Below are 72,089 nucleotides of genomic sequence, written 5' to 3' on the forward strand. Positions count from 1 at the left end.
AGACATAAATCTCTGTTGTTTCTAAGCTGCTCGATCTGTGGCGCTCTGTTCTAGCAGCCCAAATGGACGACAACACTGATCAACCTTGACAAACACCCTCTGAGCCTGACCTTTCTGTTGCCCATTTCACTGCCTATTAGCTGGTTTTCTCCCTGTCCAAGCTCCTCGTTTACAGTATTATTCCATGAAGAGGGGACACAGAACCAATTCCATACAATCCTGCAGGAACTCCAAAATGTCCCTCCGTGTCGGGCCCTTGAACCAAATCATACCCTTCAGCTCCTGCCTGCAGGCTTCCCAAATCCATTCTAAGGAAATCTCAACTCTGAACATTGATGGGGAACTGTTGCTCAGTCGGCATCAAACTAGATATTTAATGATGAACTATATGCCCTTGATAAAAATACTCAATTGCATCGCCTGGCGTTCGTATCTTGTTTTAGAACACCTCTCAAAGGGATGGCAAACCAGAACCAATTTTAAAAACTATCTTCTTCTCTAAACGAAAACATATCTAAGCAGTGAAATTCAATGTTTACACTGAATTCTTTTTCAAAGGAACCATGAGCTTCCTGAGGACAGGAACCATATATTTTTTTATCCTGAACACCCATCACAATGTTTGGTACACTGTGTGCTTCCAATATATGTTGGGCAGGCTGACCGACTGAAAAAAAAGGTGCTGAGATATATATATATATATATGTGTGTATATATATATATATATATATAAAAAAGACCAAGGCTAAAAACAGCATAGGTGAGCAAGTGTCATCACATCTATTTGCATATCATTTCCCAAAACTAGTGGAAGTGTTTTTAATGCTTGCCTTGAACAAGGCTCTGAGAATATGAAAGTAGTGACTTACTAAGCCAGATCCCTTAGTGTCAAAACATAAGAAACTCAATTGTTCCTGCAAAACCTAAACACAGTTTGAAGTGACAGCTCAGAAACTTAAGGCTTAACCATGTCAGCTGAACAGTTAACTTCTTTATTTGAACCAGACAATATATTTGAATCACATCTGCTAATCATTCTACCCTATTTCACAGTAGAGGCTTCTGAGTTATACACCAGGAGCATAAATAATTCTTGTGCATTTAAGCTTTTCTGAATATAAGAAATTCCAAGCTCTCTCATACAGGGAGGGATGACTTAGAAAGTCCTTGTGATCCAGAGGTTATCACTGCTGACTCTCTGATGCTTTTTCTTCCGTATTTTTTTTTTCACTTAAGATCACAGACGATTTTGCTTAAGAAAGGGATCCTATACACTGTTTTGTAACTTTGCTTTTTTTCATCTTCTTTGTCTTTCTCTAATGCCTGTAGTTTTTAAAATCAGATAAAACTCTTAAATGATGAGCGGGCAAGTTGCTAATAACAACCAACTACTGCTTATTTTTTCGTAAGTAATGAACAAGTTCACAGTGTGACCACTTCAACACCCCAGTCCAGCTGAGGCAATGTAAGCAGAAATGGCTCTCTGTGCAGAAATACATTGAAACCCAAAACTCAAGTATTTTAGCAGAGCTCAAGAGGCTGTCAACAAAACGTTGACTATTTTCAACACAGGCTGACCTTGGGTGACTCGGATTGACCCAAACCCTTTGCTTACAAGATCAAAAAGAGTCTCTATTACCATATCAGTTCACCAGTTGGGATGTTGACTTTCTGACATCAGGAGTGAGAGCAGGGGAGGGAAGAAGGAAAACACTGCACATTCAGACACGGTGGTGTCTGAATCACCAGCAGATTCCCAGACATACTACGGCATACAAGCCCATCAATTACATAAACTCCCAGCACGTTCAAATAAAACAATAAACAAAGAAAAGGTCACCATATAACAGCAAAACAAGTCAGGGAAAACAGCTGCCAGTGTCAGGCAATGCTTGATCCAATCTAAGGCAGAAAATATCAGGAGAGATTAAGACAGCTTATTGGCTTTAAATCTGCAGGTGGTGCTTCCCCTCTGAATTTGCAGTGCCCAGAAAGGCAGCAATCAAAACCAGTAACCCAGTGGCCCTTTCAACCTCAGCTCTCCCTCCCATAATGGGTTGTCAGAGTATTTGTGGGCTCAGAAGCCTGGAGTTCGGGTTATGGTCTGTGAAACATTAGAATGGGCTCTTGGCTAAATCTGTGATTCACAGATTCTCTGTGAGCCTTTCCTTGGGGAGAAAGCGATTTGATCCGAAGCTCAGGTCCAGAGTGAAACTCGATCTCAGGTGACATAAAGAGTGACTCAGGTTATGCTGGTCTGTCTGAAACCCAGATAAATGATCATGATATTTCCAGTTTTCAGTTTCAGAGACTGGTCTGACTTCATTGTTCAGAGTGCTTTGATTAAAACGAGAGCAAGGCAGTTAAAAGTTGAAGTTATCATATCTTTAAATATTGAGATAAATAATTTATACCATTAAAATGTTATTTAAGTTGAGGTTATCAAAATTCCTGCCACTACCATATTTTGAGTGTTTTCACGCATACCCCTGAAACTTAAAGATTCTCCTAATGACCTGTCTATACCTTAATGATGAAAACTGACAGGATCGTTTTACTCCCCGACTTAAAATCCTTCAGTGACACCAAGGTCCAAATTCCTTATTATGTCTAAATAGGTCCTTCCTGATCTGGGCACAGCCTTGGGGTCCCCTCCTCAAGAACCTGCAGTGTACAAGATACGTTCAGACGGATACTGCTACTTACAAATCCCCAATTTATGCCACACTTTTCCTCATCACTCTGTCTTTGCACATGTTGCTCACCTGGCCAGGTAAACCTTTCCAAAGTCCCCAGCCTTCCCTGTGTCCCAACTCCACCATCTTCCAGGCAAACCTTTACTCACCACTGCTTCAATCAAACAGAGCCACAAAGTGCAGCTGGCTTTGGAGCTGGCCAACTTGGATTTGCATCCTGGTTCTACCATCTAGTATTTACCTAACTTCTCTGTGCCTTTGTTTCCTCATCACCAAGATATGAAAAGGAATAACACCTAGAGATGTTGAAAGGTTTAAATGAGGTAGGACTTCAACCAAGTAGCTTTTGAGAACACACTAAGCGTTTGAAAACAATCAGCTGTTGTCACTAGCATCTTCATTATCATGTCCTCTTAAGACCCCAGTTAAAGCTCTTTTTATTAAAAGAAAAGAAAACAAAACAAAACTCTTTGCCAAATATACAACCTCTTCTCCCAAACAAGGGGATAACTCATTCTTTTGTTCTCCCCCTGAAACCTGGGCATACTTCTAACACAGCTCTCATACTGAATCACAAGTATTGCTTTTACATAGCCTTTCTCCCCACGAAAGCTTCCCAAGAACAGGAACCACGTCTCATTAATCTTGTATTCTCAGTGCCCTAGCAGAGCTTGACACATGGGAGATACAAAAATAAATATTAGCTGAATGAATCAATAATTGAGTAAGTTCCTAAAAAGCCAAGTGAAAACCAAATACTGATCAATCAAGTCATGTTTAACTACTGTAAGGAAATTTGACATTCAGAGAAATCATAAGACAAATTCAAGGACTGGGTGACAGTCATGGGAAGCACATAGTTTTAGGAGTCAGGACTGCCGGAATTAGAATCCCAGCTGCTCTCTTACCAGCCTTATGACGTGGGCCAAGTTATTCAACTTCTGGGAGCCTCCGCTTCATTTTTAGGTAAGAAGACAGCGTCTACCTCCTAAGTTAAACAGCAAATAACAAGATACAAGCAAAGACCCTGGGCCTACAAGCAAGTGTTCATTAGTTTATTATTTCCCCTGGCCTTTAATGAAGAACTATTTTTGTGAACTTCTTTATTACTCCATTAATCTTTGTGTTAAACCTGGATCTGCTAGAATGCTTCATACAACTGTACCATTATAGGGGTCAAGTTTTTGTTGTCTTGTTCTATATCCACATCCTTAAACACCTAGACATACACACCCCATCTTCTGTCTACCAGGGGACCAAGTGTCTGTATTTGTGTACCCTGGACAAGAGTTCTTTGCTTTAATTCAACTGCTATATTTTCCTTCTGCTCAAACCACTAATCTCAATCTCAGAATTTGGAGGATAAGTTAGTGATCATTATACGAGGTTCCAGGAATGCATGCTTAGACATAACCCTGTGAATCCTAATTAATATATTCTTTACCACTGCATTATAAATAAACTGATCAGCAAAGAGAGACAACAGAACTAAAGGAAACAAGAGAACTCTCATCTCTTCTGCTTATTTGACTGGGTCTGACTGTGATGACATAAATCTTTTAGTCACTCAGTTTTTAAAAACTGGATTAAATGGGGGGAGGAGTAAAGCTCAGTGGTAGAGTGCATGCCTAGCATGTATGAGGTCCTGAGTTCAATCCCCAGTACCTCCATTAATAGTTTATGGAGGTACCAATAAATAAACTAATAAGTATATTATATTACACTAATAATAAGTTAATAATTATATTATATGACATTAATAATAAATCTAATTACCTCTTCCCCCCCAATTTTTTTTAAATGTATTAAATATTTTTTCCTACAATAAGATAAATTACTCATGCATTCCGACTGAGTGTACAGGTTTGGCAGGGAAGTTTTTTGTTTTATTTTAAAAAAAGAGGGCGAGAATGACAGAGTTTCTGATTTCACAAGTTCAGGGCATTCCCAGCTTAGCCCTAACCATTCTTATTCTTCATTTGTGGTGCAAGAATAAAGGGAGTATGTAGCATATGATATCGATGTTACTATTCATAAACAGAGAAACTGCATTAAAACTACCCAAAATCTCGAGAGCCACTGAACAGACTTGAATCATATATAGATATCAAACTGCTCATTTAGCCTCTAAAGCCTAATTTTAATAAAACTTCAGGGGTGGAGAAATGGGAACCCCCATATAGTGAGTGTGGACACAGTGTCACCTACCTTGTGACATGAGGCCACATCATCCATTGTGTGTGTTACAGAAGCAGGTGTCATTAAAATTAGAAAACACGTAATCCCCTTTCAGCTTCTCCAAAACCCAAAAAAGTCACAACTGCTAAAGAGTAGATGGTTTACCTTTACTAGTTTCCAGTTCTTGAGGACATCAACAGATACACAGGCTAACATCTGTATTTGGCTTATCAGAGGAATGGGGAAAGAGGAGTAAGGAACTTGGCAAAAGTCTCTAACACTAGACTCGTGCAGCTATTAACAAATGCCCCCCAAGCAGAATTTAGGTCCAAAGAAATGCAACTTTATTTGAAGCATAAGCTATGAAATAAAGGAGTTGCCGCATCAATGCCACACAGTAAAAATTAATCAAACTGAAAAGAACAGTTGATCTGTCTTCAAGAGAAAAGGAGGGTGTTGTGTAATATCTTTAATATATGGATGGCTGGGTAGAATAAATGACTGTCGCACAGGTTTATCTGTAAACACTGCAGTTAAGTCTGGGGTTTTTAACCACAATAAATGGCTGGTTTCAATCAGCTGCTGCTAGCAGGAAATCCATGGCCCATAGGAGCAATTACCCATCTCCTGACTGAAGCACAGGGCAATTACAAGCTACTGAAGTACACTCACGATCCTGGAGCACTTGACTGTATGGTGCTAATGGATCTGGGACAAGAAACAGTGGTTTGCAGCTACATTTCTCAGTTTCCACCCCTCCCCAAGCCCTTTCATATTTCTCGTCTCCCCAAGACGGCAGCACAGATAAAGAAATTGTGGTGTGTAGAAGCAGTATCATCTCCACCCAAAACACAGACATCAGGGTTTTCTCTCCCCCTCAACCCCCTACAGCCCCTTAGAATTATTAACACTCGTCCGGACTTTTCAAAATGCATCATGCCTTCATCTGTGGTTCTGCAGACTTCTTACCGAAATTAGCCAAATTAGGACTTCTCATCTCAAGGAAACGAAGAGAAACTTGTCAGGGAAACAAGTGGGGAAATAATCACTCTTTAATGTCACCGTACAAAATATGTCAACTAGGCATCCTTAGAGAAGTAACCTAAGATTAGAGAAAGGAAAATAAAAGATAGTAAGTGGTCTATTAGGTTAACCCTCCATTCTCATTACATTTCTTTCTCAGGGAAGACCTATAGGTAAGAAATGTTTTGTGCTGAAAAGTTCATTGTATGGGTTTTATGGAAATGTGATGACCCTCTTATTCCAGTGTTCATAAAATGCTTCTTTGGAGAAAACACAAGTAAAATTTAGGATCTTTAAGACACTAACTGCTAAGGCTTTCAACTATGATATGACTTCACTTGAGTTATTGGAAACAAAACAATAGAAAGATGCTCTGACGGATGTAAAATGGTCAGATATCTTTGATGACACTAGATATTCAACACTGTGACAGTAAACCTCATTTTTATGAGAAAATATTTCAGGTCTTTTGTTCCTTGGTTCACAGATGCTCCCTTTATCCCACGTTATACCTTCACAAGGTATCGTGCTGTGTTACGACATTCACTCTGGTGTCCTTAGCCTCCCGGCTCCCTACCCCTTCCCGCTACCTTCCAAAAAACTAGCCACGAAATTAAGGGAAAATATCCAGCTTAAAGGGCAAGGATTTCTAGTAGCAGAAAAAAAGAGTGGGAAATGAATTATTTCAGACCAAAAGCAATTATATTTTGAAGGCAGAAGCAGACATCTTCTGGCACAACTGTCAAGATGTTACAAAAAGATTAAAGGAGTTTTTTTTTTTGTCATTTAAAATCTGTTTCTGGTTTTCAAAAAAAAAAGGTCTGCTGTTCAGTTTGTGATTTTTAATAAGATTTCTCAATAGACTCACTGCTTTGAAAAAAAAATAAGTGTGAGGGAAAAAGAAGCAAAAAAAATTGAAGGCCACGCAGCAAATACAGCCATGACTTTGATACAGTATCATTCATTTTCACCATGCTGGTGGATTTAGACAAGATTTTTGTAGGAGGTTATACCCTATACAATAACCTGTCAACAAAATATACTTTTTGCAGAGACAGTTCTGGATTTAGGCTTCTGTTGGGGTTAAAGTAGAAACACCAGATTAATTCCTTTCAAAACTCTGGGAACTTTTGCTCAAGGAGGCAAAGGATGGTATTTTTCACTGCTAACAGTGTGCAAACCTCTCCCTAAGCTTCAAAGGTCCAGATACTCTTTCGTCCCCATTCTCTGGGGTATTGGCTGCCTCAATTCTCTGTTAAGCACTGCTTATCAAGCTCCTGCCTGAGAGACACAAGAGGGTGTCCTGAAGACCTAACTGAGGTTATTCAGTGAAAGGGGTCATGATTTCTAGTGTGTCCTCTATCCTGTTCCCCACCTGTAGGACATGGAACTCGTTCTCAGCTGAATCCTCTCCACGGCAGCTGAGCGACCACCAAAAGATGGTTTTTTCCATCCTTCACGTGCCCCCCATCTTCACTGCGTTCTCCCTCTCTCTCCATTGTTGGAGTTCACCATACTCTTTTCAAAGGCTTCTCTCCTGGTTTTCATGTCTTCATCCTTCCTGTCTGTAAGCATGGTGAGTCACAGCCTTGGCCTTGACATACTCACTAGGTGAGGGACAGCGCAGGTGGAAGATAAGTTCATGACTTCATTTTCTCTCATCCTGTTCCCAGTTTGCAAGGATTCCTTTCTTGTATAACGCATGTACGGAATGGGGCTGGGAGCTGTGGGAGGCCACACCAACTAAGTGTGGGAGATGACTCATCCACTCAAGGAATTTGCAGTATTTTGAACAATACAAGACTTTTACTTCAAAAACAATTAGAGGGCAGTGTGTGATGGTGATCACCTGCCAAATGGTATGATGCATGTAACAAGATCTACTAGCTTTCTGGAAGGGGCAGAGGGAAAGAAATGCTTCTACTTAATCCAGCCCTGGCGTTCACTTCTCACCCTGTGAACTCATTCAGATGTCAACCTACAAATGTGACTTTGAAAAGGAACAAGTTCCCAACTCTCCTCCTCTGAATTACAACCCTGGTGACCTTTCTCCTTCTTTTATTTCCCCTTGAAGTTTTCTACCAAAGCTACCATCAAATTTGACACAGGAATCCATTTAGAGTGTATCTCAGCTTCCTCTAAGATATTTACAAGCCTAAATATGCCTTAACCTTCCCCACTTTCCACCTTGAAAAAAAATGTGAAAATCAAACCTTCAGCATCCAAGTAAGGTCAGCAAACTGAAAATTTTTAACATGAAATTTTGTCAGTATACTTTTCTCATTCTAATGCTCCCAGACAGAAAAGATAAAATCTAAAAGAGACTATTTTGAAGTGAGGAAATACAGTGACACTTCCAGGAATTTAGGATCAGAAAAATATTTATTTCGCATTTAACTCAACATATGCCTTTGGCCAGTCACCTTTACAAGATATTAAGAGGGGAGTAGGGGAGGGCATGGCTCAGTGGTAGAGCATGTGCTTAGCATGCACAAGGTCCTGGGTTCAATCCCCAGTACCTCTACAAATAAATAAATACCTAATTATTTCTCCCCCCAAAAATAAAATAATTTTTTTTTAAAAAGTGGGGAGGGGAAAAGATGCAAGTTAGGTCTGCATTTGCTAATTGCTACAGAGTTTGTTGGGAAAGAGATTGAATGTACTGAGTAATTTCCTCGAAAAATTAGCTTATTTTATATTTCCCAATATCAGGTTGGAAAATACAATAAAACAGAAAAGAACAGGAACAGGAAGACTAAGATGTGAAAAAGGAGGTACTTGAAAAAGAAACACACAATTACTGAGCACCAACCATGTGCCAGACACTTGGCGAGTGTCCCTTATACATTATCTTATGTGATCCTCACAGTGGCAGCTGTACACAGGGTTGTAGGACCTTCGTTTTACAGATGATGTGCATGAGGATTAGGGACGTAAAGTAACTTGGGTCAAGACCACACAGCTGAGACAACATACTATAGAACTAGGATTTGACTCTAGATCTAACTCAGACTCTTGTGTTCATTGCACTATATTGCTTCTCAAAACAACCGATCATTCCTCAGGGGGTGTCCTTCCAGAATAGTCACACCAAACACATTCTGGGTGTCAACTAGACAGCCTTCTATGGGGGAACTTCTAGGCTCAGCTAACCAGGGGATGCAGTGAACAGATGGGAATGTATCTGACTCCCCACCCCCACCCTCATTGCCTCTAAGATCTCCCTGCACATCCACAGGCAAACACCCAGCCACCTAGAATATCCAGGAAAATGCGGGATCTCCAAGGTGGATGGAGATCAGGGAGGAAAGTGTGGGATGCTCAATCAACCTCCAGTTCGGCACAAACCGACTCATGACCCAGTAACCACGTGGTGGGAAGAATTCCCAACAGAAGCCTGCCCACAGCCACCAAATGGTCATAGTTCCCCAGGGCAAATGGACCTGCCCAGTGTATCTAATTGGGAAAAAAGGCTGGCAATGCGGTGACCTGCCGTATTGAAATGGGACCGGCTTGGGGCTGGGGGAGCTGCAGGAAAGAGAAGAGAATGCGGAGGATGAAAGCGAGACAGACAAGTCAGAATTTCTCCCTTTTGAATTTCAACCTGTTGGATAAAAACAATAGCAAATGAGGCACTGAATATGCATGAGGCCTGGAAGGTATTTTAAGTTTTTCAGGAGACAGCTCGCTGAACGGAATTGCTAATTATGTCTCACATTGCTCTGTCCAATTCAGTTAGCTTGATTATGGCTGAGTTGTCAACTCCCCTGCACTTGAGGTTCCACGGTTGCAGCCCATTCTGAGGCTTAATACGGAATTAGAATTATCTTCTTCCCAAAAAGAAAAAGTGTTTTCCCTCACTGAGGAGCTAGCTTTACCCATCGTGACAACATAACCTTTCTCAGCAAAAATAAAATTAAAACCACCAAGGGTTCAGATTCCGGGGTTTGGGGAGTTGGTGGAACATGGGAATGGAATCACAGCTGTGACAATTGCAAATTAAGATTGAACAATGAGCCAAATTAAAAGGGTGAGAAAGAGCAGAACACCATATGGAGTATCTCGCTGCTACCCCCACAGGACGTCTTTGGTTTCTTAGGAGAAGGAGGATTTGCCAGCTGAGATGTGGACTAAATAGAGCCCTGGAATCTCACTTTTTTTTTTTTTTTTGGCCTAACCTGCTCTGGCTGCCTAAGTCAAGGCAGTTGAATTTCCCATTTCCTTTGCTTAATTTCTTCACCTCTAAAATGAGCTAAACCTCATTTTATGAAGATTTTATGATGTGATAGTGGTGCTAGTTCGAGAGAGGGGTGACGGGTGAAGTAGGGGTCCTCACTGGACAGTTAGATGAAGATATAGAAAATCAGGACCTTGGAAGAATTCACTCTAAAGATAGAAAGAATGGGGTATGATAAGCTTAATCCAATAAAATGTCATTAGATTAATTTGGTGTGGTGCCCTTGGTTAAACCCAATCATTCTCAGCCAAGTCCAAGATGGACTCATGTCTGAAACGGATGATGGACAATAGAAGGTGTAGAAAGATGAACAAAATGAGGACACAGCAGTCCTGCTTGGGGACCAAAGAGGGAAGGAGCAAGGTTCCCACCTTGCCCCCAGAGAGCCACACTGCTCTGGGGACATGGGGGTCAATGCATGGATGAAGGCATACAGTAAGAGACAGCTACAATGGCGTGTCCGCCATGCTGGAATACACAGAGGGGCAGGCAAACACTGCAGCAGCCGGTGGAGCAGGACAGTTCAGTGGAACAGTCTTTTCTGAGAACATTTGCTACACATTCTCAGAAAGTACAGGAAATGGTCCAGGGAAGGGGATGAAATATTTCTTAAGCATGTTGAGGTTTACGGCATGTCACTAGGACGATACCAATGCAATGTAAGACGCCTGAGGCTTTTCTGCTGAGGAGCCATGCAAATGAGAACCAAACCACCCAGCCAATTTCTAGGCATGTCAGAGAGGCCATGGGAACCTGCCAGCTGACAACAAGCATATGAGCAAGTCCAGCCAACACCAGGGAGCTGAGATGAGCCAGCCGAGCTGAGCCCTGCCCGACTGCAAAAGTATGAGTAAATAAATGGGTGTTGTTTTAAGCTACTATGTTTTGGGGGTACACATCACAGCATATCAAATAACTGATACAATCTGTGCATAATTCATTTCTTTCTGTCATTTCCTCATTTTCAAGACAGAAACAAAAAATGGTTTTTTCCCGTGTCATTTGCTCATGAAAACAATATTAATTTTTCCCAAGTAAGGTCTGCTGCCGACCTTAATCAGAGGCATTAGAGGTAAGAACCATTCTACTTGCTAAAATTAAAGTGTAAGCTACAGTGCAGCATTCCACCTGAGCAGAAAAATCCTCCAATAGCAACAGCTCCGCTGCCCACATCTGTCTACCCTAAATAATATCAGAACAGGGTGGTGTACATGCACTTCAGCCTCCGTAACACACCCACCCCCAAATGGGCTGTGAGTTCAGGATGTCTCTGCAGTACTTCAGGCTTGGTTACATGCCCTCGAGTTGCTTTCAAAACTGTTCCCTTGGTTCTCCAAACATCCCCATTAGGAAAAAAAAAAAAAGAAGATAAAAATCACATCTATAAATAAAGCAGAGGAGAAGGCAAGTCAGTTATAAAAAGGCATGGCAAACAAAAACATACAATATTATTGGTCAGCGCAATTTTCCAGTGTGGCAGAAATCTCCATGACTCCACCTGCTTCAAGAACATCTCCAGGAGACACCTGAGGAACATGCAGGATTGCTTTCTATTAAACCTAACTGAGTGGAGAAGTTAGCAGGGCAAAAAAGTGCTATTTTTCAAAAAAATATTTGAAATATTCCTTTCTTCTGTTGCTCATCTCCTGCCCTCCTTCCTCCTAAACTCAAGTGTCTTTTGGTGGGACAAAGACTGTTTCTTAAGCAGAATTTTCTTTCTGATTAAATCTTCTCTGTTCTCATGCAGTTCCATTGCTTCAGCTCTGATAAGCCTCAGGTCAGTTCTATCTGAGTTTACAATCCAATTTGAACATTCAGTAATCATGGAAATATAGATATTTCTTATTTTCAGTGACATCAGATTAAGTTGTCATCCTCAAGCAGCCAAGGTGGAGGAATTAAAATCATATCATGAAATGCAGAAGCCATTTATTCACTTGAACTCTCTCTCATACATGTTCCAGAGACAAGTACGTCCAAATGTTGTTTATAATCAAGGAAAATGACCCTCTAAAATACAACCTGGTGCATGTGATTTTTTTATGTGCTCCTGATGTCTGTCTTTAAGGGAAAAAAAATTGGGTTTATTTCAACAGGTTTTTCTGCTTGCTGTGATGGTCTATGCCAGCTGGAAGCCTCAACTGTAAGTTGATGGTGCTTAAATAAGAAGAGTGTTCTCATGGTTCCGCGTCAAAGGGTTCAGTCTTTTTTTTTTTTTCCAGTCTCAACAATGCCGCACATACCAAGAAGCTACACTAAATTTCATTTTTCTTGTTATATATTAATATTAGGCTTTATCTCTGCATGACCAGAGTCAGACTAAAAGAAAAACTCAAAACTAAGATAAATTCCAGCCTGAGGAGACAAAAGGGAAAAAATTTAGGGGTAGCAGACTGACGAATAGGAGAGAAAGAAAACAGAGAGGAACCAGGGTCCTATGTCTCTTTAATCGTGTTTAAGATTGACCATTGATGAAAGGTTGGAAATGGCAGCAAAGAGTGAAGGCTAATGTTCTTGTACAGCTGCCACTGAAATAAGTCTGTATTACGCATCTCTCCCCATCTAGCCCCCAGTGTCCTTCTCTTGGCTAATGCCTGTGAAGAGTAACCATGGCTCCCTTTCATCTCTTACCTCGTGACCACCTAGAACTCTTTCCTAGATGTTTACAATAAACTTATTCACAGGCTATTTAACTACAGTTCAGAAGGCAACTGATGTCTGGAAGATGCCTAGAAACAAATATTCTAATTCCAATGAATATTCCAATGAATGACCAAACTAGGAAGAGCTAACTTTTTTCCTTTCCTTTTTTTTTTTCTTGAGCACTTGCTTCATACCAATGGTAGAAAAGTGTTTTATCATTTAATTCTCACAACAGTTGTATGAGGGAAGCAGTAGACATTGGTTATCTTTGTCTGTTAACACACCCTCCATGACCCCATTGCTTTGGGGGAACTGTTCCTCCCATTCTGCAAGCATCCAACAGTGGTGGGACTGCCAGCCCTACACCCCACAACCAGAGCCAGTCGAGGGCAAGCAGACCAGCTCTGAATAATCAGAGGGACCCCTCACCAGACCACAGGATGGGTTCAGAGTGGAGATATGACCAAAGTAGAATTTAGGATTTTTTTCCAACCACTTTTTTAAAAATCAGTAAACTGTTCAAATTTCAAGTCAAAGAACTTAATACATGTCAATAGGGCAACTCCTTCTCTGTTATGTGCACAAATCCTGTTTGCAAAAAAAAAAAAACATTAAGGCTAAAAGAAGCAGCAAATCAGAAGAGAGTGACAAGGTGATACCTTAACTAACCACACCTGGAGAGTACAGGGATGCGATAGAGACAGAGGTAGTTAGCTACCATGCCCCCTTTATTTGCTTTGCAACCACAATTTGGATTAGTGACAACCAAAGAGCCTTAATTTATCCAAACAGGTACTATTATTACCCTCTTTTCAAAGGTGAGAAAGGTGAAACTTGGAGAGATTAAATAACTTGCTCAAGGTCATACCAAAACAAACGACAGAACCTGGATTCAAACCAAACTCAGTAGGACTCCAGGGTCAGAGCTCTTAATCACTGCAAAAATATAATCTATTAAGCAAAGCAGTCGTGGTAGGCATTTTCAGAGTGCAGAGGGGAACAAAATTGCTCTCAAAGAAGTAGTCCTACAGGAGAGATAGACAGGAATATAAGTAGCAATAATATAAAATATATTGTGCCATTGTTATATAAGCCAGCACTTTTCGGTAATAAATACTGTTCATTTACAGTGTCTGATCTGAACTCCTCAACAACTCTGTAAAGTAGACAGCATAGGGATTTTTTTTTATTCCATTTTATAGATAAAGAGAATGTCTAAGAGAAAGTTCTTCTAAAATGACCTCTCCATGTGATGAGGAATGAGAGGAAGATAAGACTAGAGAACGGTGTCTTCTGACTCCAGATCCACGGCCCTTTCTCCATCATCCTATTTACTTAACCTGGCTTAATTTAACTAGAAAAAATGTCATTGGAGGTTCAGAAAAAAGATACTTGGGATTCAGATATCAAGAGTTAGAGCCTTCCTCTCAACACTGAACTACTTGGGAAATTTCTGATCAATATTTCTGCCCAAAACTTTAAACAATGAGAATTTTTTTTCATCCAAAATAATTCTTAGACTCTCACAAACCTGAGTATTCAGTCAAGTAAGACTGACGAGTGAAACCATATTCCCACCAATATTTTCTTCCAGTTCTTTTATACTTTTCAAAATTTGATTTGAATCCATCTGAAGCATATTTTGATGTAAAATGTTAGATGAGAATAACATTTTCCCTTCCATGTAACTGGTCAACTCACCAGAATCCTTTATAGATGACTTCAGCCTTTTCCCTCTCTATACTCATGTACGCACCCTTAGATTTTTTTTCTCAGCTATTATTTCTATAATACTAGTGTGGGAAAAGCTTTATAAGTATAAAAGACAAAAGCAAGAAAAGAAAAAAATGAAGAGTTTTGCCTCTCTGCAAATAAAACACAGTATCAATTAATAGATTAAAAAAAAAGTTTAAGTCAGTACAGAACCTGTGACACATGGCCAAAAATCTTAATTTGCAGAATCGTTGTAAATACAGAAAGATAGGATGTCCAAGTAAAAAGATAGATAAATATTAAGAATACTCAATTGGCAAGAAAAAAATACAAATTAGCAAAAAAAAAATTAAAAGTATAACAATGTTGGCAAGGATATTGGGAAACCGGCAATCTCCTCTACTGCTAAAGGCTGTGTAATAATTGGTATCTTTCTGGAAGACAATTTAAAAGTATGTATCTTAGGCACAAAGTGTCCCATACTCTCTAATGAGTAACTCTACTACTAGGAATTTTTTCTAAAGAAACAACTACGGATGTGGGTACCACTGTTTCATACAAAGATGCCCATACTCCCATTTGTAACAGCCAATAAGCAACTTCAAACTTAAATATATAGCTGGCCAAACAGTGGTTTCATTCATGCCCGGAATATTTCGTAGGCGTGAAACTTGTTCATTCATCCAAACCTAAGCATCTACTGTTGTGTCAGTCACTGGGTTGAGCCTTGAGAATACAAAACTCCCACCCTGATGAGGCTCACAGTCTAGTGGGAGAGGCAGAACAATCAAAATCCACGTAGGAATAAAAAAATTACACCTGTGATCTTAGCAGAAGAAAACTGCTAAGATACGAGAGACTCCAATGGGGAATAGATGGATCAAGGACATCACAAGTGGTTCCCAAGAGAAAGACGGGGCACCCAGGCTAAGGACACAGCACACACAAAAGACGCATGAAGAAAATATATGAATGTGGGGGGAAAATGGCTACAAAAGCACATGGATATTATACTACTTTTACACACACACTTAAAAAAATTAGGACTATCAAAATATTAACAGTGGATATTTTTGGTTCGGGTAATATTTATCCCGACCCCCCTTCCCTTCTTTTTCTTGTTTTCTCTTCTCTTTTGTATTAATTTTGTAAATAGAAAAATAAACTATGAAATAAGGATGGAGAACTACCTGGTTGCTTATTGATACTATCCCATTTCCACGTGTAGGATGTTGGGTTTTCCAAGCCCATCTCATCCCACAGCCAGTTCCAAGTTGCCTTAACCAGAGAAAAAGTTAAGAGCAGCTACCAGCTCCAGAGTAAGCTGTTTTCTCACTTGCATATCTTTAGTTACAAATTACTATTTACCTGTCAGCTGGGCTGAGAACACCCATAGGTTTCCCTTTGAAGTGAACCTCTTGGATTTAAAGAGATTTTTTTTTTTAAGCTGTTGAAGGTTTGCTTGATCTAAAGTCTCAGAGACGTTTGAAGTTGTGACTTAATGGAAGATTATTTTTATTCACAGTGATCAAGCAGTTAATGAGATAAAGTAGTGAGGAGACAAGCTTAATAGAATATGTGGTTGCACCGCTTGTTAATCTTTATAAAAGGCAGAATGAAAATAACAGGAAACCAGGAAGAAATTGGGACAGATGGCTGAACAGCTCAAAGATAGGAAAAACAACTCTTCCTTGCACAGGGCTTTCAAATGTAAACCCCTCTCATGTTGAGTTCAATAGATTAAAAAAGCAACAAAGAATGAGAAAATGGGGAGCCAGGAGTAAAGTTTTCCTGGTGGCTGTTCTCTTGAGACTTTCCCCTAAACCTGCCTCCATCCCTGCCCCACCCCTCCACTGAAGGGCAAAATGCATCCAGGGCTACTATAAGTTTTCAACATGGAAAGAACGGAAACAGTAAAGAAAGCTGCCGTCTGCCTCAGTGGCTCATCATGCACCCTTTTAAACTCTGTAAGTCATAACAAGGTGAGGGGGCATCTCTAGCCTGGACGGATTCAGTAAAAACACGTTTGGGAGGGAAGGGAGGCAGATGACAGAAGAGGGAAAGAGGATGTCAGTTCCATTTACACTCCATGTTGGTCCAGTAGCATTATTTGTTGTTGTTTGCTTGTTTTTCAGGCCAAGAGAGAAAAATTCTGGTTACCTAATTATCCTTTGAAGTCAGAAAACTGGTAAAACCTGAATAGCCATAGAGGAGAAAAGAAAATTTTTTTATTAAATGATATCCTTTTAACTCACTAATGTGAAGGTGGAAACAAGTATGGCTAGCTTTGGTATTTAAAGTGGGCAATGGAATAAACACTGGGAAATTGTCAAAGCTACATTTCCCAGTGGGTCTTCTGAGAGCAATCTGCATCTTACTTCCATGGGATGCTAATTTTTAAATGCGGATTTCTGGGCTCAGACCAGCTCTTGATTCACTGGGACCCAGGAATCTGCACTTTTCAAATATTTTAAACACACTTACGTCCTGTATCTTACATCCAATGTCTGAAGTTCTTGAAAGTCTATACTTCTACTGGGTCTGATTACAAATGGATTTAGAAACTGGAGCTAATGTTAGATTGGGCTTTATTTCTAGAATCCAGACACCCGGGCAGAGGGATTATCCCTACAAGGTAAAACACTCTGGCTCTGCCTTCCGTGCCTCTGTCCCACCAATTCAGGAGCTGGGAGTTAGTTTCAGGGCTGGGGTCTTCATGGACCATGCAATGGTGTGAGGTTGCCAAAGGGCTAGCCTGTGGTATAATCCACAGGGGAGAGCCCATCCTCACCCGCTCCTAGAGGTCAGACCAAGAGGGTCAGACTCCTTGCCTTCCCTTTGCCAACAGTAGATTTGTCTTTCAGTCTGCATTTTTAATGAGGAGAGTGTCCTTTAGGAGAGATGGGAGGTCTCAGTTCTCACTCCATACCTCGGGTGAGCCTCAGACCTTGTCTCCTGGCTGCCTCTAACCTCAGATACATTACTCTAGATGATTGCCCCTCAAGGCAACTGTGACATTAGCACCCAATTACCTCTCCAAGTCACAGCTCCCCCTCCCAGTTTCTGGCCCTAGGAATTTTCCTTTCTTGATCACAAGCTCAGTTATGCATTTATAATCATGTTGGCTATACTTTATCCAACATTTCTAGGAGCTCTGTGGCGTGAGGATTTTTTGGGCTCTCTTGCCTTATGTATTGCTAGAAATAGAAGTTCTCAAAACTGCATTCTTAGCAAGCCCCACAAATGATTCTTACCCGCACACTAAAACTTGAGGACATGGGAATCTCAGCAAGTAAGGAGACTTTAGAGTTATGTAACAGTAGTTTATACAATGTTTTCATATTCATTTATTTCATTTCATCCTTGCAACAACCTTGCAAAATAAGCAGGACTGTTATTTTTTACTCCCAACTCTCTGATGATAAAGCCTTGTCAGCCTAGGTTTCTTGCCCAAAGACATAAAAGTAGTGAAGGGGCAAAAACAAGGAGCCCCTCCTTACTTCTGCCCAGCTGCCGACGGGTTAGAGCCTGGTTCAAGTACTCTTCTTATCCCCATTCCCTAAATCACAGGCTTCACCTGATTGAGGGGATCACTTTCCAGTCCTTCAGGAAGGTGCAGTGAGCCGCCAAACATTCTTCAGGGCTCGTGGTTCCAGCAGTAGTGGGCTCACCATGAGACTTCAACCACATCTCTGTTTCCGGATTTGTATTAGGTCATTCACCCTATAACCACATCCACTCCACAAAGATTTGAGCACCTACCATGTATGTGCCTGTAAACAAACTAGTGACTCTCTCGTATCCAGCCTATAGTTTAATACTCTCGGGGAAGTTTTAATATGGACTTAACACTGCAGTGTCAAGACTGCTTCAAAGGGCTTTTTAGCAAACAATCATGCAACTAAAATAGCTTTCTGCCCTGTCTAATGTGAACGGAGTCTTCCCTTTCCACTTGGAGTTATCCCCCTTTCCTCCCATCGTTTGGGTTTACAGAGAATAAATGTCTTCCCCATAGAAGACATGCCAAGAATTTTTTCACAAGCACAAATTGCCATGAAAACTTAAAAGAATTTGTTTAAAGGGAAGTTAATTAATTTTATTTTAGCGTTGTTTGTTCAAATGCCTTTGAAATTGCTGCCTTTTTCCCTTTAGGGCCAAGCTGATTTCCTTTAGTCCCTTCAGCACATGGTAATTTGCATGAATGTGAAAACATTTTATCCAAGTGAATGTTCTAGAACTTGACTAGTCTGTATAGTCATGAAGACAAAAAACTGTCATCCAAAAAAGGACATGGATTTATGCTAAATGTACCAACATGGAAAGCTCAGGCGATAGCATTCAGTGGAAAAAGTTAAGTTAGAAAACAAGAGATAAGGTCTGATCCTTAAATAAACATAAGTCCTTAGAAAGAGGTCAATTCTGAGAAAGAAACAGAAAAATCAAGAAGGTAAGAGGCTTTCATTTTTTAAAAAATTCAAAAATGCATCAGTACCTCATGAAAAACATGAGCATTTGGGTATAATACCTTCAGCAATTATATCTAAGCCACCAAATAGTGCCTAACTGATTGTCATCTATGATTGTCCTCTAAAGTTACCAGACAAGGGACAATTCCACAATTCTCCTTGTAAAAATGCTTGAGTTATCTTTTCCACAAACGGGTATCAGAGAATAATTTTAGCAACAGCATACGTGTATTGAGCTCTTATAAGGAACCAATCGCAGTGCTAGGTCTGAAAGTGTTAGCCAGAAAGAGAAAGAAAAAGATCACTAAAGTGCAAAAATCTATAGATCATAGCTGCTCCAGAATTTCTATAAGGCAGGACCTAGAGGCAGCAATCTAAAGGGGTTCGGAATTCAGCTCTACTCGTATAGAATTTATAAATCAAGAAAACGCCAAGGGACCATATTAAATAATGAGGAGAGGGTGAATAACTAATTGGATGCAGACAGACCAACCCCTCTGGATGCTCCTGATGTCCTGGGATAAGAAAAGTCCCAATGAGGACAGCACTGCCTCTAGCTCTGGGAAAGAAAATTAGATTCTGTCTGGTAGAAGATTCTAGAAACTCAACAAGGTTTCAAAAAGTTGTATAGAAGCATTTTCAGCAATGTAGTTGTTGATAACGCTGAGCCCTTTCTTTTAAAAGCATATATATATTGTACCAAATTACACACGGCCAACAGCTTAATTTTCCTCCAATACAGAACTTCTCAAACTGTTTGTGGTGAAGGACGAGTCTGTTTTTTAACTTCTTTGTTTATTAACTTCCATTCCATCAGAGGCTGAGGACAGTTAAGTAGCTTGTGCTGTATGTGATTCACCATGTGGGTCTGACATCACCCGACTGGACCAGACCCTGATTAAAAAAAGAGAATCCTCCGATCATTTGCCTGGGTGTCACAGCAGTGACAAATCGCTATAAAAGTTTCTAACCACTATTTCTCATTTGCTATTCTTTGCTTGACCTAGAGCAGTAACAGTGCTGGCCCCCACATCACAATTTAAGTAGTGCTGCTAAAAAGCATACAGATTTTATCTCAGTCAGTAGCACAAAATATCTTTAAATCAGGCACCCATCAAAAAATAGACATGTTTAAACAAAAGACATAAGCGATTTAAGCATAGACAATGAAATGTAGGCAATTTAAACAAAAATGTCCCACTGCTCCTCTTTTATACTTTTTGCTCAGTTTAATTGACAAGTATCTTGACACAGCAAAGCAATCTGCTTTAAAAACACTGCCACCATTTACAACTACTTATCTTTGTGAATTATAATTTTCTCAATATTGTGCAATCAAAATAAGATAATTTGGATATTGAGACTGAAAAAATAATAATAGTCCTACATTTCTACAGAGATAGTCTATAGAAAAATTTAAATTCCACTATAAAACACAGGACCCCAGTAAAGATTCACTATGTACAAGGGCCCTGAAACATCCTGCAGAAATAAGTTGGATTAACCTTTCAGAGGTTTGTGAGTTATTTATTCACAAAACCCACTCTCTACATTATATCAAGGAACATGCTGATTTACTTATTTTGAGAAATGCCAGAGATTCTCTGTAAGGGTACCTTGTCATTTCTAATGCCTCAAACTTCTTGAATCCTTATGCAGCAAATGCAGACACTATAACATTTCATCACCCACCCCACCCCTCTCAACCTGCACACTTTTTAAATGCATCTGAAATTTCTATTTTCTGCCCAGAAATGAATGACACTCAAGGGCTTCCATTTTCAGGAATGCAACCAGAGCTTTGTGTGAAGCATAGTCTTTCTGTTCTAAGACAAGTAACCATTGTGCTTACAGGTAAAACAGAAGGATGCTGTTTTGAGATACAGTTGCTGGAGAGTTAAGTAGAGCCATGCACTAGTTGAGGGACTAGTCCTATAGCCAGTGACTCAGCAAGGAAAGTTCAAAGCTGTACTTCAGCCGAAGTAAATGTTAGTACATCACAGACTCACACAGTCAGCTGAGGATACTGAAAGCAAAAACGTTAAATCTATCATTGTCAAGGTTCTACAGAACAACGGTGAACTTCCTCCTGCCCAAAGACCTATGCAACAACACTGAAGTTCAAAGCAAATTGGGTGAAGCTCATGCAATCCATCTGATCGTGTCAAACAGGGTTTCTCAAATTGAGAGCCCAGACCTTTTCATCGGAAATCCCTTGTTAAAAATGCAGCCTTATTTTAGACTGTAGTGATGATACAAAAACTGCATAAATGACTGAAAAAAAAGTAAAATGTACACTTTTAATGGTTTATTTGAATGGTGTATAAATTATACCTCAATAAATACGTTAAAAGTCAAAAAAAAAATTTTTTTAACTCAGCTCCTGGGCCCCATCCCCAGAGATTCAGAGGTAGTAGGTGTGTAATAGAGTTTAGGAGCTCACAGTTATTTGTAAAGAACCTAGTAATTCTTCTGAGAACAGATGTTTAGGCTAGATATTATAAATTATATATGGAATTAAGCTGGGCCATCAGAAGGCAGTATCTGTCTGGGTTATATCTAAAACCATTTTACTGAGTTGCGGCCACTAAGGAATGCGACCATCAGGGAATGCCACTCATTTGTTTTAAGAAATTATCATTCAACCCTCCTCATAAGAGGGAAGGGGAATTACATAATTTAAATAATATATATATACTTAGGTATAGAGAAAAGACTTTCCTCTTCCAAGGAAATGCTATGTTTGTTTATGATTTACACAAATAATTGAACTGACATTACTTCCTTTCTTAATTTGCCTGCTAGGAAGCTCAGAAACCAAAAGTTCTTCCAATTACACAGGTGTTAATACCTTGATTATTTTCAATCTATATCTTCTATCTTCTCTGGACTTGGTATCTTTTTCTTTTTTGCATATTTCATCATAGTTAACTTTCTTTTAAGTTGACTCAAAACTTTGTCCAGTAGCAGTATCATAGCCAATGAGGTTTATCTGAGGCATAATTATTGCAAGTTAAATTGCCTCAAATTTTGTATGAACTAAGACAAAATAAAAATAAATATTACAGGTAGAGATAAATACATGGAGGACCTGCATTGTAAAAAAAAAAACTCCTATTAAACAACCAATGCTGCCTTCCAAAGAACTGGAAAAGAAAAAGATGAACAAATGAAAGCAGAATCTGGGGAAGACGGTGTAGCTCAAGTGGTAGAGCACATGCTTAGGATCGATCCCCAATACTTCCTCTAAAGATAAATAAGTAAGTAAATCTAACTACCTCTCCCCACAAAAAAAATTTTTTAATAAAATAAATTTTAAAAAACAAAACAGAATCCATCTAGCCACTTGGGTGCATTTAGACGTGAGCAAGAGCGTTATGGTACAGCTTTTAACTGACGTAGATTCATCAAGATGGTCTCCAGCTTTGCGACCCTACAAGATCCTAGGCAAATGGTTGCAGTTCATTTAGTGGCAAACATTTCCATCAAGGAGAAGGAAAACCTTCCTCCAAATTTTGAAGATTCTAGTTAGCCAACAGGCGTATGGGATTGAGGTTGAGGGTGGAGTTAGAGTACAAAGGTGGAACACAAAGCCATTTGGTACCTATGGGGAAGTTAGAGGAGTGATGGCTGGGGATACTAAACAGAAAGCTTTGGGATTCTGAAGATATGCTTTGTCAATTCCACATTTCTACTCCATTCAGAATTTATTCTAAGTGTGATGAAAAGCCATTGGAGAGCTTTGAGCAGGGAGGCTGCTATGATCCGTTGAAAGTTTATGAATGATCTTTCTGAGTGTTTTCTGGGAAACAGACCAAAGGAAGGGGGCAAGAGTGAAGCAGGGAAATCTGGAGTCTGAGGCAGATGTCCAGACAAGAGAGAATGATGCTTAGAAGGGACAGGAGGATAGCGGGAGAAATGGTGAGAAGTGGTTGCATGTATCCTGCAGGTAGAGCTGACCAGACTTGCTATTGGACTGAACTCCAGTTTCACCAATGTATTCAACCCCCAGGATTTGGTACCTGTGCCAGAGCCGACAGTGATAAATAAGATTTGGTCACAGCTCTCAATGAGCTCTCAATTAATAGCAATGAGTCAGACTGGTTTAAAAAAAAATCTGTGGAGGTATAACTCAGTGGTAGAATGTGTGCCTCACATGCATGAGGTCCTGGGTTCAAGCCCCAGTATTTCCATTAAAAATAAATAAATAAACCTAATGACTTCCTCCCCACCAAAAAAAAAAATTTTTTTTTAAAAAGAATGAAGAAAAATATAAGACATAATGCCTTTAGGTTACTATTTCTAGGACATAAAAATAAGCAAGTTCCCATTAAAATATAATTTAAACATGACTAAAGAAGACATAGAAAATATAAATAGAATAATAGCATTTTAAAAATTAGGTCAATATTTATTTATACATACAGAACCAAGCAAGCCAAGGCTGTTTAAAAAGTAAATTTTCTCAAATTGTAAGAAATAAAAAATTTTAATCTCATACAAACTATTCCAAAGAATTTTAAAAAGCAGCAAGCTCTCCAATTCATCTTATGAGACTAGAACAACCTTATCTTGAAACAGGTGAAGAATATATGACAAAGAAAAAAACATAGCCAACTCACCCGAGCATGGGTATAAAAATAGTTCTTAAAAAGAGAAGTTCTTAAAAAGAGAATATTAACCCCCTCCATCACACCACAAAAAAATGTTAATTCAAAATGGATCATTACCTATAAAACTTAAAGTTATGAAGCTTCTAGAAGGTAAAAAGAGGAAACCCTTACAACCTTGACGTAGGTAAAAAAAAATTTAGATAGAACACATAAGACACAAGTCATAGAAAAATGATAATTCAGACTTCAAAATTAAATGGTTTGGGTTTTTTAAAGACATCATTTTTTAAAAATGAAAAAGCAAGCCACAGACTAGGAGAAAATATTCCAAAATCATATATCAGGTAAAGGGCTTGTAGCCAGAATATACTTAACACCATAACTCATTAATAACAAAACAACCATTTGACACAACATTGTAAAATGATTATAACTCAATAAAGAAAAGTTAAAAAAAAAGAAAAAGAAAAAGAAAACCACCCAGTTTTAAAAACAGGGTAAAATTTGAACATAACACTTCAGAAAAAAAGAGGTACAGATAGCTGAGAAGCACATGAAAAGTTGGAAATCATCATTAGTCATCACGGAAATGCAGATTAAAATCATAATGAGCTATCCTGACACCTAGATTGGAATGGCTGAAATTTCAAAGATAATCACATCAAGTAAAGGCCAGAATGTAGGGCAACTGGAACTCCCATAGATTGTTGATAAAATATAAAATAGTATGTCCAGTTTAGAAAACAGCCTGGCAGTTTCTTTTTTTTTTTTAATTAGACATTCACCTACCATGTGATCCAGCCATTCTACTCTTAGGTGTTCACCTAAGACAAATGAAAACACATGCCCATACAAAGATTTGTGTACATGAATCTTCATAACAACTTAGTTTTAGTAATAGCCAAACACTGCAAAGAACCTGAGTGTCATCCGCAAGTAAATGGATGAACAAACTGTGATGTATCTATAAACGGAATGCCACTCAGCAATAAAAAGGAATGAAAGGTGGGTTTAACTATAGGCACCTATCACTGAAAGTCATGAATTAATGCGAACAATTAACAAAAATTGTGATCATCAGTTAATGCAAAAAAGGACCTTCTAAAATTCAAAATCCATTCAGGCATTAAAAATAAAGTGGCAAAACTAGGAAGGAGAAAGACACTGCCTTAATCTGATAAATAGTATCTTCAAACAAAAACCTACAGCAAACAGAATAGTTAATGATGAAAAGTCAGAAGTGTTTCCTTTCAAGTCAGAAACAAGCCAAGGCTGTCCAACCACTACTTCTATTCAACATTGAACCAGAGGGCAGACAATGCAGCGAGGAGTAACATGTGTAACATTGGAAAGGAAAAAACTGTTATCATTCATAGGCAATGGCACTGTAAACACAGAAAATCTGGATTATTCTATGGGAAAACTATGAAAACAAATAAAAAGAATAAGAAGCTTGCTAGCTATAAGATGGGTTTCTTTTAAAGTTGTTTCCAATACATCAGTAAACAATTAGAAAAAATTTTAAGGAAACTGGTGGTTCAAAAACTCGATCGTTTCCCGGGTGAAATCTGAAATTGACTCCCATACATGGAAGGCAAGGAGAGATGGAAGGAAGAGATGGCCCACTCCACACTGGCAGGTGGCAGGTTTAAGAACCAAAGGAGCTTACTTGTGAGGGCAGCCTCTGGTGGCTGCAAGACTGAGCAGATCCCCACCACCAGCTACCAGAACCCTAAAATTATATATAGCGGTCTTCATTGGGTTCAGTCACATATACTACCCAGATGGTCTCAACACCTTACTCTCTCTCAAGGCTACATCCTTGAACCAGCTCCTAGTGTGGGAATGGTGGCCAGAACATAAGGACAGGAGAAGGGGGGAGGAGCTTCCAACTGCCCAGGTCCAGCTTGTGGGTCAACCAGCAGTCACACCCTCTTCATGACCTCCTCCCTCCTTCTACAGAAATACGTTGTTGCAAAAAACAAAATGGAGAATGAGAGTGTAGTCAGGAGGTAAGTATAGAAAACCTTATAGTTCATCCATAAAAGTCAGACTTTTTCCTGAGGGCAAGATCTTGGGGGCTCTGACAAATCTTATGCAGGGGGAACAACAGTTAGATTTGTGTCATAGGAAGTTCCCTATGGCTGCAGGACTAGGCAAGCGCAAACAAGACCACAAACCCCATCTGAACTACGCACACAGTCTTCAAACAAAAGGCAGCTACCGTCAAAGTAAGAACCAGCTCCATTCCACAGGGCAAGATTTTCCTTAATAAAAACCCAATCCTGCCTTTGGAGGCAAAAAGGAATTTATGCAAATAGGAGACCATGTAACAGTTTGTGAAATAAAGATGCGAAGGATCTAGTAAATGAAAGTTTATTAGGGGCTCACCGTGAGTGATATAGCTACTGGGAAAGTTGTTGGGAAATTATAAATTAAGGAAAAAAGATAAAAGAAGAAAAAGAAAATCTCACGGCCTCTCCGACAGCACGCTAGGCCATTATGTCCTGTTTTGAACACTGTTATCTGTGTTTTAAAAGGTGGCATTAGACATTAGCATCAAGACAGCTGAGAAGGGAGGAACATTCAGATACAAATTTTTCAATGCTCCTCCCATTGAAAGGTAAACCCTATGTCCCTTCTCCTCACCTGATTAGACTCTGTGAATTCTCTGATCAAAAGAATGTAGCTGACTCTCTTAACAGTCTCTGGGCCCAGACATTAAGGTGCTTGGCAGCCTCCACCTCTTCCATCTTGGAGCACTGAGCCACCAAATAAAATGACCATCTAACCAAAGGCCACCACGCCGTAAGGAAGCCCAAGCTAGCCCAGGGAACGCCCTTGTGGAAAGATAGAAGCCCAGCCAGTGTCAAGATACTCCAGGATCTAGCCAATCAAATCCTGGCCCAGACCAGAGCCAGGGAGACTGATGAAGGCATTCTAGACTGCCAGTCGGAGTCAAACCAGCCCCGCTCACGTGTAGACTGCAACCCCCTGAGAGATCCAAGCAGGAACCAGCCAAGTGAGTTCAGCCAACCTCCCAATTCATAAGATGGAACAGTAACAGAATCACCATTTAATGTTATACCATATGTAAGCATTAATATAATAAAAAGTGGTTTTTAGCCATTAAGCTTGTTACACAACAACGGAGAGCTAACACAGGAGGTTCCTGGCTCACGGGCTGTTTTCCTGCCACATGAGGACTGGTTAAAAGAACAGTGTGTATTTAGCCTGGAGAAGGGAACACTTCAAAAAAGGCCAATCACTGTCCTCAAGGATTTGAAACTCTGGCACGCGAGTTAAAGAAGAGCTTTATCTTCCAAAGGACAGATCTAGGACCCAGATCAGATGATACAGAGAAGGAGCCAACATCAGGTCCCCTGAAAGAAGAAGCATCCAACGATCAGTGTGGTACAAGAATGGAAAAGCATCATCATGATGTCAGAAACGATTCTCTCTAGACACGTTCAACTGCACAGACATCTTTCCAAAGAGGAAAAAAGCAAGTGGCAAACAGGCACATGAAAAGATGCTCAACATCGCTCATCATCAGGGAAATGCAAATCAAAACCAAAATGAGACATCACCTCCCAAGGGCTGTCGTCGAAAAGACCACAAATAACAAATGATGGCGAGGATGTGGAGAAAAGGGACCCCTTGAGCACTGTTGGTGGGAATGTAAATTGGTGCAGCCACCGTGGAAAACAGTGTGTATGTTTCTCAATAAACTAAAAATAGAACTATCATATGGCCCAGAAATTCCACTCCTGGGTATAAAGCCAAAAAAAAACCCCAAAACACTAACTCGAAACACATATGTGAACTCCAATGTTCATAGCAGCTTTATTTACAATGGCCAAGATATGGAAGCAACTTAAGTGTCCATCAACAGATGAATGGATAAAAAGGATGTGGTATATACATACAATGGAACAATACTCAGCCATAAAAAAGAATGAAATTTTGCCATTCACAGCAACACCGATGGACCTGGAGGGCATTAAGCTAAGTGAAATAAATCAGGCAGAGAAAGACAAATACTGTATGATAACACTTCTATGTGGAATCTAAAAAATACAACAAACTAGTGAATATAACAAAAAAGATGCAGACTCACAGATAAAGAGAACAAACTGGCGGTGACCGGTGGGGAGAGGGAAGGGGAGGGGCAACATAGGGGCAGGAGAGTAGGAGGTACGAGCTAGCAGGTACAAAATAAGCTACAAGGATAGATCGTACAACACGAATATAGCCAGTATTTTATAATAGTTATAAATGGAGCATAACCTTTAAAAAGTGTGAATCACTGTATTGTACACCTGTAACATATAATACTGTACACCAACTATACTTCACTTAAAAAAACAAGCCCAAGATAAAAACCAGAAGCCTGACCAGGTTGCTGGGCTCCTACTGTGTGCTTCAGAGAGGTGACGGCTAACTGTAGGCATCTGTCTGAACGAAAAGCAGCCTAGCTACTCTCAGTTCCTACTCTTTGGAAACACTGACTCATGAAGCCATCAAACTCCATGGCCTTGACTTTAATTCACCCTACGCTTAAACAAGACAAATTTCGTAGAAATTATACATGCATTCTATTTGTGAGATGTTCACGAAAGCAAATTGCACAAATGCTACCAGGAACCTCTTCTAGTATTTTAAGAACTTTCCGGAAACACTTTAAGTCAGGAAGAGATGTCCTTTATGAACACCTCTTTCACTCACCTTGGATAATGATGTCCCTGCTCTAATAACTCACCATAATCCAGAAAAGGCACTAGTCATCTTAGAGGATGCTCTTATTTTACACCACAAAAATAGATAAGGCGTTATCCCTGTTCCACAGATTAAGAAATGGAGGCACAGAGAGGTTAAGTAAACAGCCCAAAAGCACAGCCATTAAGCCTCAACTCTTACCCAGCTGGTCAGTTGCCTGGGCAGGTTGAAGAACCCTTGCCACAGAAAGCAGTGACTTTAACTGAGGAGTTCCCTGGAAGCCCCAGCCATACCTGTTTCTTGGTTGCCACTAATGCTCCTATTTGACTATCAAACGTGTTATTAAGCTGTTGTGTTACAAAAGCAGAAAGGAGAACAGATTGAGAATGGAGAATCTCTCTTTATGTAGAGGTGCGGTTATTTGGAGGCTCCTAGGCAGAGTTTAAGACAAAAACGCCAGCAACCTTTCCAAAGGACTAAGAAAACCATCCGTTGGACTGCCTACTGTATATATTCAAAAACCACCCCTGGATCTTTCTTCATGCCTGGGGTCACAGGGCGCATGGGGAAGGTTGGATGGTGGGATACACAGTTATTCGTGGGGGTGTTTTCTGCAGGGGCTTGGACCAAATGACCCTTTCAAGGTGACTTTGGTGTCTTTTGCATCCACAAGCGGTGTTTATATTCAATCCCAGATCCGACAAGCTTCGCTAACCACAGAAGTTGGGCTAAAAGCCAGATGCATCCCACACATCCCTGCGGTCCTCCTGCCTTCTGGCAAACTCCAGGACCAGATTGGAAAATCTGTGCCCAGTTTAGGGGCCAAGTTCGGTGTGATCCGGGGATGATTTATACGGCTTTGTTTGGAGCCCACACGATATGTGCTGCTTTGGCCAGATTTAGCTTTGGGGTTTCTGACTCACTGGAAGCAAAACGTATCAGATTGGGACAGATGGGCGCCCCATCAGGGATTAGAAGGGTCTCCTCCGAATCTTGTGGGACACTGAGACAACTGAATTTCCCACCTCTCTCCTCAAAAGTCCAGAAAACACGCCACACAGGTGGTGTCAGGGCAAAGGAGCCGAATGTCCAAGTGCTTTCCAGGATTTGCCAAAAATAAAAATAAATTGCTTTTAATTTCTGACGGGAGAAAGGCTGGATTGATTTTTATGGGCTCGCCTCTAAACAGCAATTTACATGCTGAAACTGTAAAGCTGAGGGTAAAATATCCCTTCCAGGTGATCTGAAACCCGTTGATTAATTTCAACTTGATGACCTTGCTCCCCTACAACAATAGAACTTTAATTCATCTCACTCAGGCTGCCTCGAATGGGTTTCCAACAATCGCTTAACAACCAGCAAGGAGTAGCTATTTCGGCAGACAGAATCCTTATTAATAAACACAAATTAAATGAAGCATATCCAAAGAACCTGATCCCGGTACCAAACTAAATAGAATCTCTCTGAATATAATAGTAAAACACAATCCCCATCAGAAGCATTTCAGATGCTGTAAGGCAACTCTGTTCAATAGATAGGAATGAAATGCAAGCCACCAATACGAGCCACTACATCATTTTAAAATTCACTAGGACCCACATTAAAACCTAAGAACAGGCGGGCTTAATTTTTTTAAAATATTTCTTGTTTAACACAATAGAGCTAAACAATGATCATTTCCACATGCAATCAATATAAAACGTTTAATGAGATTTTTTTTCATGTTTTTTCCACGTAAGTTTTTGAAATCTGGTATGTATTTTACACTTAACAGCATCTCAGTTTGGACTTTCCACATTTCAAATGCCTCCAGGGACTTTGGTGACGAGTAGCTACCATTAGTGGACGGTGAAGCTCAGATATCTCTCAGTAAGCAAATGTTACAGTTAGGTCAGATGCAAGTGACCAGGAGACGAATGACAGCTTTGATCTCCCAGAAATGGCAACATTGCGGAGGCAGTATAGCAGTAAGCTCTCAGGAATCTGAGAAAAGCCTGCCTAAACTTTACCCCTGCCTGCCTCAACTTCCCTGACTGTAAAAATGAGGGTAAGAGCTCTCGCGACCCCCTCCGGCTTACCGGGTAACTTCATGAGTACAAGTCCAGCGCTTGGAACTGATCTTGACCCAACATAACAATCAACACCTGGTGGCAAGGAGAGGCTGATCAGAAATATCTCGAAGGCAAGGACTCTTCCTTATTCATCACCGTTAAGTCCTAGGACCTGGCTTAGACCTGGTAACTGGTGGTCAACACACACTTTAATTTTAAGATATTAAGAGTGGTGAGACACTGTAACGCAGTGCTCAGATCCTCCTTTCAGAAATAAAAGGAATTTTACTCAGGCGGCGGGGCGTGCTGCCTGCAGACAGCCCTCAGCAACCCTCTCACTATTGGGATTGCCCCAGACAGAGAGCAATGGCTGGCTTAAGGTCAAACAGCTTTTCCAGGGTTGTTTACTGACAATATGACTATCGGCCAGGTCTCTCCTCCTGGGGAGGGCAGGGCTGAAAGTCCTCACCCTTGTGTGTGTATCCTTGGGCACGCCTTGTGCACCAACTTCACCCTCCACCTCATCCTGCTCTCTTCCCCTCTTTCCACAGGTGTGGATCCTAAAAGTACTCCCTGACTGAGAATGTTGCCTGCCATTTCAAAGAAGTGGGCAGCTGAGACTCTGCGGCCACACCCATCGGTGCCCCCTGAGGGGACTCAGGATGGGAAAGCACAGGATACTGGCCCTAGAGAGTTAAGATGCACATCAGAGGAATGATTTCAATGAGCCCGGACCTTTGCTCCTTCCTATACATAGAAAAGCACTCAATTCCTTAACTTGAGGTATCTGGTTTTCTTTAATTAACATGAATCTTTTTTTAACTTAACATTTTTGGGGGGGGAGAGGTAATTAGGTTTACTTATTTGTTCACTTTTATTTTTTTGGAGGAGGTACTGGGGATTGAACCCAGGACCTTGTGCATGCTAAGCATGAGCTCTACACTGAGCTATACCCTCCCACACCCTAGGAATCTTTTGATGTTCCAGCTACCTGGTCTTTGTTGCAAAAACTCCTATACATCCTGGCTCCTCCGCTACCTCATCGGAGCAGTCCCTCAGCGTGATCTGAGAGGCTGTCCTCCCACACGTAAGTCCTCAGAAATGTCTGCCTAATAGAATATAACTCTTAACTTTCAGATTGTGCATTTTTTTAATAGACATACACAAGCCCCAGAACCCCACTGTTGATGGTAAGAAAGAAGAACTGCCCGTGGAAAGAAGAGTTAAGAGGGTGAACACATAATATTTACCAATGGTTTTCGAACAATTCCTATTAACCAGGTCAGTGCACACCTCGCCCTTATACCACGCACGCTGCCTTAAATCTCTGGGTCTTCCCACCAGCAGGTCATTTCTTCCAAGACACACAGCCAAGCAATGACAGAAAGAACAAGAATAGCTCCAAGCACTGAGACTCTTTCAAGAGAGCCTCTTTTCTTCTCTCGGTTATCCAAGACCCACACGCTACAACCAGACGCACGCTGCAGTGAGCCCCAACCACCGGCTTCTCTCCCATCTCGGACTTTCAAATTCTTAAATTTGCCCTTTACTTAAAAAAGTCAATGATTTCACCAAGAAAGTTTGATTAGTTTCTTTTACTTTCTGTAATGAAGTGCCATCCTTTTTACACTTGAAAGGATCTTTGTAATAATGCAACATTGATCTTTTGAATACAGATGAGCTAACCTAGATAATGGGGTTTAGAATGTGAAAGACCGGAGGTAGGATGATATTTAAGGCTCCAGTGCCATCAAGAGGAATTGCAGCAAAAAACCATCTGTTTCCAGAGACAGTGTCTGGTGCCACATTAATAAATGTAGGATCATGTTCCCTCCTGCACAAAGTTTTTATTTTGTCCAATATCTTGAGAGATGTCGATATGCTGTGTCCCCGGACGTCAATCACCCAGTGCAAAAAAAAAAAAAAGAGAGAGAGAGATTAAACGCTGAGATCTGTCCTTTCCAGTCTGCAGCTTTATACCTCAAAGGTCGAGAACTGCGATTCAAATTTGACACTAGAAAGCAATTCTAGTAAAATTTAAAAACAAAAAGGAAGTTATTTATTCAAACAACACTCTTTTGTACCAGGCTTAGGTAGAGGCTAGGGATATAGGGATATACGAATGAATTAAATACAGTTCAAGCCCTTGAAGAACTGAAGAGGGGAGGTAGGAGAGGTTAGCTTTGGAAAATGAAGTATATTCTCCAGGAGGCAATATAGTAGACAGATATTTTTTTTCCACCTTCCCAGCCCTTAGAAAAATAGAGAAAAGAGAGCTGTTTTGGTGGCCCCACCCTCCAAGAGAGGCGGAGTGGAAACATCCTTCTACACAGCGTCACCCACAGGGGTCGCTCTTGCTCAGTCAAGGGCAATGTCACATCTTCTGTGTGTGGAGCAATGTTAGATCTGACATCAGGACAAAGTGAAAAGAATGATCATGAAAGACCGAGTCCAGGGATAAGTCCAGGGGGATCCATGCTACTATTCTCTCTACTTACAGTCTGTTTGAAATTATCCATATTTTAAAAACCAAGTTCAAATCTAGTTTGAGGAGCTATAGCTAACTCACAGACAAAATCAAGTGTCAAGTCTGAGACACTAACGATAAGGTACTTAGAGCCAGAGAGAGCTCAGTGTGGGTTAAATCGATCAAAGCAGCCCCTGGGACTTGGATGACAGAAGAGCTGATAGTTAGGGCTCCCCTGCTCTGCACCTGGTGGTGTGAGAAGCACTTCCCACGCACTGTCACACTCAGCCCTCACCTGGACTGTATGAGGGTGCTGCCCCTACTCTGCAGATGAGAAAATTGGGGTCCAAGGTTAAATACCTTACCCAAGGGTTTCCAGTTCTTAGGTGGTAGAACTGAAATTTGAACTCAGTTTGACCTGAGAGCCTGAAGTCTTCAAAAACTAAGTCACACCAAATACTTGACAAAGAGCGAGGATGGATCACGAGGCACGGGACCAACAAGGAATCCGGGATAGGTCCACAGGCAAAGGTATACTGGAAGACAACAGGTAGAGATGTAAGCATGCGCCATGAGTGGAGATTAGCCATGTAGAGTCAAGTATGAGGGCAGAGTATGTATGCTAGACCTTGGGAAGTCGATAAGGCCAAAGGAATTGGGATGACGGACAGGAGATCAAAGCAGGGATGCCCTTACTGGAATGCCTCATAAGACAGGGACTTGATTACCAGATACGATGGTAAGAGTACAATTCTAGATGCAGAATATGAGTTTCCAGAAGAGCAACAGCAGAGCTGATTGAAACCCTCATTATATTCTGCTTAGGAATAGAATTGGTCCCATTCTCTGGCCTTAGGCTTCTTGTACTTAGGAACATGATAACCTCAATCACCATGGTCAGACCTGTGGCCTCCAAAACATGTACGGTGACATTCTGGTCCCATGAAATATTAAAAGAGAAGAGGGTAAAAGAAAAGAAAAAAGGGAAAAGGAAAGGAAGGAAAAAAGAAGGAAAGGAGAGAGGGAAGAGGGTGAGAGGAAGGAAGGAAAGAATAGTTTTGATTTGGGTCCAAATCCTTTGAGGAACCCTGTACACGATAGCACCCTTTGGGAGAGTTACAATGCACACTACAATAAAGTTCCATTTAAATGAGCAACCATTTTCCAAATTTATTTGTCTCCTGAGCCCCACAGGGCACACCCTAGAAACGCATAGTTCAGAGAAATGCAGGGGCAGAGAACCAAACCCCACTAGCCTTCTCCGGAGAAGGAAAGGTGTTACAGGAAGTGGGGATGGCAGGAGAAAGGGGCGTGGCGAGGAGCAAAGACTAACCAGGAATCACGGTTGGAAAGAGTCAAACGTTCCACCTGAAAAAAATTAAAGTCAGATGACAAAGGAACTGGAAAGCCGGAATGGACAGAAAGTGGGAGGTTCCTGTCCTGAGGACTTAACATCAACAGCAGAGATGGAATGTGCCGGATCTAAGAGCTCAAAATCTAAATCAGGAAGGTGGAGGGGGGTGGGAGGTGGGAAGTGTTTTTATCTCAAAGGCAGTGTTTGCTGCGGAAAGTGCCAGAGCTGTGAAATCAGACATTTCCATTTGGATGTCAGCACTGTCATTTCACCCCCTATGTAACCCTGAGTTAGGTACTTCATCTCGCTCCATCCGCCTTCCAGCAGACGGGGGGAAAAAGGCTTAAAGAAGGATTGTGACTTGCCCAACATTCCACCACAAAAAGCTTCACAGCCAGGGTTCAATACCAGATATAGCTGCCTCCACAACCGTCGACCTCGGCCATGGTATTATGCCATCTCCAAGATCCTTTCCTTCCACCCCTCAAAGGGCAAGAAAGCCAGTCACTCACCCAGTCAGTCTCCATGGTTCCCCCTTGGTACCTCTGCGTCTCCATCTCCCTGGGAGTCAGCTGAGAGCATCACCTTGGCCCCATTTCCCAAACGGGAAAGGTTTTACTGGACTACCAAGTTACATAATATCTGTGCTCTTGTTTCTAAAAATTCACCAAACTCCACCTTGAGCAAATGTATTTTTATTCCAGACACTATTACTACAGTTGTTTTATTTCAAGCTAACAGATACACCCAATTCAGTTGTATCTTTGAACACGGTACCTAAGAACAGCACCTGACCGTTTTCTTTTGCGTCACCTCACTCTGAAACCTACAGGTGACGCTCAACTCTAGAGCGCACCAGTCCTAAGGGCTTTTGTTTTTTGTTTTTCGTTTTTGTTTTGTTTTGTTTTTCCTCATCTCGTTTCTCTAACTGGCCCCTGGCAGGTCTGGGTTGAGCAGCCCAAGCCGCCCCGCCGGGTCATCCCAGCTGCTCCCTGCGCCCCGCGTCGGGAGCCACAGGCCCGCGGGCGGCAGCTCTGGGGGTGGGAGAGCGGAGAAAGCCCGCCTGAGCCTCGGCTTTCACTTGTAAACAGAGGCTTTGAAAGAGCAAAGTTGTGAGTTTGTCTCCACGAAAGCAAACTTCCCCTGCTGTTTGCTTTGGGCGTTTTGCCCATGTCTCTGCAGAGCGAGCATGGATTTCCTGTCTGTTCCTCTAACTACGCGGATCTCAGCTGCCACCGTGAGGCTCCAGGACAGGCATCTGGACGCCGAGTCCGGGTCAGAAAGGGCTTGCGTCTCTCGCCCCGCCGCTCCCTTAACCCTTTCTTTCCCCAGCCCAGCCAGGCAGTGAACTGTAACGTGCTGGAGAGCCGCAGAGCTCCAGCCTGCACACCCACTGCTCCCAAGACGAAACCAAGAGCGAGCCCGGGGAGGGCTCGTGTTCCCTGATAAGGTAGTGGTTACCTGGCAGGGCTGTAGCGAAGATTAAACGAGATTATCTCCATTTAACCAAAGGGATTAAAAAAAAAAATCAAGAGTAGGATGCTCCACCCAAGGTCAATCCAAGGCCTGCACACCTTCAAAAACAGAGCTCTCCCAGGTGCGTAATTCAAGGTGCTGGCCAGACCAGGAAATGTCTCTAAGAGCTGCAGCACGGAGGTCCACATTTAGGCTCATTTTTCTGGAGACATGGGGAGCCCTCACTATATCTTTCATTTCTCTACTTTGAGACAGACATGGATACTAAATTCTCATTTTCCTTTTTATTGTAACAAAACAGTGTCAATGCGATTTCAGTCGGCACCTCCCTTAGTGTCAGGGAAGCAAAAGGGGGAGACCTGGGTGTGTAGCGGCTACTTTCAGCCACAAAGGAGGTGGAGGCTGACAACTGTCACCAGGGGACAGGGCAGGCTAGCCATTCCAAATTGTCCCATGTTTCAAGAAAAGCAAGAAACCTGGATCTTTAGCAAGAACTCTTTGTATTTACGTGTTGGCAACTAATTTAAAAAAATGTATTAAACACCATATGAGCCAATACACCCTGACAAATAAAATATGTTCATAGGACAGGTGCTAGAACTCTCCACCTTTGCAACCTCTCCACTGTCCTGCCTTAGGGAGAGTCAGCTGATTAGCTCTGAGTTAAGACCTCCTGCATGCAAAGGGGCCCAGGGGTATTAGGAACTCAGCAGGTCTAGACCTTCCTGTTAAAGAGACACCTCAGAGTTTCCATGATCACGGGGTTAAGGAAGGTCACACGGTTCCATCTTCAGAGAAAGCTGGCTGGATTCTGCCTACTTAATAGGTGTGGAGAAAGATTAAATGCAAAATTTTCCTGATACAACAGCAGGATTTAAGTCCTATCTAAGGGTGTTGAGGGTTTGGAGGAAGGATGGGCTTATGTATTATCTATGTGACATTTCCAATTAAATGCAAAATCAACAGAACATCTTCTGCCAGGGTCACAGTGGTAATGAGCACTCACCCCAACTTATTAGCACACCCATTCCTCAAAACAGCAAAAAGGAGGATAAATCAACTGCCTTTGTTACCTTTATCAACATAAACAAAGAGATAAAAATACGGTATAAATTTTTAACTGTCTTCCCCCGTTCTACCTGCAAATGTGAAATTCCCTTGTGCTTCAATAAAGGAAAAATACATCCAATGAAATCTAACAAATGTGCCATCTGTTCAGAAAGCAGAAAGCAGGCATCTTTTACACGTGACACTACTGCCCTCGTGTGGTCTAACATCATAATGCAGTTATTTTCCAAGGCTCTGGAGAGGTTCTAAAAAAATGTACTTCTTGTAAATATGTCAGTTATAACGTGGGACAACATGTGAAGAAACATTCATTTTAAAGAACACAAATATCATTTGTAATCAAACTTCTGTTCACATTAGACCCTGGATTATGAGTTCCACTCCACAATGAGCTTCCTTATGAAAAGGAGAAGAAATCGAGGAAAGTTTAAGTGTCATTGGAAAACAGCTGGAGAGCAAGGACACAGGACTCTCAGACCTAATGATAACATCAGTCACTGCCAAGCCAGTGCCCATACCTGGCTTCCCACCTCACTGCTTTCCTGTAGGGCTCTGCAAAGGGGTGGGGAAACGACTGTTTACTTCCCACTCTCATTTGTTGGCTCCAACACCATTAATTTGTACCACGACCTCTGGCTGCACCATTCAGGTCTCTGGTGGCAAGATAATCCCAGGGCTATTCCTGAGTAGGCATCCTCCGAGAGGGTGGCAGGAATTCAGTGCCCCAACAGGCAGTAGAAAGGAAAGCTTCTCCAGCGTGGAGAACTGGGCAGAATGCAGACACCATCATACCTAAAACTAAATAAATAATACTTCTCTTTTCTTCTCTCCTCCACCGACTGTAGGGTGACTCAGTTATTCAATGAAGAAACATTTTAAATGGAATATCTATTAACATAAAACTATGTGGCAGACGCCCTCAGGATAGAAACCCCTCTGAGCCAGCTTTCTTACCTGTAAAATGGGGGTAATGACTTCTGTTTAATCCTTACCGTTGCCCTATGAAGTGAAGGGCACCAATGTCTCTCCAAGACTGGGCAAAGCCTGTAGGCTTCTATCATAACATTCTAGTTTGACTTGAGGTGCAAGTGTTAGATTTAAACTTCATGAATGTGATTGGATGATAACCTGAAAGCTGAGTAGATTTCTTGAGTTCATGACCCAGAATTGCTGGCTTCTCCCAGCAAGGGTTGAAACCAGGTCAATTAGCTGCAAAAAGGAGAAGCCCCCAGGTTCCTCCCCTGGGCAGCCCAGCAGAGCCGCTGGGCCCGTGCTGCTGCAGTCAGTGTTGGGGTTGCCCGCTGAGTGGCCCGGCCAGGTGGTCCTAACCAGCTGGACCCAGAGCAGAGTATGTCTGAGGGCTGCAGGCTGCGGTGACAAATGCCCCACCCCAGCTCCCAACACTGGCCCAGACCCTGCTGTAACGGAGCAGGAGGGCAGGTGAGCAGGGGCAAAGATAGCTGGTCTTTGTTTATTCTTAGCGGGCATGTCTGCTGCTCTGGGTGAGTGCCTGCTCAGTTAGAGGGGAAAAGTTTGCTGTATGTGGAGTCCCCCTTTAGAAGTAGGAAAATCATCTTTCATCAGACCCACGACTCAAATGGTCTATTGAAGAGTCATGCTGGAAAGACTGGACAGCAGTGTCTGAGAAAAGAAACACAGACTTTGGCATCAGATACACCAAGTTCACACCCTACTTCTGCTGCTTACTCGTTGTGTGATTTCAGCAAGTGAGTCTGTGTCTTGGAGTTTATATTCCTAATCTACATGATGGGGATAACAGTCCCTAACTCTCTTGGTCGGTGTGAGAATGCTTGCCTGCTTGGCACATCACATGTGTTAGGTAATGCCAACAGAGCTGGCCTTGTAAATTATTGAGGCAGGTTTTGAAGGCAGGGTGCATTTTAGCTTGGGGCGAGCAAAAAGTATCGAAGCCAGAAAGCCTCTGGGTGTGATTTTAGACTTCGTGATGGTGAGCGATACAAACTCTCCAGCATCAAGATCAAGGGCAGGGCTGGGAGTCAGACAACCTGGCCAACATGACCTGCGGCCATTTGTCAAACGCCGGCTCCTTCCCTGGTCACCTGTCAGCGGTCACCATCCATCATCTTCCCTCCCTCCTTGAGCTATCCCGGCGGCTGGGCTGACAAGGGTGAATGGTGAAGCGATGGCTCCTAACTAGGAGGCTTCCGTGACGCCATGTTTCTCGGGCTGCTCCTGTCGTCTTTTCACACCAGGGTGACCGGCCCTGCCCCCGGAGTGTTTCCCCTCATCCTGCTTAAAAAGCAAGCCACAACCTTCTTCTTGGTTTCTCCGCTGTTGAGAACGGAGCGGATGGATTAAGCGTCCGGTCCCCAGTTTCCCTTCAACCTAGTGTCTGTTTTCTGCTTTGATTTACCGGCCCTTTTTTTAGACCAATTCCCAACAGGAGTTTTGGCCTTTGATCCCTCATTACCTTTTCAGTGAGTTTCAGTCCCAAATGCTTAGTGCAGACCCACTCTTCCTTTCAATCACTCCATCGCCACTTTTTCTTTTTGCCACTGAAATATAGCCCGTTTGACCTGCCTCGTCTGCAACATCCTCCCTGATAAAAACTGAAATCGAGACCCCAGTTTCAAGCTGGAGTTTTTGTTTTTGTTTTGTTTTGCTTTTAGTTTCATTGTGACAGAAATTACATAACTTAAAGTTCCCCACTTTTAAGTGTACCATGAAATGAATTATAGTCATATTACAGTTGTACAATCATCACCACAAGCTAATTATAGAGCATTCCCATCCATCTATAAACGTTCTTATAATCAATCCATATTTCCACCCGCCAGACTTTTGAGCATTTCATATAAATGAAATAATACAAGGCATGCCCTTTGGTGTCTGGTCAAGCTGAGTTCTTTTTACATATCCTAGTGCCTTGGATGTCACCTTGGTCCCCAAAGACCACATACCCTTCTCTATTGTTCTCTAGCCCCTTAGAGAAAATGCCTGTGTTTTTCAGCAACTTTGAGCAGCCTTTACTTACTAGGCTCTGGGCTTGGCCTCAGGATATGGTGGTCAGCAAAACTAGGCATAGTCCTTGTCCTCACAAAGTTACACAAGTATTTATTGTGCCCAAATACATTTACAATTATCAACTTGAAAGGTTCTACAAAAGAGACAAAATCTTTATTTTATTCTGAGCTAACTTAATGTGATTTACAAGAATTGCCTGTTACCAAGCACCTTGAAAACCACAGACTTTCTGGTCAAAGTGGAAATGTTTTTCACTAAAAGCGAGGCATGGCATTCAATGCAATCCCTATGAAAATCCTAGCTGCCTTTCTTGCAGTAACTGCCATACTGACCCTGGAATTCATATGGAGATGCAAAGGAGCCCAAATAGCCAAAACAATTCAGCAAAATCAGACCAATGTTTTTCCTCATTTCAAAACTTACTACAAGGCTACATTAATTAAGACAGTTTGGTACCAGCATAAGGACAGGCATATAGATTAACAGAATAGAAGTGAGGGTCCAGAAAAAAGCACATACATTTATTTGTAGTCAATTGATTTTCAGCATGGGTGCTAAGATAATTCATTGGGGGAAAAAGCTCTTTTCAACAAATGATGTCAGGTATCTACATGCAAAAAATTAACTCAAAATTGACCAAAAACCTAAATATAAGGGTTAACATTACAAAACTCTTAAAAGAAAATTTGTATTAATCTTTTGACCTTACATTAGGCAATGGATTCTGAGATATGACACCAAAAATATGAGCAACAACAAAATATAGATTAGACATCATCAAAATTGAAAAATTTTGTGCATCAAAGCACATTATCCATAACGTAAAAAAGACAACCTACAGAACGGGAGAAAATATCTGCAAATCATGTATCTGATAAGGGAGTAATGTCCAGAGTATATAAAGACCACTTACAACTCAACAAAAAGACAAACAATCCAACTAAAAATGAGAAAAAGACTTGAAGAGACATTCTCCAAGGAATATATACAAATGGTCATATGAAAAATACTAGGGTTACAAATAATTTCATTGTATAGAAAAAAATCACAATGAAATATCACTTTATAACCTTTAGGCTGGCTTTGATCAAAAAGACAGACATTAATAAGTCTTGGTGAGGACGTACAGAATGGAAACCTTCATACACTGCTGGTGGGAACGTAAAATGGTGCAGCTGTTATGGAAAACAGTTAAATAGTTTCTGAAAACGTTAAACATAGACTTACCCTATGACTCAGCAATTCAGCTACTTGGCATACTCCCAACAGAACTGAAAACATATGGCCACACGAAAACTTGGACCACAATGTGCATAGCAACAATATTCGTAATAGCCCCAAAGTAGCAACAAGACAAATATCCATCAACTGGTGAAGGATAAATCAAACGCGGTATATCCATGTCATGGAATATTACTCAGCTGTAAGAAGCAACGAAGTACTGATACATACTACAACATGAGGGAAACTTGAAAATATTTCACTAAAAGACGTCAAACAAAAAAGGCCACATATTGTACGATTCCATTTATATGAAATGTTTAGAAGAGGCAAATCCAGAGATAGAAAGCATGTTAGTGGTTGCCTAGGGCTGAGGGAGGGAGAAGGATGTAGGGGATGGGAGATGACATCTAAAGGGAACGAGGTTTCTTTGGGGGCTGGTGAAAATAAGGTCTGTAATCACAGAGTGGTGATAACTGCACAACTCTGTGAATATGCTAAAAAAAAAAAACCCCACTGAACTGTATACTTTAAAAGGGCAAGTGAAATGTATCTCAATAAAAAATAAGTAAGGCTTGATCACCAAAACCCAATTCAAACAATGCAAAGGTACATGTAAGGTGAAAGTGACTGCATTCCTTTCCCCACACAGGACTGAGATGAAGCTCTTGTCTCTGGGTTCCAAGCCTACTTTTCCACAGTCTGCTTAGGGATGCTTTCCCCGGGACTCTGCACATCACCTTTCTCACAGGAGAGAGTTTGGTGGGCAGGAAGAGAGGCAACTGTCCCATGTACTTGCTGTTCCCATCTGTGTCACCCCAGGATGTCCCTGGACCCCAGAAGTGCAGTTACTTCCAGTTCCAACCTCCAGCATCTTTCAGCCCTCCCAGCATCACCCCCATGGCCTCCTTCGAAGCGTACCAGCAAGATCCAGGAAGCGCTCCCTTCTCAGAGGTCTGAGCCCTCCTTGGAGGTTCTGGTAACATTCAGCTTCATCTTGTTTCTCATTCCTGTATGTGGTAGCTGCATCCCACAGTTACTCTCTCTCAATAGCCCTTCTTGCTCTTCCAACTTCTCCAACCTTGTGCTTCTTTATACCAAATCCCTTATGGTGAAATACTTCTTAGCTGTTTCTGTTTGCTTAATTGCATCCTGGCTGACAAAGCCCATTATATTCCTATATATTCTTCTAAGCTTCTTTTAATTCATATTGAAATATGACCTACTATTTTTCTTTATAAAATGGGATACTGTGTTATACTGCAAGTTGTTTTATATTGTGTGCATATTTATCAGTGTACTTTCACATCAATTTGTATATGACGGTTAATGTATCTTTTTTATGGTAACAGGATCTATTTCATCTTCTCACATGATGTTCATTGCTCTGGATTTATCTAAAGTATATTGTTCTTTTGAGGAACATTAATTGCACTGAATTCTAATTATATTTATTTATTTATGAAGCACCTACTCTGTGAAAACATTATACCGAATGTTTGGGAATAGAAGGATAAGTTAAACACAGTCCTGCAGTAGAAGAGATATGAGATATAGCTAAGATTATAAACTTGGACTTCTCAAGACATTTCCAGTTTTAAGTAATCTATCCTTTCCCATCAAATGCATTAATTCTCATACTCAAATGTTTATTGTCAGTGAAACATCAATCTCCATTCAGTCGCTGCCCTGCAACTCTTTATCCTGATGTTCTTCTGCCCCGTAAAAAGACTGGTTCTGCTCATAACTCGTAATGATTTTGAGATAGGAAAAAATTCTGAGAGTGCACCTAAGTTTAATTTTTTTCCAGATAAAATGGTAGCAGTTCCAAGGAGCCATAAGGTTTATCAAACTGGAATAGTAGTAATGTAAATATACCTACTATTATACTGGTATTCAAAGAATTATCTGAACCAAACTCAAACCCTACTGGAACTTAAATGGACTCCCACTAGGTCACCAAAAGGTATTTTCTTAGATATCCTAACAAGGTCACTTCTCTTGATGCACATTTTACATAAGGGCAAGGTATCAATCCTGCAGTTCATTTACAGCTGAGAGAAGCCCAGAGGCTCAGAATAATTTATTAATGACATTTTCTTTAAATAAGCTCTCTTTATAAGTCCATAATATAGTCAAAAGGGAAAAGGGGAATGAAGTAAACTTATTGGACATCACTGAAGGCTGCTAGACAACCAAACATGACTCTGAAACTTAATAACTAAAAGGAAAAAAAAAAAAAGGTCAGTATATACTACACCTTTCTAGGGTAAATGTATCTTAAGGCAATGAAAACAGCTTTAGTGAAGGAAACAAAGTTCCTCTATCTAAAAAAATTCCAGCTAATGAATGCAGAAGAAATGACAGAATTCAAAAATCAGCATTTCACAATCTTTAATGAAATACACAACCCCAGGCAGTGGTCATTGTGTTAGATTGCTCGGCTGCTGTAACAAAGTGCCACAGACTGGGTGGCTTTCAAGAGCAGAAATTTACTCTCTCACAGTTCTGAAGGCTGCTAGTCTGAAATGAAAGTGTCAGCAGGGCTATACTTCCCATGCGACTCTGGACAGAATCCCCCCTGCATATTCTTCCCACTGGCTGGTGGCCCCATCACTCCTTGGTGTTCCTTGGTTTGCAGCTGTGTAATTCCAATCTCTGCCTCCGCCATCACGTGGTGTTCTACCTGTCTGTCTCTGACTTCACGTGACATTTTCTGCATGGTAATATTCTGAGCTTGCTTTCTTGTATGTGCAGTTTGCTTTTTTTTTTCCCCTCCCTATTTTCTATAATGAACAACCGTGATCTTTTTTTTTTTTAATCAGGAAATTAAAAAAAAATTTGTCTTCTGGCCATGCTGGTTTCACCTGGGAAGTAAAAAGGACCAAAAACTGATCAGACATAATGTTCAATTGCAGGCATCCAGAGAGTCCTATAACTGAACAAACAGACCTTCTTTCACTGACAACAAAAGCATTTATGTCCAAAGAGAGTACAATTGTTCCCTTACGAAGGCTGAGAGCATGACATATATAAAGTAGAGTGAAGCAGGTTAAAAAAAAAAGCAAAACTGAATAGACGGGCCCAAGTTTCTCAAAAAGCACAAGGAAGGCCAAATAAATCCTTGACAAAAGTGGTAATCAGATACGCATTAAATCCAGAGTTCAAAAACATGTGTTTAGCTTGGTTGTGAATTAACACTAAAGGTAAAGGTGGCTTGGTTATTAATAAACATATTTCTTACTTAACCTACTGAAGAAGGCTATCGGGAGACTGAAGCATCCCACCACCCTGTTCTCCAGGCTCGAGTGTGGGCATCCTCACACATCTGCACTGGAAAGTATCAACAAGCTGCTAACAGGGATCACCGGTTCCGTGTCAACACGGAGGGTCAGATGTGAGGCTCTGTCACCACTTCTGAAAGGTCTCATTTCAGACTATCCTCTACCTACCCCCTTTCAATGACAGACCTGAGAAGGGTTTTCACACTTGAGAAGACCTCTTCCAACAAGATCCTATTCAAAGTCCCTCAGAATTGATCCAGTTGTTACAGACTGAACTGCATCCCCCCAGATTCATATGTTGAAGCCCTAACCCACGCCATGGCTATTGTTGAAGACAAAGCCTTCAAGAAGATAATAAAGTTTAAATGAGGTCACAGGGGTGGGGCCCTAATCTGATAGGACTGGTGTCCTTCTAAGAAGAGGAAGAGGTACCAGAGCATGATCTCCATGCACACACGGAGAAAAGGCCATGTAAGCACTCAGCAAGGAGTCACCCACCACCTGCCAGCCAGGAAGAGGCTTCACCAGAAACCCACCCAGACAGCTCCTTGATCTGGGACTTCCAGCCTCCAGAACTGTGAGAAAATCACTGTCTATTTAAGCCACCCAGTGTGTGAGAATCTTGTTATGGCAGCCAGAGTCAACTAACACATCACCCTTTCTTTTTAACACAAAAATTTAATCATGCCACATTTAAGAATCTAAGGAAACAGATTCTACAGCAGTCAGACTGCCCAAGTTTTGAACTTCTACTTCCTAATTCTCTTTTCATAAAGATAAAGCTCAAAGGGGATATTTTCCTCCAATATGGATATGTTCGTAACACTTAATGGATCCCTTTATTCTGACTTGACTGTCTGTCTGTGGAACTAGATATGTAGGAATCAAAATAACTTCCTTTGATTACCAAATGCACAATGAAAATACGCAGAGCCATCTGGGTCCACACAAGCCAATCCTAGAGATCATGTTCCCTTTAAGCCTGCTTAGGTTTGAATTATAGGAAAATGGTGGGACAATTCTTTGATTTGTTCAGCTGTGATGCTGAGAAACACAAAAGGGATCATGGAGATTTTATCTTTGACACCAACAGAAAAGAACCTCCATTGGAAAGCAAAATGCTTTTATGCTTCAATGCTCTCGAAAACGACCAGAAAGTCACTCTAAAATTTACTTCTGAAAAGGTGTCAGGTTTGTATTGACCTCATGGGAGCCAGATTTTGGTTAATTAGAAGCTCATCTATGAACAGACATCTGAAAGTTGAATGAGGAACCGAAACAACCTTTTAGACAGCTTTCTCTTCATCTGTTGTCTGACAGAGCAGTCAGTCTTGGGATCTGTCCCCCCCCCCACTTTTTTCTTTTTTTCAGATAGAAAAGTCTAGCTTTTGCCACAACATACACTCAGTGAGCTGGTGCCTTCTGGAGGGCAGGCTTTGTTGGCCTCTTTTATTGATTTACTTGACCCTAGAATTACACAGTAAATAGCATTCTGTTCAAGTTGAAAACAAGAAACTACACTCCCAACACTGTCCATACCAATCTAAACCCTTCACTGATTTAAAAAAAAGAAAAAGAAAGGCAACAACGAAACCACAAAAACAATAGGCAGCAAGCCAAAGGCAAGACCATTATAAACAAAATGATCTGTTTTAGAAGACCTGGATTCTCCACCCTTAATTTAATAATTATCAAAAACAAGTTTCTTTTGTATAGCACAGGGAACTATATTCAATATCTTGTAATAACCTGTAATTAAAAAGACTACGAAAACAAATACATGTGTGTAGAGGCATGACAGCACGTTGCGCTGTGCGCCTGGAATCAACACGTTGTAACTGACGGCACTTCAAAAACAAACAAATGATCATGTATTAAGCTAATAATCATATAGTCTCTTTATATGGTAAATAAAAGGGGGGACCAGGAAAAGCATTAGGGATGGAGCAAAACGTGTGGTTATGTTAGGGGGAGGGGATCCTTGATTCCCCTCCTTGACCTACCATGATTTCATCCTGCTACACTGACTGCTGACAATAGTGTTTGTAATGTAACAGACGACACTGCAATTAAGAGTAACAAGTGAGACCTATGAGACCTATATACGCGGTTCTTCTCACTACCTGGTATTAAGTTATGCATTTCTTTTCACTTGTATATTGCCCTCGAGCACCACCAGAATCAAACCCACGAAAGGCAGGGTTTACATCTCAGTCACCTCCATTTCCTTAGTATTTCATGAATAAATGAATGAATGAATGAAACACAAGAGGTTGAGATTGTTGCATTTGCCCTCAGCAAGTCCCTAAAGACAAAGTGAGAACTGAAGTGATCTGGAGAGGAGGGGAAATGGAACTGCCTCAATCAGAATGTTATACCTTGATCGTTAGGGAAAAGCTAGGAAAATCCATCCGGTCTAATAAGGATAAATCTTGTTGGGGGCTATCAAAGGATACTACCGCCCATCACAAATGATGCATATATAAACCATAATATCAATACAATGGGAAGCTGTACAGCCATTTAAAAAAAATCAGATCACAGAATATATTTCAAGGGGAAAAACCAGTAACTGCATGCAGACAGGTGAAAAAGGCAGGTAGCAAATGTATCGTGTGGTTCCATTTATTTAATAATCTGAAATCCCTCATCACTATATACTCAGGAATCATCAGATTAATTCCGTGTGATTAGATTTCTTTGCACTTATTGCTGCTTTTAGATGTGTCTGCATTCGGAGATGTATTAATTCTTCATTAGGGATTGCTTCATGGAGTTCAGAAGAAAGACTTTGCCTCAGTCAGAAGCTCACAACTGGATCATAGGGCTGCATTTATTGCCCGCATATTCACATCCTCTACCTTTTGGAGGCAGCATGGGTGGACAAAAGCAATTCTTTTTTTAGAAATGGAACTCTTTCAGAAAACAAAAATAAGTCTAAGAATAGAGTAGGTCAACCTCCCAGAACCCAGCCAATAGCAACGTGGTTCTTCTAATTATCCTCAGACCCTGGTCCTTTTCTCTCCCTATGGGTATCTTTTCGTATGTATGGATCAGAGTCTTGCCTCCCTTGCCTCCCATTTGTCCATCACAGAGCTCTGTGCTTCTTGCAGGTGCAAAGGGAAGGCTCCCATCAAGGGGAGGATCGGGTCCCCGCTAGGACCTTATATGCACCCAGAAACCGTCTCAGACTGAAATTAAACATCTCCTTATAGCTGCAGGTTTACTAGTGCCTGCCACATAACGCCGTCTCAAGGACATGTGTGAATCCCAACGTTAGATGCGTGGGATGGGGCTGGGGAGATGTTCCTGGAAGGGGTCCTCTTAAACTAAACAAACTCAAGATTTATCTGAGGAGCTAATTGAATGAGAAGTTTCCACACCTCGCTCCCAAGTATCTTTTTCAGTAGGTCATTCTTAATGCTTACATTGAATAGGTTTATGCTGCAGATGGCCCCCAGGTCACACTCAGAAATAGTGCTTCTAAACCTTATCTAACGACACAGGATGGACAGTGGGGCCAGCAGAAGTGCCTCAAAATCTTACCCCATCTCTGGTTGAAGTGAAGTCAAGAGGTTTGCCTCCAGCTAGGCTGTGGGATGAAAAAAATAGACTTTCTGAGCATTTAGGATTTAAATCTCATTTTCTCCTTTCCACAGCATGTGTGACAGTGTTCTCACCTGGGAATTTTAGGCAATGCTGTTTAGCATTTACAGTTTATTTTACTCAGTAATTATTCACAAAGTGTTTTATAGCATCCATTTGATCTCCCCAGCTTGACCATAAACTCCTGGGGTATTTGGAAGGCTCAAAATTTTTTTTTTAATTTAATGAGATGGAAAGAGAGAAAACTCCTTACTCGGTGCTGTTGACAACAGTGCATCCAAGGTCACCAGGTGTATATTTTATACTACTTCATTCAGCTCTAAATCTGCAGTTAAGTTCCTTTTAAATTGGAGACCAAGAGTAGAAATATCAAGTGGAGAATATTAACCTTTTTAAAGTAAAGAAACTTACTGTGTCATAATCAGAGGAAGTTTTATTTTAATGCAGTGGTCCTCAAAATGCGGTCCACAGCTAGCGGAGTTAAAGGGACCTTGTCAAAAATGCACATTCTCAGGCCCCTCCCAGACCCACTGAAACTCTGGCAGTGCACCCAGACATCTGGTTTTTAACAAGTCCTCCAGGGACTGATTCTGTCTTACTCAGCTCAGGCTGCTACATCAAATACCACAAACTGGTGGGGGCGAGAGCTGGGGGAATTAAACAATAAACATTCATTGCTCACAGTCTGGAGGCTGGGAAGTTCAAGATCAAGGTGCTGACATATTTGGTTCTTGATGAGGGCTCTCTTCCTGGTGTGTAGATGGCTGCCTTCTGTATGCATACTCATGTGGCTTTCCTAGCTGCTCTCTCCCTTCCTCTTCTTATAAGGGCACTAAATACTATTATAGGAGGGTGCCACCCTCAAAACAAGAGTGTAAATCTAATAATCTTCCAAAGGCCCTAACTCCAAGTACCATAACATTGAGGGTTAGGGAGTTCAACATACGAATTTCAGGGGGACACACTTAGTCCATAACACATTCCAATGCACATTTAAATTTAAGACTGGGGTTGGAAGGGATGGGGGAATCTGTTCTGTTATGCATTTTAAACAAACAACAAAAAACACTTGAAGACTATAAAACAATAAAACTAGCATGTAATCAAAGTGTACAACCTGCTTGCTAGAAAACACTTTTCATAAAGCGTCAGATGTGCATGAAGAGATTCCCCATATATATGTATAAAATAAATGCACAGAAACGAAAATATTTCTGTTGCATTTTATAAAATGCTTTGTCTCACTTGATCTCAATGGAGTCTCCTAACTTCCTGAGATGAAAAATTAAGTCCTCTTATTTTCCTATTTTACAGCTAAAGGTACGAAGTTCAGAGATGACCTGGGGCAAGTCACATGGGTGCACAAGGCTGCTTAAATTCTCTATTCACTTCCCTCCACCAAAAAGCATTTACTTCTTTTATTGTAACAAATGAATTCTCCTGGTCGTTCACTGTGTTTCCTAAGGATGGGGGTAAATGCTATCCTCCAGAGCTTCTTGCTGGTTTGCTTGCTGTCTGCAGACCTTTCCTTCCTTCACGAATTAACAGCTTCTCCTCTTATTAACCAGATGGATGGCTGCACCTGGTTAATTGGAGTTGTAAGGTGGATAAGTAGATTAAAGAACATGGTGGCTGGAGTGCTCACTGCTGGCCACATAATTAAGAAAGCAGCAATGAGCAAGTTCTACTGGGGCTTCAGCGAGGGAAAGGCTCAGTGGACTGATTTCCTGGAACTGCTTCAACTGCTAAATTATGAGAAGCCCTCGCTGCCGCATTGGGAGAACGTTGAAATTCTGCTGCTGAGAAGGCACAAATTCTCTTTCCCTGAGATGTTCAGCATTTAAATCAATGTTTCTCAGAGTGTGTCTATTTACCACCTGTCTCAGAATCATCTGGAAGTTTATTAAAAATGCATATTTCTGGACCTCACCCAAAACCCACTAATTTAAGGGGTGGGGGTTGGTGGTAGTGGCCAGGAGTCTGCACCGATTAACAACCTTCCTTCTAAAATTGGGAACCACTGATTTACTGCTATCCTCAAATATGTAGTATTTCTAGAATCACCTAAAAAAAGACTGCACAAATCCATACTTTGTGAACAATAACTCCCCTTGGCTACCAAACTATCCAGCAATTGAATCTCCAAAACCCCAAAAGTCCTTGACAAAGCAAAGAATCAATGTCAGAACCCGAGAAGGTTTTATCTCAGAAGTCTTGTGCGACACTTGTTAGAAATACACATTTCCCGCCTCAGCCCAGAACCAGTGAATCAGAAATTCTGGGGGCGGAGCACCCTCTGGACAAAGCTGAGGACCACTGCTCTAGACTGGTACTGCTCCACCTCCAGTGCACGTATGAACCATCTGGGGGCCTTGTTAAAATGCAAATTGTTTCAGTAGGTTTGGGAGCCGAAAGGCTCCCAAGCAATGTTCATGGACCACACTAGGAGTAGCGAAACTCTAGGTCATTTTTTATCTAATGTCATGAGAGAAAATTCATATGGAAAAAAAGAAAAAAAAGAGCAGGTCCCCAGGCATACGCTGAAATGGTCGGTCAATCCACATACTCCAACCGCAGAAAGTGAAGTGGCTAAAATACCACCAGCTGGCTTTGAGCTCCGAGTACTACGGATGCATTTGGCCTGACTGGCCCACAGGCCATCCTCCAAAAACGCTGACACCCGAGATCACGCATTTTTACGTGACTAGGAAAGGAAGCCAAAAGTGGCTTCGCAAGGATCAAACTCTGGCTTGTCCTCCGTCCGCTAGTAGGCTCTGGTAAATTGTATCAACTCTCTCTAGAGTGACACTGTGGTGTAGACAGCTCTCGTCAGGGACTTGGGGACCCCCCATTCTCGTCCCAGCTCCTGTCTCTTCACTGGGCCTTGACTTCCTCACAAACTGAACGATGGGTTTGGAATCTTTGCCTGCCCCTGGAAGTCTGCGGTTCGATGGCCCATTCAGTCTTTTATATTTATTACACTTGCTGTTCTGCTTCTGGAGCTTAAGACTGTCACTGTGTACCCTCTGCACTTGAGTTCAGTGACAGCACAGTTCTGCTCCTCTGAGCCAGCCTCGGTTGCTGGTCCAGGGAACGCAAACTTCGGCAACACGTGTATGAATTCAGACGCTACATGCTTCTTGCGCTTGGACTTTTCACCTTTACCTCGGTATGTTTTAAATTATTCAGCCTCGACGTTCCATCACACTAAAATGCCTAATTTGGAATATCATCACATACAAGATTAGTTTGCCTGGCTGTCAAGGGTTTACTAAGTAGCCCACGTCCGCTGAGATGAGGTATGTATAAATTAGAGAGTGCGGATTTGCTTCTAAAAGGAACCTACCAGAATAATTTGTGCAATAAAGACTCTGAATAGCTAGTAGGTTTATAGAATTTCTCTAGTGTAATTAGGAGAGGCATTGTTGTGTAATGAAGAAAATTAATTAGAACTAAGTGTTTAGGGAATGTCTGGTTAGGTAACCAAAGGCATATTTGCAGCCTAATTGTTTTTTGGCAGCTGGAGGCATTTTATACCCTTTGAGTGTTTAGTTAATGGATATTTTAACATGCCTTACTGTTTGCTTTTCCTTAAATTTAAACTACTTCCATATTAAAAAAAAAAAATTCATCAAAGGTTTGAACCAAGTGTATATCCCACTGGAAAAATGCCTCAGTTACCTGATTTATTTGATCATACTGTCTGCCAAATGTTAATTATTTTCAGAGGAAGTCCATATTGAGGCTAATTGGTATGCCCTCCTGTACCATATATAATTACCGAGTTCTACTGTATGCTTACAAGACACAAACACCAAAACATTTCTAATATTTTGCCAGTATTTCTTCTAACCTGCAACCAGCTCACAAATATTATGTCTCGGGTCTTCTCTGCAACAAGGTAGTTTTTGAAAATACAGTACATTTTAAAATAAGATGGATTACCTATCCAGTTGGTTGGTAATTTTTTGAATATGCATAAAATTCTTAAGTCAAGCAGACATAGATTCGAATTCTAGTTGTCACTTACTGTGTAGATCTTCGGAAAATTATTTAAACTATCTAAGGCTTAGTTTCATGATATGTAAATGAAGACAATAAGCCTTATAGGGTTATTGTGAAAATTAGACAAAACAGGTGTATTTTATTAAATTAGGACATTTTTGGTTTCAGATGAGAGAAATCTGACATGAAATAACTTCAAATGACATCAGAGAGGGAAATAGCTTTTGTTTAGAATAATTTTATATTTCCAAAAGAACTACAAAAATACTAGTTTCCCTATACCCTTCAGCCAGCTCCAAATATACACAATTTAGCTGTCATAAAATTATTAAAACCAGAAAATTAATACTGATGAAAATATCTTAATCTACAAGCCTGATTAAAATTTTAGCAATCACCTTTTTCCAGTCCAGGAGCCCAAGTTGCCTTTAAGTTTCATACCCCCTTGGTCTCCACCAATGTGGGAAAGCTCCTCAGCTTTTTTTATTCTTGTCAGCCGAGGGGGGCTGAAGAGGGATTCGAGGCGGTGAGCTGCCCAACCGGAAAAATGCGCAAGGAGCCGCCATACCGCAAAACAAACTGCTCGAGGAGCTGACGTGGAGCAAAACAGCACTTACACCCTACCTGAACAAGATGGCGCGCGCCCGTGAGGCGCACTTGTCCTGCTTTTATCTATTTTGCCCGCACACGCGCAGTGTTCGTTTCTTTGTCCGTACTGCTTACATAATGCTACTAGCGCATGCGTACCTTTACTTTCTTTGTTCATAAGGCTTACATAACTGGCGCATGCGTAGTGTTTACACTACTGGCGCATGCGTACATTTACCTCTTACCAGGTGTAAGCTATTGTGAACTTTGGGCTGGGCCCCCATGGCCTATTCACTTAAGGCTGCCGACAATTCTCTTGACCTCAACAGGTTTGAAGAATACTAGCCATTTTGTAGAAGCCCCTCAATTTGAGTTTGTCTGATATTTTCTCATGATTTGGAGTGAGGTTATGCGTTTTGGTGAGAATACCACAGAAGTGCTCTTGTATTCTTCTTAGTGCATCATACCAGGAGCCACATCGTCAGTATGTCTCACTGCTGTGATGTTAGCTTTGATCACCTGGTCCATCTGGTCTCTGCATGGTTTCTTCACTGTAGAGTTCCTAATTTTTCCTTTGGAAGTATTTTGTAAGAATACCTTGTGACTGTGAAAATATGCTTTTTTCTCATCATAATTTTGCCCACTCATTTTAGCATCCCTCAGTGATTATTGCCTACAACAATTATTACTGTGGTGTTTGGCAAATGGTTTCTATTTCCACCATGCATCTCACAGTTTATTAATTGGAATTTTACTGTGAGGAAGAGCTGTCCCATCTCACTGATTCATTTGTTTATTCCAGTATTTATTTACTGATATGTGGACTCAAAAATATTTATTCTATAGGATGTAATCCATTACTATCTTTTTATTTTATTTTATTGCTAAAATCGCCCCAGATTTGGCCATTGGAAGATCTTTCAAGTTGGTTCCTGTGTCTTTTTTGACATGCCCCTGGTTTGTCTGTCTGTTTGTTTGTTTAAGTCGTTTCTCACTTTCTGGCACTTTCGATAATTCCAGCTTTGGAATGAGCCAATTCTCCAAGAAAACTCAATGTCATTTCAAGTTCAAGGCAATGAAGCTGGCTTTAAGCACAGCTGAATCAATGGGTTCAACTGATGTCATTAGGAATTCAAATCTTACAAACTTTTGGCTCTACTATTCTCAGTTTCTTTCTTAGGCAAGTGCTTAAATATTGTGGCCAAGATGGCTGCTAATGCTTACTCTTACAACCATTTTTCCTAAAGGAAAAAAAAAAAAACAACTCCCTGATAATCATAGTAAAAGTCCAGTGGAGAGGTCATATTAGCACAACCTGGGTCATATGCCCACCTCTGATCCAATCTCGTTGCCCAGGGAATGGAGTGCTCTGCCCAGGAGTGTGTCACACGACCACAGGCAGGCAAGAGACATTAGTCCCATGAGAACCACATGGAATGGTGTTTCCTCAAGAAACAGCTTCGATAAGATCTGCATGGGCTTCTACCGTGCGTTACATCTATAAAGCTCTTCACTTAGTGAAACATATAGTGAATATACCTGTTTGGTGTTAAAACGGTAAGGTAGCAATGCAAAATAACTGATTTCCCTATAGTGGGATCCTACTAAGCTATTAAAAATAATGGAGCAGATGTAAATGCATAGCTATAAAATGACCTACAAAACATATTATCCAGTGGAAAAAAAGCAAGATACATCACAGTAGATAGGGCAAGCTTTCACCTGTATTTTAAAAAGGAGTATAATTTCATGGTCAATCTCTGCACAGGCTATCTCTGGAAGGATATCTGAATAATCGGTAGTTTGCAAATAGTGGTTGTTCCAAAAACATTAATATGTTTGTGCGGCATTTTTACATGTTTGATTCTCATCTCTTATTAGATTTCAAGATTCTTTAGGACAGAGATCATGTTCCTCTTGATAGTTCATGTGCACAGGAAATTTCACTTTGTAGGTACACAATAAATAGCTGTAGATTAACATGCTTAGATTTACATACAGTAAATCCAAGTAAAGAGAGGAGTGTAGAGACAAAGATTTGTCCAACTGAAGCTGAAAATAATGTGAGGACTTATTTGAGGAGGCACTTGAATACAACAAACTTTTCATACTCTTATTTCACATAAATAAGTGTAGTGAAAACTTGGCCAGATCCTGTGCATTCTACTGGCTGTTGAGATAAATCTAAGAGAAAAGATACCTTTCCATTCCGTCCCCAGAAAACGGGTTACTCATCATGTTTATCCTGCAACCCAGTCTTGCACACAGACATCTGCAATTATATTTGCTATTGTAAAATTAATAGCCCGTGTGGTTCCCAGAAAGGGAACTTGGAAAGGGAACTTCCCGCCGCACAGTGCATAGTTAGAAACAGCTGGCCCCATGGCCAGGGACCGTGCTGACTGCTGCCGAAGCATTTTCCATGGGTCATTGCCATTCTTGGAGCAGCGGACCTGCCCACCAGCTCTTCATGATATGATACAAACCCACAGGCAGGTGGTTGCTGCTCCACTTCATTTCTTCATTCAAAACATTTCCTGAAGATTGTATCAATGAGCTACATGTAAAGTGAAATATAAAAAAGTTCCAGAATAAAAAAAGTCCATCTAAGAACCTGTGACTGGGTACAACTTCAGAGATGGTGTCATCCTTGCCTAAGTGGACTGAAATGTTGAAAAGTCTGACAGTCTGAAAAGTCACACTGCCTGACGGTATGCAAGAGAAAATCAACTAGTAAACCCCTTTCCCCATCAACGTGAGTAAACAGCTGGTAGAGGGGAGGGTATAGCCCAGTGGTAGAGTGCATGTTAGTATGCACAAGGTCCTGGGGTCAATTCCCAGTACCTTTTTAAAAAATTAAATAATAAATAAATTTTGAAAGTTAAAAAAATCAGCTGATTTCATTTGCAAATTATGTCATTAAGGAGAGAACATTAAGGAAGAGAAAGGGTTAGCTAACACTTAAAATTTTTTCAAGGACCTACTATAGACACTAATGTTTCTGGGGGTTTTCTTCACACAAATAGTCCCATTTTACTGCTGTGGAAACTAAAGCTCAGAGAAGTCAGTTAACTTGCCCCAGGTCAAACAGCCATTGAAATGTCAGGGTCTGCATTTAGGATCTAACCTAAAGCAACAATTAGTTCCCCCAATTCTGCCGGTAGGTGAAAAGCCGGCTCAGGGGCCAGATTGCCTGGGCGTGAATCCTGACTCCATCGCTTGTCAGTGGTGAGATTTAAACATGCTTCTCATTTATCATCACTGTGTCTCCCTTACTTCCATTTGTAAAAGACACAAGAACACAAGAATAGCAACTACCCAAAAGGGCTGTTTTGAGCATGAGTGGATTTACACAAGTAAAAGGTACTCAGTAAGCAATACTGTTACTAAGTCAGCGAGAGATGCTGACTCCGGAGAAAATCAGGACAAACGTAATTTGGTGAGAAATAGAAAGGGGTGTGGATGAAGCTGTAAATCAGAGGAAGGGAGATCAAGGCAAGAGAAACAATGTGGTGGTCTCAGCCATGACCTGCGGTGGGACTTGGGGGTGGAAGTGGGAAACGACTCCCCAAGAGAGAACATGGACCCATGACGATGGATAGAACATTAATGAAGCCAGACTTGCAATCAGAGTTGTCCTGTGGCTGGGAATACCCTGAAGTTTGTTTTCCAGTGGCTTTGCTGTTGTTATTGTTCCGTATTCTTTACACAGAAAAGACATTGCTTTGTTGAAACATCTCAAAAGCAATTGTGTAAAAAGTAAAGTCTATGCAATTTGAACTCCTGGGAGAGATTTAGTCTACCTTCCTCAGCTCATACACAGGCTTCTGGAAACAAAGCACCAACTTTGATTCTTAAATGGGCATCCGTCCCCATGGTTCCATTACTGAAAGCTTCCAGCAGCAGAGAACCTAATAGTTCATGCTCCACAGCTGGGTTCTGAGCCTGGGGCATCCAATGACTTTTGAAAGAGCTTCGTGATGGGTTTGCTTCCACGGGATTTGGATCAAGATGAAAAATGAGCCCAGGGTTATTTGGAAACAGATCGTATTTAAGAGACCTTCAAACACTTCACAAATAAAACATGGTCTATGAATATTGTATAATACCCTTCTAATAACTTCCCACTCACCAGTGTTTATCACAGGAGGAGAATCAGCAACCGGTAGACCCATACTTCAAAAGTTAGGAAATGGAGGACAAAATCCAAGTGGTTCGAGACAGTTGAAATCACTTTACTCAGAGGGGAGTAGCAGTTCATAAGGGAAGGAAATTGCATTTGAATTTCCCAGCATTGTGATAAAAGTATTCTATCTAGATGATGCCTATTTTTGACAGTATCCCCAGCCTTCAGCTCCCAGTCCATCAACCCTTGTCCCCACCAACTCATTATCAGCCATCCATGGAGCCTGCATGGTTCTGTTGTCGCGGGGATGGGGTTATGCAGATTGAAGATCATCTGTCTATTTTTAATGCATAAAGTAGAAACCAAATGCAATAAATAAGCTCATGGACACTTAACAACTAAATGCCTTTTCAATCACCATCCATCACCCTCCTCTTGTAGCACTGGTGCTAACCCTGACCTTTTGTTCTGGAGCAGAGCTGCCCTTTAGGACCTGCTCCACATTAGTGAGTCACATCTGCCATTTTTGCATTGCAGACCTGCTGGCTTAAAAATCAGCATTTATAAAGAAGCGTGTGAAGCAATAAAGAGCCAGGACAGAAATGTAATAAACAATGTTTTGAATTACATTTTGGACATTTAAAAAAACTGTTCTGGGCTCAATTTCCTAAGGCATTTGCATTTGTAATAAAAAAAAAAAAAGTCTCTGAGCTTCCAGTCTCAGGTTAACAGCCCCTTTTATGTTGTAAAATTTTTGTAGGAGCAATTACAAATTGTACACAGATTCATTATTTCTTGAGTACTTTATCAGGACATTTCCCCATACATCTAATTTGTCCTTTCTGAGATGTAACTTGACATAAGGGATTTTCTTAATTGCTTCTGAAGCCCTTCCAAGATAATCAACTGCTTTTTGGAGTATGATAAAAGACGGTAGACAATATTGCCAGTCTGTCTAAGGATCACATGCTGAAGTTTCTGGGTAGGAGATAGCAAAGAAAGGCAACATTTACCTCTGAAGCCATTCAGTATCTCTGTTTTAATTGGTTTCCATTTAAATGGCAGTGCCTATGAATAGCAAGAAGAAATTGCCCCATCTTTATCTGCCCCATTGCAGTAGCTGTCACCTGGGGGGGGCAGATGCCAGTCATTATTTACAAATGGACAAAAGTACAGTCTTTGTCATTCTAAAGAGTTCTAACCAAAGATTAAAGGAAAAATAAAATAACCAAATTTGGGGAGAAGAAATGCTATCAAAAGCTAGTTGTGATCCTGCAACCCTCTGTTTAACAATTTAAGCAAATAATGGAACACATTCATTTTAGGAGAACCTTTTTACCTTGAGTTTTCAAGCTGCCAATTCTAAATAATGTCATATTTTAGTTACAGAACTGCATATAACGTACACGGTGTATAGAATTATGGTTGCCCACAGATGTCTAAATCCTGACCCTCAGAACCTTACATGGCAAAATAGACTTTGTAGATGTGATTAAGGCTACTGACCTTGAGATGGGGAGATTATCCTCCATCACTGGGAGACACCCATTTAAGATGCGTCCTTAAAAATTGGAGAAGCTTCCCTGACTGTGGTCAGGGAGAGATGAGACAGAAGGGTTGGAGAGGTTCAATGTGAGGACTCAACTGCCTGCTGCTGGCTTTGAAGACGGAGGGAGGAGGCCACAAGCCAAAGAATGTGGTGGCCTCTTGGAGTTGGGAACAACCTTCAGTTTATAACCAGCAACAAAATGGGGGCCTCATTCTCACAGATGCAAGAAACTGAATTCTATCAACAACCTAAACAAGCAGGAAACGTATTCTTCCCTAGAGCCTCCAGAAAGGAATGCAGCCTGGAGACAACTTTGATTTTAGTCCAGTGAGACCTGTGCCAGACTTCTGACCTACAGAACTACAGATAATACCATTTGCGTTGTTTAAGCCACTATGTTGGTGGTAATTTGTTAAAGGCGCCCAGAAAACCAATAGGTGGTCCAAAGGATAATATCCTATTCTGGTACCCAGGTCATCTTTGTAGTGCCCAAATACAAGAAATTCCATTACTTGGATTATCAATTAGCATTTAGTCAGTACCACCCTGTGCAATGGAAACTCAAATTACTGCTTGCTAAAATCAAATTAAATTATGTCTCACAAATGGAAAATATAAAGACTCTAATGTCCTTTCAGGAATCTGACATTATTAACTTAAGAACACTGACTGGGACGGTGGGTAAAGAATGAAAATCATTAGCTTTGTTTTAGATCAACAATATTAAGATGCATGCTGACCCTTAACCATCTCCCCAAAATTTGCTCTTGGCAGAAATCGGGAAATTGATGATTATCAATTTTAAAGCTTAGCCTTGGCAGTCTGTAATAAGAAGTCCATGGGAGTTCAAGGAATGGTTAGATCTTTTCAACTAAAAGATACTCCAAAATGATAAAATTAAATAAAATAAACTGGTTGGCAGACTTAAGTGGATCATGGATGATGGATCTGTACTGAGTCATTAAGAACTCAGGAATATTTAGAGGTTGACATTATGAAAGATGACTTTCCTTCGTGCTGCTGAGACACATTATCAAACTAGACAGACAATGGTACCATTTCATATGGTGTTAGCTCACAAAGCACATATTTTTTCCATCATCCATCCTGGTCCTCTAGTTTCACTGTGAATTCTAACCACAGAAGAACAATGATCTGAAGGCAAGACCCTCATCACTCTTTCAACTATCCAACTGACTTAATATGTACTAAGCACATAAGTCTAGGGGTGATACTGCATAAGGAGAGTAAGAAATTACTCTCTGCACTTCAACATGCCCAAGTGTTTGACTTCTGGGTAAGTTTTAACATCTCATATTAAAAAATTTTGAAGCCTCTAACTCAAGTTTATGTTTCAAAGGCAACATTTTTGAGTTCTGTAATAAACTAGGGAAAAATTGGAATTGCTCAATAACATGTAGTATGCTTTTCAAAAATTAGAATGAAGATGGGGACCATGGAATGCCGAACAATCATGAGTATGAGCTGAGCAATTTCATGGCCATCTTTTGATATAAATCATCTTCAAATAAATACATGAATTTTGATTTATCCATTTTCCAGGTATAAAAGTACATGTATATAAAGTCATGTATCTTGCCATTTGTGTGGCAAAATACAGAACTTTCAGAAGTTGTCAGGCTAAAACAGGTTACAAAAATAATCTATCTTCTTTAAAATCTTCTTAAATTTATTTTCAAATGTTAAAAGTATGCTCACTGTAGGAAAGGACTGCTAATGATAAGGTTTTCAAACAGACAGAATTTAATTCAGATTCCAATAGTAATTTATTACAAAGGTTTTGGCAAATTGGCAAGTTGGATATTTCCTTATTTCCTTCTGAAAGTGGCTGAAATGATTATTATTTTGTATTAAAACCCATGTGACACAATGTGAACTGACTATATTTCAATAAAAATATATATACAAAAAATGTGAAATAAGCAAATACCTTTAGGTTGGACAGTGTTAGGTCAAGTATGTAACATAAAAATTGTCTGATTAAAAAATATTTACAATGCATTCTTTTCCTCATTCAGGTCCATATCTCAAGCAGTTTTCCTATTTTAATAACAAATTTTTTTTTTTTTTTCTGAATTCACTCCTATTTCACAGACTGATACCCATTCAGGACCTGTAGCATATACCTGTGAGCTTATAGGTACAATCTGTGGGTGGACAACAGAACATCAAGTCCCACAAACTTGAAAGTTTTAGACACTGGGCCCAATAAAAACATGCTCTAAAGATTCCACACAACCAGAGGAGAGTATATAGCCCAGTGGTAGAGTGCATGCTTAGCATGCATGAGGTCCTGGGTTCAATCCTCAGTACCTCCATTAAAAAAATAAGAAATAAGTAAACCAAGTAACATCCCCCCCCCCAAAAAAAAATTCCACACAACCAAAAGCACATCTGTTAGAAACTGATTAAAAACTGAGTCACTCACTGATACAAGAGAATAAACCCAGCCATGAAAGAATACCTAGTTTTGGTGCTCTTCTGGTTCATGGTGGCCTGTGTGGCTGTTGGTGCAGTGCCTCGTGGGCTGGGAGGGGGCATCAGCGCCATGGCCCAGGGGTCAAGGATACTCAACTGGCTCCTGGAGGCCTGCGGGGTGAGGGGAGCCGGGGGGGAACTTGGTGTGATGGGAAGAATGGTCCTTACAGATGAGCAAATGAGTATGTTGAGAATAGTGGGAGCTAGGTTCTTCATTGTCAGAGAAAGGAACTACAAACTATGAGAGGAGGGAAGCCAAGATAAACCCTGTGGAGCAATACTAGAAGTGGAGGCATCAATGTGAATACATGCTTTCTTACATAAAGAAATGTCAAAAATGTCAAGATCATGAAAGAGAAAAATAGACCAAAGAACGATTCTAGATTCTGAAGATAAAGCAGGAGAACAAATGTCATAAGTAATTCTGGCCTGGGCAGCGTTGTAAAGGACATCATTAGGACAATGGACAAAATGTGAACAGGGTCTACGGATTAAATGATAATATGATATCCATGTTAACTACTTGACTTTGATGGTTATATGAAGGAGTTACATGGAAGTTTAGTCTTACTTTTAAAAAATGTACACAAGAAGCCAGGAGAGGATATAGCTAAGTGATACTAGCGATAGAGTGTGTGCTTAGCATGCACGAGGTCCTGGGTTGATTCCTCGTACCTCCATTAAAATAAATAAATACAATAAATAAGCCTAATGATCTCCCATCCCCCCTAAAAAAATAACAACAATAAAAAAATACACGACTTTATATACCAAATAGGTGAGTAGGTATCATGACTCCAATCTACTCTTATATGGTTCAGGGAAAAATTACATAAGATCATGTGTATCTATGTAAAGAGAGAAAGAGAAAATGATAGGATAAATGCAGCGAAGTGCTGAAAATTGGAGAACCCGAAAGGGGGAATACAGGTAAACTGTACGGTATCATGCCAACTTTCCCTAGGAACTGAAATTTCAAAATGAATAGGGGAAAAAAAAAAAAAAAGGAAATTCTTTGCAACTATATAAATTCCAAGGCATATATATTAAATGAAAAGAAAGTGCAGAAAAATATATACTGTGTTACTACTCTATGTAAATAAAGAGGGGCTGCTGAGAGTAAGAACACATGGACACTGTGAGAGTGTATTCTTATTTAGGTAGAATGCCTCTAGGAGGAACATGCCAGGGTCTATCTGACCTACACTGGTTTCTTCCACAGATGAGAAACAGGGAGCTAAAGAAAGAGGAAAGGATTTTTTACTCTGAGAATCTGACTTTTGTACTATATGAAATGAAGTAACTTTGACAAGAAACCAGAATGCTTCACTGGTTGCCAAAGACAAATGCCAGGATGGCTGCCTTAGAAGCACTTGGGGGACATTTAAAAACTCCATCAGTAGGCATCAATTTCAGAAATTCGATTTCAGCGGGTCCAGGATAGGGCTCAGGTATCAGTAAAATTTCCCTAGTTAATAATAAAACATAGGGTGGTGTGGGAACTGCTGCTTTAACCAAATCACCCAAATCTGATCCTTTCAAATTCTAAGTAAATTAGGAAATTAGGAACAAATACTTTTGTCCAATGAGAGAATAAGATCATAATCTAGGGAAAGAATACTCCCCAAAGGACGTGGGAAAGTCTGACACCAGGATTTGCACTGAACTCTGATGGAAGCCTCGTGTCACTGGTTGCTCTACCCTTCTGTTTCCTAAGGACCAAAAATATTGTTGAGACTAAGATAACCTGAATATTACTTAGGACAGAAAACACATTGAGATACTCTGCATTCTTCAAAAAGAACATTCTATGTAAATATTATTACAAGAGTACACAGTTGCTTTTCATTAAAAAAAAAATCAACAGGTTATCTGTAACATTCTAGACTTCAAGGGGTGGGTCCACCAGTGTTCATTTTGCTATCTTAATACTTATTAACTATAGTCTCTTGTACACATCAGATGTTACATGGGAAGAAGGTAATTTTTAAAAAGTAAAGTAACAAAATAACAGTTTAGACACCTGGCCCTTACATTATTCTTGAGGGTTTTTTTGGGGGGGGGATATAATTAGGTTATTTACTTATTTTTTAATGGAGGTACTGGGGACTGAACTGAGGACCTCGTGCATGCTAAGCATGTGCTCCACCACTGAGCTATACCCTCCCCCCCCCGGCCCTTACATTTAAAAAAGAGAAGTAAATACAAGAAAACTCAGCATTACCATGCCAGCAGTACATATTTATTATTACTCATGAATGGTCAAAAGACTTACAAGGCCCATTACTATTAGTATACCGCACATATGAAATATCACTTAAGTGACATGGAGTGAAAAGGACAGTTTTATATATATTTAAAAAATACATACACACATTCTCTCTCTCTCTCTCTCAAGTGCTCACCACACACCACTACAAAAGCAGGAGGCATCAAGCTGCAGGAGTTCCGATATACATAACACGTGGAAATATCTCAAGCATAAAAACTGCACTTACGTTGCAAAAATAAAGTTTCTTTCTTCAAACATTTTGATCTGAGCTCAAGCAAATCAAACAATGAACACCAATGATTTTTTATACTATTTAACTCACTTTAAAAGGATCAACGGTTGCAAAAGTCCTGAAAATGTAGAGGTTATTTCTAGGAATGAACAATGCATTTCATCCAAAAAAACAAAAACAAAAACAAAAACAAGGAGTCTACAGCAGATCTGTTTCATCCTGGCTCTCCAGTATTTAAGAATCATAATTTACTATATTCAAACAGCAAATTAAGCCAGAACAAAATGATAAACAGAAAAATCGTTACTTCAAAAAAGGCAGTATTGCCCTTCGTTTCCTTAGACAATTTCACCAGTGCAAGAGCATCATTTACCTGAAAGATCATGAGTCACAATTAAAGAGCACTCATACAAAACTATTTCCTTTTTTTCTTTAAAAAGTGCCACATACTATACTTCTCGTTAAAAAACAAAAAAACAAAAACAAACAAAACCACCACCACACACACTCTAATGAAAGACCGTTTGTCTCCATCTCTTGTCAATAAGGAAAGGCCAGAGTGACTCTTTGATTCCAATTCGAAATGGTGTTCGCTGGCCAATGCCCAGGGTCTCCAATTTGGAGCAGTCCAGCTGCGCATTTCTGGGACGCTGCGCTCCTAAGACAGGACTGTCAGTTATCTATGAAACAAGAACAGAATATCAAAAGTAAGTGAAAAGCCACATGCTGAGGTTTATTTAGATTCTCTACTTCACTTTGCCCTCTTGCCCTCGATGCAAGAAGTTGGATTTGATCCTTGGGAAAAATAAACAAAGTGTCTGCTACAGGCAAGACAATACTTTTTCTATAAACTTCAACAATACACAGGGCCTTCTTTTTATATGGTAATTTAGAGAAAAGTAACCAGACAAACTGCCAACATACAAGCAAATTCACTTTGCTTGTACTGGAAAATGAAGTTATCCAATGCTTCCACACAACAAGAAGAATGTTATCAGTAATACACGCCATCGTGATGGACGTAAGTAAGAAGGTTTTAAATGCCATGTACTTACGGGTCGTAAGTGGCTGCTGGGGAGGTTGAAGGCGTCTGCAATGGCACACGCCATTTCATACTTAGTCATCTGTTCATTGCCAGACCAGTGAAAGGTTCCCTTAATTGATGGATCCTAACAAGGACACAGGACACAAAAAACTCAAAATGCTTTCAAACTTTTTGAGTTGAGTGGAATGGCAGGTTTGACAAGAAAACTAACTTTAAAAGGTCCAGGAAATAAAATGTATCGCTCCTTTCTGGAATGCTCTACACAAGATATCTAAAATCAAATTCCTAGAAATATCCTTAGTTAAACATGAAAAGCTATTTCTAGAATTTAGCCTTAAGAATTTTTTAAAATAAAAATGTAAGTGGCTTCAATTTTATTTAGTGGCAATCCTAAAAATGCTTACAGAATTTTATGGGAACACAGGTCAATTTAATGAGTATTTTTAATTATCCTAAGAAGGTTAAGACTAAAACCAAACAGAACCATTTTTTCAAGATGAGTTAATTAGAAATAACATCCTTAAATACTGCCATAGTACATATTTAAAAAATATATACATTTTGATGTTTCAAAAATTAGTCATACTAATATTCTAAAATAAATCAGTCTCTAATCTTTCTATGAACATTCTATTTAGCTCCAACTTTTTCAAATACTTAAAATATTCAAATATCTTGAAAAATTATGAACTATTCTTAGAGTGGCTAAAATGATAAATTCCTCTGTAGATTCTTTTTTGCCATTACCTAGATCTTAAATAGACTAACTTCTTAAAAGACATTAGATTATTTTGTTACTTGAAGAAAAAACAATACAAGTTTTCAGTTATCTTCCAATAAAAAAATGATGGCAGATGGGGTCTACAATATTTGAGAAATAAAATCAAACACAAAAGCATAATATTTTTATTATTTATGAGTAACAACCTTCTGTCTGAATTACTTTTGTTTGGTCTCCGCGTGGTTTTAAAGAAGCACTTAAGATTCTCACCAGCATCCTCTTCTCTGCTAGCTGCCGACACACCGTGGCTACATCTCTGACGTGTGTGGGGAACCGCTGCTGCCAGTGGTCCATGTTGGCTGACTTGTTGCTGAACTGCACTTTATCAAACATAACCGTCACGGCACTTTCTTCAAGCTTTTCAACTTCTCCGTACAGAACAGGAATTCTCAAAACGGCGGCTCCTAGAGATTAGTAAAAGCAGATAATATTTTAAAGCTGATTGGTTCTGAAGTCTCGATGTAAGATCAAGGTACATGGGTGTAAACAGCATCATAGCAGAAAACTTGCAATGCACCAAAATGACACAGCTCACCTGTAATAATGCCTATTCAACAAATGTGATCCTGAATACTTTTAAATGTCTGTCATTTGAGGTATTCTTATCATATTGATTGTACATTTCTTCATTATTATGGCCGCTAAAAATAAAACATCATGACAACTAAACGCAACAAGTGATCACTGACTGTATCCTAGATTAGAAAATTAAAATGCGTGAAAAATATGAAAACAAATATATGTATGTTCCTTTATGACTGAAGCACTGTGCTGTACACCAGAAACTGACACAACATTGTAAACTGACTATACTTCCCTAAAAATATATTTTAAAAAATGCAATAAAGGACATTATTGGGACAACTGGGAAAATTCCTATATAGACTATGTATCGTATTAATGTTAAATTTCCTGAATGTGGTAACTGCATTGTAATTATGTGAAGAACATCTTTGTTAGAAAATAACATGGTGAAGTATTTTGGGGTGAAATTCAACTAATTCTCTATGAGTTCTGGAAGAAAAAAAAAATGTATGTATAAAACCCATGTTAAAACATAACAACTGGTGAATCTGTGTAAAGCACATATGAAGGTTCACCACATAGTTCTGGAAACCACTGATGAAGGAATTACGAAGTATTTAGATTTTATTTTGGTCAATACTGAGCAGTTACGACAGATTAGACAATTAACAGTTTAATCGAAATCCAACAAGAGCTTTTAAATTAAATTGACTTATCAGACAAGTGTATAAGGTAACTTTTGAACAACATGGGTTTGAACTGTGTGGGGCCACCTGTATGCAGATTTTTTTCAAAAAATACACACACGTATACACGAAGAAAACACCATGCACAAGACTTGTACGAAGTGGACAGCCTGTCCTTACAGGGGCATAAGGTGAGTGACAGTAAATATAAAATAATGTGTTCATTTTCCTATTGTTCTATGGTTTTCAGACAATGACATGACCATACAGTATATCTCTCTTCTCTCCTGTAATTGGAGAAACTGCATATCAGCCAATTGTCACAGGTTAAGTAGTTTAAAAAAAAAAAAAAAAAAGTAACAGCGTTCCCAATACTGTATTACAAATGTGACTATAACGCTGCGGGCCATAATAACTGTGTAACGATTCATTCATGAGTGTACAGGTGAGGCTACCGTGAAGCGATCAGATCAATTACACCAGGCTACCACAAAGCAACCGTATCACTGCTTCGTATCATTACACCTTTAACTAAGCATGAATTCCTTCTTCGCATTATCTTCTCATTTCTGAAGTCTAGAGTTAGTAATGTGAGTCACACCTACAGTGTTTTGTATCACCAGACAGCACTGATGTAGTCACTGATGGACGCTTCATCTTGTAAGTAGGCGAAGTAAATTTACGGTAGCGACACGGTACGATACTGAATGCATTTTTCTCTTATGGTTTTCTTAATATTTTCTTCTCTCTAGTTTACTTGAAGAATAGCATATTATACATAGGGCACACAAACTGTGTTAACGGACTGTTCATGCTGTAGGTAAGAAAGATTTCAATCAAGAGCAGGCTACTAGTAATTAAGTCTTTGCGGAGCAAAAAGTTATCCATAAATTTCTGACTGAGGGAGGGTCGGAAACCTTAACCTCTGCGTTGGTCAGGAGTCAGTCATATGTTGATGTATATTCAAGGAAGGTTTCTGAAGGATAATTTATAATAGAAAAAACTCCACCTAAACGTGTGTTAGTATGGTTATGTGTACGAGTGGTGCTTCTCAGGATGCAGACAATCTAAGGCAGCAATGTAGGGGCTCGTTACATCAAGTATCACACAGCCACTGATACAGTATCTCAGAGCTGGCTCTGTATGTGCTGAGATGCACATATGTAGGGGGAGAAAAACCAGCTTACAAACAACATGTGCATGTTTTAAAATTCACAAAAAAATACTTCCATACATAACCACATGTGGTGCTTCTCTCTTAGAGGGAGCATTATTAAGAGGACTCTACACCATTCTAAATTTTTTTCTAATTTTTTTTTCAAATAGGGTATATTCTTTATTATCAGCACATTTACATATGTCTACGTATACAGACACACGTAAGAAAAAAAGAAAAACCATACAGATAACAGAATACCTCAATGTAAGAAAAATGATACTGACCTGTTTTTCAAAAGATTACAAAAATTTGTTCCATATGATTTGTTTTCTATCTACAATGATATTCATATATACAGTGATACTGGAAAAAGTCTGGAAGGATTCATAAAGTCTTCAGGATTTCTAAAACTTTTTCTTCTTTTGTACTAACTACATTCTCTAGTTTTTCTCCAATGATTTATGTTCCTTGACTAATTTTGTAAAAAACTAAAAACATATCTCTCTCTATATATATCTATATATCATACACAGAAAGGAATCCTTAAAAAAAGTCAGGGGGCTAAAGAGACGTGTCTTACCTAAATTGTTTTCCAGGACGGCCTTTTCTCCCTCTAACTTGGTTTTGCCGTACAGATTTAGGGGACTTGGTATGTCTTCCTCTCTATAAGGTGGGTTTGTTCCATCAAAAACATAATCAGAGCTAATATAGATTAGAAATGCTCCAATTGCAGCTACAAAAAAAGACAGAAAAGAATCTATTAAATTACTACATGACATTACTCTTTACTGGAATTTGTAACAGCTTATTCATCTTATATAACAACAGATCTCTCATAAGTGACCTACAAAAGTTTCATCTTCATGAACTCAGTCATCACTTAATATTTTATGAAGATTTTATATAAAGTCATCAATACCTGCTTCCTTTGCTAAATTCCCAGAAGCATCCACATTAAGTTGAGAAGCAGCATCTGGTTGATTTTCCACAACATCTGGCCTTCTCTCTGCTGCACAATGTACTATGACGTGGGGCTGAAAGTTAAGCATTGGTGTTATTTTTAACCCAAAAAAGAAATAAAACAGAAGAACTATAGTTTTCCAAAGGTAAATTAAATCACAGATAAATGTTTATTACGTCAACATTCCTTCAACTAAATCACTGTAACTTCTAATGTAGGTTTGTCACATTTCCCCTTTTCCAAGGTTCAAACTTCCTTAAAGATATATATAGACCCTGAAAAGGAAAGAGCAACTTAGCAGGCAACATCAGACAAAACTGTGTCAACAACTATACTTCTAAATCAAAATAAACTTTGTCTCATAATCTGGATGGGAGGGAAGAGCTATAACGTATGTAATTAATGTGGCCTAAATATTGAATAAATCTTTGATAAACAGAGAGGAGTATCGATTGCAAATTAGATTCATAAATTCAAATCTCTTAGATCATTTAAAGAAAATTAGCCATCCATAAAAACTATATTCCCAGCTGAGCATTTAGTATCACACCTTTATACTAAGAACTATGTGAGGACCAAGGACTTCACAATCTAAAGGAAAAGACAGGTATGTTACAAAACTGTTTCAATATCACATGACAGAAGTCAAGACAGAGGAACACAGAGGGTCCTCTGTAGAGAAGGAGGCACCTACTTCCCAGGGGAGCTGAGTCAGAGGAAAGATTTGGGACGACCAGTGACAGGCAGAGCTAGTGTCCCCACATACCCCACTTCCTCCTTCTCCCAACTGCCTGAGGAAGCGTGATCTCAAACTTGTTTTCAAACTTAAATGGGTGTTAAGGTGGGTTGCTTCTTAAAAAGCACTTAATGAATTACAATCTCTGTGAGTGAAACCTAAGAACAAGTTTCCCACGTGATTCTGATGCAGGTGTTGCTGGATCACATTTTTAGAAAGAACTTAAACTCCCAGTTTGATCAGAAGTGTAATAGCACCTAAACTTTTTTTTTTTTACCTTTTCTGTGACCAAGGCCAACAAGCTATTTAAACTCTCTGAGCCTTTGTGAGCTCTAAAACAGAAATGATAATTTCTGTTTTGCAGTGTTGTAAGGTTTACAGATAATATTAAAAAAGCATCTGCTGAACTTATTTACAAAACAGAAACAGACTCACAGACATAGAAAACCTACTTATGGTTACCAGGGGGGAGGGGGTGGTAAATTGGGAGTTCGAGAGTTGCAGATACTAACTACTAGATATAAAATAAACAAGTTTCTACCATACAGCACAGGGAACTATATTCAGTATCTTGTAGTAATCTATAATGAAAAAGAATACGAAAACGAATACATGTATGTATAACTGAAACATGTTGTATATCAAAATTGGCACAACATTGTAAACTGACTGTATTTCAATTAAAAAAGCATTTGCATTGAATGTACTTAGGAAAGTACTTCATAAACAGAAACATAACTTTACTACATAAACTACATAAACATAAGCTTTTTATAAAATGTTTCATTTTCTGTCTTTTGTCAACCTATGTTTCAATCTAATCTTAAGAATGGCATATACTTTGTCATGCTTAAAAAAAAGAAAAGCACATTAAAAAAAAGAAAGTTACGTATTACTACTGCTTAGTAAAGTCAGAGCTTAAGTACGGTAACTTCCTAGAGAACATCCTTTTATCATCCAGACAACTCTGAATCGTTTACTTATGTGTTAAAACAAACCATACCTGAAAATCGTAAATGATGTGATGAACCGCATTAGAATCCAAGAGATTAACCTGCTCAAATTTTGGTCTTGCTCTCCTAAAACCACAGCCAACGGCATGCCAATTATTCTGCTGAAATTCTTTGTACACGGCTCTTCCCAGAAGCCCGGTGGCACCAGTAACCAGAACCCGCCTGTTGGGAATGTTAACTTCCTCCTAAAAGGTGAAGGAGAGGAAAAGGATTACTTACTTTGAAAATATTCTCTCAACGAAAGGAGCCCCCATCATCATTCACTAAATGTCAAGACTACAGGTCTAAATTGTCTGCTTCCTGTCCCATTATCTGTCCCAATCCTTAAGTTAGGACAAAGATTAATCAAACAGCACCAGTAAGCACATCAGTTAAGAAAAAGTATTAATAGTAGCTCACAGAGAAAAAAATGTGACAATGAATATATATATGTTCATGTATAACTGAAAAATTGTGCTCTACACTGGAATTGACACAACATTGTAAAATTATTACAGATCAATAAAAACTGCTAAAAAAATAAAAGAACATACAAAAGAAAAAAAAAGGAAAAAGTATTAATAATCTTACTCATAAGAAAGAACCCAAGATAATACTGCAAGGTATTACCTAGTCAAATATTCAGGTTTCCTGTGTTAGTAATAGAAAATCTTATTTTTACGATCAATGATGTCCAAATGAATAATGAACAGCAATTTTAATTATGTGGGTTCTGCTTATAAAAATGCACAATTAGTTTTAAGCAAACTTATTTTATGGCCTGATTAAATAGATGGGGTATATTCTGCCAAAGTATTTATAGGTGAACATTTTTGGTCTTCAGCTTTTAATCCCAAGTTTTCTTTCAAATCCTAATGTTTTTATATTCTGAAAGATCCAAATTAGAGAATTCACATTTCACAGGCATTTCTGTAGAGGAAAAATAAATTCGGTCCTTTTAGCACTAATATTCTAAGTTTAACCAAACTAGCATATATTCCTGTGTTAACTCTAAATTTACCTATAGAATCCAGTTAAAACTAACAAAGACAGAGAGAGGATAAAGAAAAAATAAATATAAACTGATTGTATTGCTATTGCTAAAAAGGGAAAATTCTTTACACACAAATTAAAAGTAACTACTATTTAGCAAACAATTTAAGTACTATGTTTCCAAGGCATAGCTTCAAAATTTTCCCTTCCTAAAAAAAAACAAAAAAACTTTCCCTTCTTCCCAAGACAGATAACACCAAAAATTTCCTCATAAACTCTTGAATTAAGTCAACATTTGCTATTAAAAAACAACAAAAAGTTTTATTAAATTTTATCAACTTGAGGCCTTTTTATTTCCAACACTGTTATAGTCACCTAACTCTAGACTGTTAAAAACTTTAAATATGCACATAATAACCAAAGACCTCTCTAGCCCTTAATTCAGCTAAGTAACTTAGCAGACTATACACTTAAAAAGAAAAAAGTCCACCCAAATCAGGTATTTTTATCTATAGAAAAACCCTGAAATGAAAGGGCTGACAGAGACAGTATACAGGTAAATTCTTAAAGGTATTTTTTTTCCTTGCTTCAATCAATTTCAAGACATTTTAAAAACTGAAGAAATATTCATTAGGCTCTCTGTTGAAAAACTTGGCTCTAAGCCAACTGATCTGTGAAAACAAGGATTTCAGCCAGTAAAATATTTTCTTTGAATTCTGGCAAGGAAACAGCTCTACAAAGACTGTAATTGTAAAGAGGTTAAAACATGCCAACTCTAGCAGAGATACAATCAGAAAACAATTTACTCAGGATAAATACTGTAAAGATCCCTGGGAAAAATACTATAAAAGAGCTATGATCTGATTTTTCTGAGTTTCTCAACTCTAGTTCACTCTAAGAAGAGATGGTAGCTTTTCGATCAGTTGTTCACAGGCCTCATCCAGTGGGGATCAGAATCACCTGGGAGGCTTTCAGATCCAGCACATCTGAGACTGAGGCTGGATAAGCTGCAGTAAGTTTCCAGGTGGGGCTGACGGTGGTGATTCGGGAACTCCACTTTGAAAACTGTAATTCTGAACTCCAGCAAAGTCCAAGGTACCCCTAAAGATAAACTGCTCT

General features: G+C 40.0%; 1 protein-coding gene, 1 long non-coding RNA gene and 1 other non-coding gene across 4 annotated transcripts in view; 1 reads left to right on the plus strand and 2 right to left on the minus strand.

Annotated features, from left to right (window-relative positions):
* The first annotated feature begins 23,077 nt into the window (after window positions 1-23,077).
* Window positions 23,078-23,149, plus strand: TRNAV-CAC. The gene has a single exon. It is a non-coding gene; the product is annotated as a tRNA-Val (tRNA).
* Window positions 23,150-43,308: 20,159 nt separating this feature from the next.
* Window positions 43,309-47,806, minus strand: LOC116659006. The gene is made up of 2 exons (XR_004314264.1): window positions 47,762-47,806; window positions 43,309-43,798 (listed from the first exon to the last, which is right to left on the minus strand). It is a non-coding gene; the product is annotated as an uncharacterized LOC116659006 (long non-coding RNA).
* Window positions 47,807-62,808: 15,002 nt separating this feature from the next.
* Window positions 62,809-72,089, minus strand: part of MAT2B (methionine adenosyltransferase 2B) — a 15,160-nt gene continuing 5,879 nt past the window's right edge. For both annotated transcript variants that reach the window (XM_006194942.3, XM_032465138.1), the window contains exons 2-7: window positions 69,989-70,183; window positions 68,208-68,322; window positions 67,869-68,021; window positions 65,129-65,322; window positions 64,148-64,261; window positions 62,809-63,772 (exon numbers count right to left, since the gene is read on the minus strand). In XM_006194942.3, coding sequence (XP_006195004.1) covers window positions 63,602-63,772; window positions 64,148-64,261; window positions 65,129-65,322; window positions 67,869-68,021; window positions 68,208-68,322; window positions 69,989-70,183 — 942 coding nt within the window. In that variant the 3' untranslated portion in view covers window positions 62,809-63,601. The remainder of the gene's footprint in view (window positions 63,773-64,147; window positions 64,262-65,128; window positions 65,323-67,868; window positions 68,022-68,207; window positions 68,323-69,988; window positions 70,184-72,089) is intronic.

This window comes from Camelus ferus, chromosome 22 (genome assembly GCF_009834535.1).
Source record: "Camelus ferus isolate YT-003-E chromosome 22, BCGSAC_Cfer_1.0, whole genome shotgun sequence".
NCBI classification, from domain to species: Eukaryota; Metazoa; Chordata; class Mammalia; order Artiodactyla; family Camelidae; genus Camelus; species Camelus ferus.